Below are 72,089 nucleotides of genomic sequence, written 5' to 3'. Positions count from 1 at the left end.
TGAAATTAATTGTTTAATTTAAATTATTTGTTGTTTGATCCCTATTGTTTTGAAAAGTTCAATATTTATCCCGAAGTTTTGAAATTTGAATTTGGTGATTAATAGTTTAATTTAGAATAATTTAAATTTCAACCCCTAGAATTTTACAAGTTTAAAATTCAACTCTATACTATTATATTATTAAAAGCTTAATAAATATATAAGTAAAATTAAAATGCTAGTCTTACCATTAGTAGGCCCCATTCACGAAGTCGGTCTATAAGATGGGTATAAGGTTGCTGCCTATAAAATGGCGCTTAATGGGTGTACACTCACACCCACCGCTTGCTTGACTGGTGGAGGGCCGTTAGCCGAACGGGTAGGATAGGGCAACTCTCTCTCCTCATTAATAAGTATAATGAATCTATAAAGTAACTAAACTATTTTATGAAATTCCCAATCTTAGTTACTTTAGGAAAAGTGAATTGATGCAATCCCATGAAATTGCACTTTGCACCCTTGCTAAGAAATTAGTGGAGCGTGTGTGGTTTACCGGCACACTAATTGGTTCAAAGCAAAGGTGGCAAAGGGTGATTCATTGTTTATCATAGTCCGATTGAGTGTGTGTAGTTTACCGGCACATCGAATGGGTGATCGTAACAATGAAGGCACCGTGTAGATTTGCATGGTTATTCACACCCGCTTTGTGATCCTCAGTATCTCGGTCACAAACTAGAGGGGCATATCGAGATTTAAACATGCTATTGAAAGGTTTAATGAATCTCAAAGAAAATCTAGGAATTCTCAATAAAAACTTAAGGTTATGTTTTCAAGGTGAAGAATTAGTGAATCGTCATTCACTTACCTCCAAATTATTAACATGTTGGATTATGGCATCCCTTTTCTAATATGTAAATAATGTTGTTGGGTCCTAGCCCTAATTTTTCATTTTAGGTGTTTAATTAGGGATCCAATTCTAATCAAACTTTGTCCTTTCTAATTATAGATGTCGAACGCAAACAACGTTGCTGCTAACTCATTCACGTTAATGAGTCTTTGCCAAAAGGTGACCTTCGATGGTACGAACTTTAGCGAATGGATAAGATACATTCGCACCATTTGTGACATCCCCATTTTTCACGGCCAGAAAAGACCGATTTGTTTATGCTTTGTTTTATAAATCAGAGTAATCGTTTAAAGAAAACGGTTGCGGAATTTGTTCCCAAAACAAAATATGATAATAACTTATCAAAACATTTCTCAAAGAGAATTTATTTTCATTTAATAATAAAACCTCGGGATGTCATGTTCCGATACAGACATATAAGCATAAACAGAACTTACACTTAATTACACAATTGATTTATATCTCCTTTAAATCTCTCTGTGAAATATGTCTTCGTACTACTACCTGTGATACAAAGAAAACTGAGTGGGTCAGGCTTGGGAGCCTGGTGAGCGTATAGGGTTTTCATCCCACAATGTTATATCATATATTTATAAATATAGAACATTCAAACCTGCACAATTTCACCATATAAAGACAACTCTTAACCCACCCCATTGATCCTCACAATGACACGATCTAAACTCTCGCATCTAATATTTTTCCTCTTTACCTGATCCCTACTCATGGATCTAAAACTACCCGATCTATACCCACGGATCTAAAACTACCTGATCCATACTCACGGATCTAAAACTACCTCCTGATCTGATCCATACTCCCGGATCAATAATTGTACCCAATCCATACTCCCGGAATAGGGACAATTAACTATACCTTAATCCTGATCTGATCCATACTCCCGGATCTATAACTGTGCCCAATCCATACTCCCGGACTAGGGACAATTATCTTAATCTTAATCCATATCTGATCCATACTCCCGGATCTATAACTGTGCCCAATCCATACTCCCGGACTAGGGACAATTAACTTAGTCTTAATCCATACTCCCGGACTAATAGCAAGTTTATCTCTTTACCTGATCCATACTCACGGATCTAAAACTAACCTCTAAATCTGATCCCTACTCACGGATCTAAACTGACCTCTTGATTTGATCCCTACTCACGGATCTAAACTAACCTCTTGATCTAATCCATACTCGCTGAATAACTAGATCAACAACAACAACATCGGGGCCTCTCATCTGTTTATCACACATCAACTGTCTCCCCATGTTCTACCCAACATATTAGTAGATAAAAATATATATTTTTATCCATAGTTTGAAACCTGTATAACATTCTCATTCAATACCTATTCCACATAACAGATGAGGCACACCCACATAACACGTATTTCATAGAGAATAAATCAGATCTATGAGATAGAAGAAAGTGAATATACATTCACACACATAACAACAAAACTATACACATAACACGTATTTCGTATAACATACTTCATAATTATGCGTTAGAAGAAAGTAACCACACACTCACTTGATTAGAAGATGATCGGACAGCACTACGACTCGCAGAAGTAGTAATCCTCAGCAGATCTAGAAGATCTCTTCAAAAATCGAACTTCTCGCGGGCAGAGCTTCGACTCGGGAACCGCACTTCTCGGGATCTTCGGGGTCTCGGGACTTGCCTCGGGGCTAGAGTATAATACCGGGGCTTCGGGATATTTCTGGCACGCAAACCGATGCAAAATGGGAGAAAGAAGAGGAGAAATTGGCAAAACTATCGGCTGCCTTCGGATTCCTTTTATAGAGGCTGGAGCCTCGGAGTACGCGGGGCGTACAGGCGTACGCAGCGCGTACGCGTCCGAAATCGTCATTGCATGCGTCATCCGAAGTGTCGACACTATGCTGAGTACGCGGTAGCGTAACCTCGTACGCGGGGCGTACTCCGGATCACACCGGTGACTCGGCTTCGGATAATGCTTCCGATTTTGAATTAAAAATAAATATAAAATGATTAATAAACTTCGGAAATTCATAACTTCTTCATACGAACTCCGTTTTCGACGTTCTTTATATCCACGCGAAGGTGAGACCATGCTCTACGACTTTCGTTTAGACTCCGTCGGCTAATTTTGACTTTATTTTTATTAATTATTTTTAATAGGCCGCGACATAAACTTTCGTTATAAATTCATAACTTCTTCGTTTGACGTCCGTTCTCGCCTAACTTTTTATCGCTTCGATACCAACAATGAGATCTTCGATTCTCATTTAGATTGCTTCGGCTAAATACCGCTCTAACGTAAATTCACTTTTTACGTTGCATTGCGTCGTGCCGGCTCTGTCGCGAAACTTCGACGGGCCATAACTTCTTCGTTATAACTCGGATTTTGGCGTTCTTTATATGCACGGAAACCTTGTGACATATACTACAACTTGGTTAAGATTAATCCTTCTAGATAATCTTCCATCAAAAAGTCATTTTTGACGCTTATTGTTTCTAAATTGACTAGCCCTGATCTACGGGCGTTACAATTATCTCCCCCTTAGGATGATTACGTCCCGGAATCATCAACGAAATAGGACTTGCATAATGATTCCACACGTTATTTATTCATCCTAGGTTATAACCGTAACTTCTATGTTTCCTCGAAAGAGTATTTAACTCTACGACTTTCTTGACCGCAAAAGATGCCAAATCTTGCATCTGCTTATCGTACTATGTTATACTTTCAATCATAACCTTCAAGTTACCAAATAAGTCCTCATTTTGGACTCCTTCTTTTTCTCAGGATAAATACTTTCCTTTATCTATTGCAACAAACCGATGGGTCGTGCTCTATCGACCTCTCATCGCACGATGCGACGCTTAGACTCGGTCTTTAATAAAGTTAAATTCTAGAATGGAATATACCTTCCTTCGTATTCTAATGTGATATAATCACATTTCAGCATGTAGCATTTCTACCTACAAACTTCATTTAACAACGAGAGCGACACTATCAATCGCATTAACTTCAACCTTCTGTCTTAAGTCAGATGTTACATCTAACTTGGTCCTCTAGACCACATAACATACTCCTCGCCGTCGAACTCAAATTAAACATGACCACTAGGGTCGGAACAAGAACCATCTTACTAGTCATCACCGAAACAATGGTAATGACATACCAGAATAAAATGGAATCAATCACTAGTTTCTTGGTAACCTTGCGACTTTCCCTGATCCAAGTGCGAGTCCTGTGCTTCCGGTAGTATATGCATCTACTACCTTTCACACCTACTCATACTTGTCCCAAGTATTGTCCCGCAGTCGACCAAGTCACCATACAAGAAAATCACATAATCAATCAACACATCGGATAGCAAAACTAGGGTTTATATTATTTCCTTGAAACGGTTACACAAAAGTTCAAGTTCACCCTATACTATGCCTCTAATAGGCTACACCACATGTTACTTTTCATATCGCTACTTTATATCTTGATCTTTGGATATAAAATCCTCATTCCTGATTCCTTGCATTGCCATCTGCTTCATCAAGGATCATGTGGAATGCTTTTGGTTTTGGTGGTGCATTTGGCCTTATAGCCTCTTCTCTTCTTGGGCAGTTTTGCTTGAAGTGCCCTTCTTCGCCACACTTAAAGCAGACTTCTCTTTTGGTTGGGCATTTACTGGCGTAATGACCAGTCTTCCCGCATTTAAAGCAGGTCATTTCTTTAGAGCATTCACCAATGTGCTTCCTTTTGCACTTGTCACACCATTGTGCTCCTCCCTCGAGCTTCTTCGAATCATACTTCGAAAATTTTCTCTTCTCATCGGACCTTGAAGATCCTTCCATCTTTCTTTTCTCACCCACCTCGTTTCTCTCCAGACCCCTTTCCTTTAACTGGGTCTCCACATTTTTAGCTGCTCGGACTGCTGTCTTCAAAGTAGTTGCCATCTTGACCGTTGGGCCAAAGTCGGCAGGCAGTCCATTTGCGAACCTCTCAATTTTTGAGAGTTCAGATGGCACTAAGTATGGAAATAACTTCATCTTTTCGGTAAATGTAGTAGCATAATCATCAATGCTCAATTTACCTTTCTTCATGTTCTGGAATTCATTGTTCAGATCAATCAGATCTATCTCTGAGCAGTACTGCATCTTTAACTGCTCCAGGAATGATTCCCAAGACATCTTCAGGGCTTCCTCTCGAGGCATCATATCTGCCAGTAACTTCCACCAGCTCAAGACTCCGGTCTTTAGTTGTCTAACTGCAAAGACAGTCTTCTGTTTGTTGCTACAGTCGCAACTCTCAAACACCATCTCCATTTCGGAGATCCAGTCCATAATCTCAACAGGCTTTGGGCTCCCAGAAAGACTTGGCGGTTTGGCGCCCAAGAAATTTTTATACATACGCCCATCCCTGTTTCTTTCCCTCTCTGGGTCATTCCTTTCTACTACTGGGGGTTCTGCTCGTCCAACCGTCCCACTGTAGTTACCTCCCTCTGAATGCCCTCCATTCACTTCAGGCTCTTCCACTTGAAGTGACACTTCCTCACGATTCTGTTGGAGTAATCGCCTTGTCTCCTCCATTTGGCGATCCAACATCATCTGTATCATCGCTTGCACCCCAGCCATTGTCATCGGCTCTGGTGCTGCTGCTACAACAGGTGCTTGCTCAACCACAGGTGGTTGATTCCTGTTTTCATCAGCATTTCCAACCCCACTTCTTGTTCTCACCATTTTTGATCTACACACCCAATAAGGTGAAATTAGATCCTTACTCACGATAGATATTCAAATCATCCTTATCACTCCGAAACGTTTACATGCTAGTTCTAATATCGTAGACGTACGCTTAGAATCCTAAGCACATAAGGTTTCCAGATCTGGTCGGCAATAGACCATAGATCCGAACAAATAATAGCATCAATATAGCTATCACACAAAACATTTAGCACATAAAAGCATTTTAGGCATCATTCCTAAAATGAACTAGTGCTTGTGTCAATTTAGGTGTACTACCTAACATATTTTAGACACACTCCTCACAATCATTACTTAGCATTCTAAGTTTAAGTCTAGAAATTTCCTACAAATTCCTAGTTCGCTTAAACTAATGCTCTGATACCAACTGTGACATCCCCATTTTTCACGGCCAGAAAAGACCGATTTGTTTATGCTTTGTTTTATAAATCAGAGTAATCGTTTAAAGAAAACGGTTGCGGAATTTGTTCCCAAAACAAAATATGATAATAACTTATCAAAACATTTCTCAAAGAGAATTTATTTTCATTTAATAATAAAACCTCGGGATGTCATGTTCCGATACAGACATATAAGCATAAACAGAACTTACACTTAATTACACAATTGATTTATATCTCCTTTAAATCTCTCTGTGAAATATGTCTTCGTACTACTACCTGTGATACAAAGAAAACTGAGTGGGTCAGGCTTGGGAGCCTGGTGAGCGTATAGGGTTTTCATCCCACAATGTTATATCATATATTTATAAATATAGAACATTCAAACCTGCACAATTTCACCATATAAAGACAACTCTTAACCCACCCCATTGATCCTCACAATGACACGATCTAAACTCTCGCATCTAATATTTTTCCTCTTTACCTGATCCCTACTCATGGATCTAAAACTACCCGATCTATACCCACGGATCTAAAACTACCTGATCCATACTCACGGATCTAAAACTACCTCCTGATCTGATCCATACTCCCGGATCAATAATTGTACCTAATCCATACTCCCGGAATAGGGACAATTAACTATACCTTAATCCTGATCTGATCCATACTCCCGGATCTATAACTGTGCCCAATCCATACTCCCGGACTAGGGACAATTATCTTAATCTTAATCCATATCTGATCCATACTCCCGGATCTATAACTGTGCCCAATCCATACTCCCGGACTAGGGACAATTAACTTAGTCTTAATCCATACTCCCGGACTAATAGCAAGTTTATCTCTTTACCTGATCCATACTCACGGATCTAAAACTAACCTCTAAATCTGATCCCTACTCACGGATCTAAACTGACCTCTTGATTTGATCCCTACTCACGGATCTAAACTAACCTCTTGATCTAATCCATACTCGCTGAATAACTAGATCAACAACAACAACATCGGGGCCTCTCATCTGTTTATCACACATCAACTGTCTCCCCATGTTCTACCCAACATATTAGTAGATAAAAATATATATTTTTATCCATAGTTTGAAACCTGTATAACATTCTCATTCAATACCTATTCCACATAACAGATGAGGCACACCCACATAACACGTATTTCATAGAGAATAAATCAGATCTATGAGATAGAAGAAAGTGAATATACATTCACACACATAACAACAAAACTATACACATAACACGTATTTCGTATAACATACTTCATAATTATGCGTTAGAAGAAAGTAACCACACACTCACTTGATTAGAAGATGATCGGACAGCACTACGACTCGCAGAAGTAGTAATCCTCAGCAGATCTGGAAGATCTCTTCAAAAATCGAACTTCTCGCGGGCAGAGCTTTGACTCGGGAACCGCACTTCTCGGGATCTTCGGGGTCTCGGGACTTGCCTCGGGGCTAGAGTATAATACCGGGGCTTCGGGATATTTCTGGCACGCAAACCGATGCAAAATGGGAGAAAGAAGAGGAGAAATTGGCAAAACTATCGGCTGCCTTCGGATTCCTTTTATAGAGGCTGGAGCCTCGGAGTACGCGGGGCGTACAGGCGTACGCAGCGCGTACGCGTCCGAAATCGTCATTGCATGCGTCATCCGAAGTGTCGACACTATGCTGAGTACGCGGTAGCGTAACCTCGTACGCGGGGCGTACTCCGGATCACACCGGTGACTCGGCTTCGGATAATGCTTCCGATTTTGAATTAAAAATAAATATAAAATGATTAATAAACTTCGGAAATTCATAACTTCTTCATACGAACTCCGTTTTCGACGTTCTTTATATCCACGCGAAGGTGAGACCATGCTCTACGACTTTCGTTTAGACTCCGTCGGCTAATTTTGACTTTATTTTTATTAATTATTTTTAATAGGCCGCGACATAAACTTTCGTTATAAATTCATAACTTCTTCGTTTGACGTCCGTTCTCGCCTAACTTTTTATCGCTTCGATACCAACAATGAGATCTTCGATTCTCATTTAGATTGCTTCGGCTAAATACCGCTCTAACGTAAATTCACTTTTTACGTTGCATTGCGTCGTGCCGGCTCTGTCGCGAAACTTCGACGGGCCATAACTTCTTCGTTATAACTCGGATTTTGGCGTTCTTTATATGCACGGAAACCTTGTGACATATACTACAACTTGGTTAAGATTAATCCTTCTAGATAATCTTCCATCAAAAAGTCATTTTTGACGCTTATTGTTTCTAAATTGACTAGCCCTGATCTACGGGCGTTACACCATTGCACGCTACGAGGACAAAGAGTATGTGCTCGACGAAAAGCTCGAGAAGGTCAACCCGGAAATCGCTACTCCCGAAGAGATGGTTGTCTTTGAGACACACGAACGTGATGCAACGAAAGTCCATTGCATCATGATAGCCACTATGAACCAAGAATTCCAAAAGTCCTATGAGGACATGTATCCCTATGATATGCATCAATACTTGATGGAGAGGTACCACCAAAGCGCGAGGCAAGAGCGCTACGAGATCATCACCAACATGATTACCGCCAAGATGGGAAGTGGAGAATCATTAACCGTGCACTTGCAAAAGATGCAAAGATATGTTGATCGTCTTCGCAAGTTAAATGTTAACTTTGGGGAGGATTTGGCCATCGACATTGTTCTTCACTCCTTGCCTTCGTGCTACAACCAATTTAGGATGACCTACCACATGAACAAGGAAGAGGTCACCCTAAGCAAACTCCAAGGACTCCTAAGGACTGCTGAGAGCAACCTAAAGGACAAGTCTGTTGCACCAACTCCCACACCAACCATTGCTCCTGTTTTGGCTATAGGGCAGGGAAGGGGCAAGAAGAGGAAGGCTCTGTCAAAGAGCCACCGCAAGGGAAAGTCCCAAGATGGTTCCTCTTCTAGTGGGACCAAGGTTGATCCTGCTAAGCCCAACCCTAACCCGAAGGAGGCAGAGTGCCATCATTGCCACAAAATAGGGCATTGGAAGAGAAGTTGCCTAGAATATCTGCAAGCCATCAAGGATGGAAAGATCAAGCCATCTTTTGCAGGTATATACATAATTAAATCTAATAATTCATATCATACTATTTCTTGGGTCCTTGATACAGGATGTGGTTACCACATTTGTTCTGATTTGCAGAGACTAAGAAGAGATAGAGATGTGGAGCAAGGAATAATAAATCTAATCATGGGAAACAGAAGATCATCGCATGTCACCAAGATTGGAGTGTATTCTTTAGTGCTTAGTAATGGATTAGGTTTAGATTTAAATAATTGTTGCTACCCGCCAGATATGGCAAGAAACATCATTTCATTTCATGGTTTGTTTAGACAAGGATTTAGATACTCGTTTAATAATATGAATGGTTCTATTTATGCTTATCTAAATGGTGTTTTATACTTTGAAGCAATGCCTTGTAATGGAATTTATGAAACTATTATGGTTGTAGATAACCTAGGAAATGATGTGTTGTGTATGGATTCTTCCAATAATATGGATAAAGCATCTTTGTGGCATTGTCATCTTGGACATGTCAACAAGAAACGCATAGCCCAAATCCAGAAGGATGGAGTTTTGGAGTCATTCGACCTTAGGGAAGATGACACGTGCGAATCTTGTTTACTTGGAAAGATTACCAAGTCACCCTTCACTGGAACTTGTGAGAGGGGTGAGGGTTTATTGGATCTCATAATTACCGATGTATGCGGGCCCTTTAGATCCACCACAAAGGATGGAAACCGCTTCTACGTGACTTTCACCGATGATTATAGTAGATATGGGTATATTTACTTGATCAATTACAAGTATGAAACATTTGAAAAGTTCAAAGAGTTCAAGAATGAAGTGGAGAATCAATTGGGCAGGAAGATCAAGATGCTTCGATCCGATCGAGGAGGAGAGTACCTAAGTCTTGAATTCCATGACTATCTCAAGGAATGCGGAATAGTTTGGCAATTGACGCCACCTAGGACACCGCAGTTAAATGGTGTGGCAGAAAGGTGCAATCGAACCTTGTTAGACATGGTTCGTTCTATGATGAGTCGTGCTTCACTACCTATCTCATTTTGGGGGTATGCCTTAGAGACTGCCACCCATATCCTTAACCGAATCCCTACAACGAAGGTTGCCAAAACACCTCACGAGATGTGGACAGGGAAAGCTCCCTCGTTGGCACATATCAAGGTTTGGGGTTGTGAAGTTTACGTAAGACGAGAAACTCATGACAAGCTCGAACCTCGTAGTGAGCGATGTATTTTCATCGGCTACCCACAGAAATCTTTTGGATATCTCTTCTATAGACCGAGTGATAATGTTGTCTTCATAGCAAGGAGACAGTGGGAGGCAGATCGATCTTGAAGAGATTCAAGAGTCGAGTGATAAAGGAACCTCTACCGCTGGTGCTCAACCCGAGGAGGAAACTCCGGTTGAACAAATTGTGAGTCCTTACCTCTTAGACGTTCCGAAAGAGTTAGAGTTCAACCCAAGTTGTATGGTTTTCATAATAGTACCGAAGGGGACACGTATATTAGTGATAGTACACTAATAAATCTAGATGAACCTAATTGCTATAAGGAAGCCATGGCAGGCCTGGAGTCTGCAAAATGGAAAGAGGCGATGGACAGTGAGATTCAGTCCATGTATGACAACCAAGTTTGGAATTTGGTTGACAATGTGCCCGGACGTAAGATGGTTGGGTGCAAATGGATCTTCAAGAAGAAGACCGACGTGGATGGGAATGTGCACGCATATAAGGCACGACTGGTGGCGAAGGGCTTTACTCAAACTCCCGAAGTTGACTATGATGAGACCTTCTCACCAGTTGCTAAGATAAAATCTATTAGGTTAATGCTATCCATTGCAGCATTTCATGATTATGAGATATGGAAAATGGATGTCAAGACCGCTTTCCTTAATGGGAAGTTGGCTGAGGATGTTTACATGGCTCAACCAGAGGGTTTTGTCGATCTGAAGCATCCAAATAGAGTGTGCAAGCTTGAGAATTCCATTTATGGACTTAAGCAAGCATCTCGCAGATGGAATCTTTGCTTTGATGAGAAAGTCAAAGAGTTTGGATTTGTACGAAGCGAAGATGAATCATGTGTATATGTCAAAGCCAGTGGGGGCATAGTTAGCTTTCTCTTTTTGTATGTCGATGACATACTACTCATAGGAAATGACATCCCGACTCTGTAGGAGGTAAAGTCCTGGCTTGGGAAGTGCTTCGCTATGAAGGACCTCGGAGAGGCTTCCTATATTTTGGGAATAAGGATAGTGAGAGAAAGAAGTAAGAGACTAATTGGACTTAGTCAGAATACTTACTTAGATAAGGTACTAAAACTTTTTAGTATGGAGAACTCGAAGAAGGGAGAACTACCGATACAAAGTAATACAAAGTTGAGTAAGACTCAAAGTCCGAGTACCGAAGCCGATATAGCTGAGATGAGCCTAGTACCTTACGATTCCTCAGTTGGATCAATCATGTATGCTATGACTTGTACTCGTCCTAATGTGGCCTTTGCTTTGAGCATGCTCAGTAGATATTAAGGGAATCTTGGAAGAGTGCATTGGATTGCAGTCAAGAACATCCTTAAGTACCTTCGGAGGACCAAGGAATGGTTTCTAGTCCTCGGAGGGAGTGACGACTTAAAGGTGCGAGGGTATAGTGACGACATTTTCCAGATCGACAGGGACAACTACCTTTCGCAGTCGGGATGGGTATTTACCCTTAATGGAGGAGCGGTAACTTGGAAAAGTTCCAAACAGGAAACTGTAGCTAATTCAACGTGCGAATCATAGTACATTGCAGCGAGCGAAGCGTCAAAGGAGGCAATATGGTTGAAGAACTTCATTGGCGATCTTGGAGTCGTGCCTACTATAAAGGAGCCCATGGAAATTTTCTGTGATAATGAAGGAGCGGTTGCCTTGACCAAGGAACCGAGGGATCATGGTAGATCTCGGCATATCGACAGAAAATATCACTTTATTAGACATCAAGTAGAAGAAGGACACCTCGTGGTTAAGAGGATATCATCAGAAGATAACCCAGCAGATCCACTTACGAAGGGACTGAGCAGGGTTAAGCACTTGCAGCATGCTAGGAGTATTGGGCTGAAGGATGATATTGGTTTAGATTAGATAGTTTTAGAAACATGTAATAGGTAAATGTAATTGACATTTGATGATTAAATAAAAGATTATTGTTTATAAGTAAAGTTACTATCTTATGTTAATTGTTTAGCTATTGTTTCACTTTGCATGTTTTGACTTCCAGAATAATTGAGTATATTAAGAATAATCGAATTATTCAAACTGTCCACAATCGTTCATATGTTGGAAGTAGGTATGAATGAAGATTGTCATGAATTGGTGTGTAGATTGTCTAAATGGTATTAGACATAGCAAAGGTTTGCTGCAATGTTCATGAGTTCTTATGAACAAGTTTTGAGCATTGGAATAAACCCGCGCTTGCTGGAATCACTTTGGGGTGATCGCAAGACGATAATATCATATGGTCTTAAAACCTAAATATATGGTTTATTATTTACTAATTGGTTGTACATTGATAATGCGAGACCGCATCAGTAAATTGATGTCATAAAACGCGTTGTTGTGTATAGTTGATTAGTCGATAAGTAAATGCATATAAGTCGAAGTTTATCTGTTACTTTTATTCTAAGAGGGTAAAAGCGATATCACGGCCGCTCGATGATTTCTTTTGACTTATGTGTCGGGCCCGGTCAGGACTGAATGGATATGTTCAATTAAGTTCTATGTCAAATAAATCTAAGATCAAGAAAATAGTTGCTGGACAATAATTATGACAATGTTTCATGAAATCGTCTGCACGATATCAAAACAGAGGACTGTACGATCCCTTATCTAAAGGACATGTTACTGATAAGATCAAAGTTGACAACGTCTTTGAGAGCTACGATTGCTAATCGGATTGTGTTTGCATTTATATTTACTGGACTTATCCAAGTGGGAGACTATTGGATTAGTGTCTAAGGCTGTAACTATATTTGGTAAGTACTTGACCCGATTGTGCATGGTCCTTTTGGGTTGTCTTCACCATAGCAACTTGACAAGGTGATTTATATAGAGAGAAGAGATATTATTATTAATGTATTATTAGAATAATATGTTAAAGGAATAATAATATTATTTGATTAATATAAATCATAAATTAATTAGGAATTAATTTGGTGACTTAAAGAGATTAATTGAAGAAAGGGGTATAAACTGTCAAATGTGTGATAGTTGTATTTTGAGCTAAGAATCCTTATGGATATGGGGTGGACGATTTTAGGGATGTGGATCACCTAGAAATCGTCCAAGGCCTTATCTAGAAGGGATATTGGATTTCTTTGAGGCTAAGTTATCCAATTAGGGTTTTAGGGTGAAACCCTAGGAGCTCACAATATAAATAGACCCTTGGGGTTGTGGAAATCGGCCAAACTTGTTATTGGAGTAACCCTAGAGCCGATTTCCCTCTTCCTTACCTCTCTCAAATCATCTTCTTGCTAGTTGGTGTTTGTAAGTCATTAGAGGAGTGACAATTGTGACTCTAAGCTCCAAGAAGAAGAAGGTTTTCAAGCAAGTAACTCAAGGTATTATTCTAGATTTGTTTTCATATGTTTTGATTGTTAGTTTACATTAGATCTAGCCATGAAAGTCTTGGATATATTGCATGTTCAATTAGAGAAACCTAGATCCAAGCTATAGGGTTGTATGTGCACATAGGAAATATCTTATGTCTAAAACCCATCTGGACATTCATACGGATAAGAGTAAATATGTATATGCTTATGCATAGTTATATGAATAAATATATGCATATGCATATGAATAAGTATATGAATATGTATATGCATAAGAATAATTATATGACATATGCATATCATATATGTATACAAATATTCATATGCTTATTCATATGCATAAGCATATAAATAAGTATATGAATATGCATATGCATAAGAATAAGTATATGACATATTCATATACATATGCATATGCATATACATTGTTACTAATTCGTTTGAATGAGATCAAGCTCTAGTAAAAAATAATTGATTTTATATTTCATATTCTATTTAAAAAAAGGGAGACAGTCACGCCAAACATATATAGATTTTGTCGTGAAAAAGAATCACAGCTTTGTTTACATTACAAAAGAATTAAACAAAAAGCAAAAAATATAAACATGAAGGGGCAAGGATATAGTGGGAAAAAGATTAATAATCAACCTCTGTTTTATCAAATTACCAAGATAAAGATTAATAATCAACACTCAAAGTAGCCAAATCCCAAGTAATTTTCATATGAAAATTAAACCAATATTTTGATAGTTGAGAACAATGAGTAAGAAGAATAATTGAAACCAATTATTCTTCTTTCGTCTAATGTGCGACCTTTTGGACCAAGAGGCTAATAACAGTTGTAAGATTTTAGATACAAATGTATATAAATTTTTCTTAAATAAAACATACATTTTCTATGTAATTAATCATCATATTGTATGTTATTTTGTTTCCTTGTTGGCCAGATGTAACACTATATAAGAAAAACAGGAAGAACTAATAACTAAACTCATATTTTTATTTAATATATTTATGCTAACATAATAAGTATAAGTATACCATCCATGAACCATCCACAATCGGAGGAGATGTAAGCTTTAGTGATAATAGGATCGAGGTTTGCTAAGATTTTGACCACTTCTAGTAGTATTCATTCTTTCATCTTTCCCAAAAGAGCTACAAAAGTTAAGAATTCTGAAATTTGTGATTGCAATAAAAGAAAATGCAAATATGGTAAAGGAAAAAAAAACATAGAAATTTAGGCAAAAATATTGAGGAGAGAAAAGAAAATCGTGACATAAATAAACAAAATAGTACTAGGTGAGATTTTGATTGTAACATATTATTATACTAGTTATGGTCTTTTATTATTTTTATTAATGTTATCATTTTAATGTTTCAAAACAATACATGTGTTGTTATTTGTATTTAAATATGCCAGTTTGTTAGTACAATTATGTTTCTCTTTATATTTTTTTTGCATCACCAACTTTTTCTCGTCATTTTAATAAACTCATGTTTGGTTTGACTCTTTCCTTTTCTTTTGTGCAACTGTAGTGTTTGGTATGACAAAATTTGATCTGTGGTAATTAGGGCCCTACCAATATTTTGACATATTCCAAAATCCAAATGGATAAAATGAATGATTTTGATTCCAAAATCATAAGAAATTGGACTAATTTTATTGGTATTTAGTATTCAAGATGTAGAAGCTGGAACAAAACATAGTCATTGGTTATAATACATATTTTTTATGTAGTAAAGACAGTGGTAGTCTAGCATTTCACTCAAAAACTACATTAAGAGTCAATACAATTACCATATGGCTTTTAACATTCTTTAAGACATTTTGTCGAACAGTTGGGGTGAGCTATTACCAGCTAAGGTTTCCAAAGCCATTAAGAGAATTTAAGACTTACTACAATAAGCAAAGAGTCAATGTGTTTTCAAGATAATATGTGTTCGATTGTAACTTAGTAAATCTCATTGTTAAATGCAACCACTAGAAATTACCCAAACTCGGTAATTTGCAACAAAACGAAAATGTATTGAAACCTAATTGATTCAGTAAATAAAGGAACAATGAAGTAAAAAATAGATTTCTAGAGATGCATACCAGTAAGATCTACACCATTGAATCATCCAACAATCAATGAGGATATATGTTTATCGTTATAGATGAATGTACGTGTTTTGATAGTTAGAACACGTACAGGATGAATGGGAAAGTGGAATAGGAAATTGAAATTGAAATCAAAATTAAGAAGAAAAAGTATTCACAATTCATCCAATTTTTGAGGAGGCTAGAAGTGAAACATCGTTCCATAAGGCTGGACTACTGATTGAAATGTACAAAAAAATAACTTATGCATCTATTTGATGCATAGTTCGTTGGTTCGTTCGCTTTTAGAGAGTTCGTTGTTGAACTTGAAAAAAATACAGAAAAAAAAATCAAGTTTTTACCATTTTAAATAAACTTACTTATCATGGAATGGGAAGATTGATATTCATTTGTTGCTTCTCTTTCTTAAATGTATAAACACAAAAACAATAAATATAACTGAAACTAGAAAAACACATTAAAGATGATGTGAAACAAATGGTCATGCATTTTTCTTTCTTTTCAAACCACAGAGACTTCGATACCAATCTCTACCACAAATATAACAACGCTCTTTAAGATAATTATCTAAATCATATTTTTGTAGTTATATATTTTCAACTGTTCTTACAAATTAAGTGAACTCAAAAGGTGTACTTGATTCCATCTGCAAATCAGAAACAAAAGTTAGACACAAAGGACAGAAAAGTTATCACAAAAAATACATTAAAACTTCAAATAAGCCTTGCCAAATGACCTCACATTGTACGTTGTTGTATAATTAACACCAAAATCATAACAAGGCCATACAATGAACTATTTGGTATTATGGAAACAAATCAAATCAAAGTCAATGATATCAGCTATACACTCCATTAAAATACCATATGAAACAACTAAAACAACAATATGTATTCAAGTTTACAAAATTAAAATTCTTGTTTTTACTAGAACATTGTTGGAGTGATGATTCTATCATTATTTTTTGTTAAATAGAACATTAAAGTGTATATTATTCTAAAAAACAATTAAAAAAATCTACATCAATAAATTTAAATAGGTGGATGAATTAAAAATCATCCGTTGAAGAATCGGTCAAACTTAAGGGTGAGAAAAACCTAACCGCAAATCGAAAAAACCACGTAAACCGAAACCGAAATGAAAACCGATGGTGCGGTTTTAGTTTTGCAAGAGCCAAAAATGTTCGGTGCGATGCGATGCAGTTTCTAGTCTTGCAAAAACCACAAAAAATCGAACCACACCGAATATATATATATATATATATATATATATATATATATATATATGGTTAGGTTATTTTGTTTTCACTATCTATTGTATGCATTTATGATTAATTGTGGACCAATCATTTTAGTTATTTTAATAAAGTAATTAATACATATTACATGTTGAAGATATAATGGATATTAATTACATCTTCAGCATTTAATATGCATTAATTACTTTTTTAAAATAATTAAAATGATTGGTCCATAATCAATCATACATGCACACAATATATAATGAAAACATTTGAACCTAACTCTCTCTCTCTCTCTCTCTCTTTCTCTCTCTGTGTGTGTGTGTGTATATATATATATATATATATATATATATATAGAGAGAGAGAGAGAGAGAGAGAGATAGGTTCAAATGTTTTTGACAACTACTGTGTGTCTGTGTGCACCAATAAGAATTCAGGAAATAATTAATTATTAAATAAATCATTTAAGGGTATTATAGTAATCTTGGCAGATTTAAATATGGTAGATAATTAATATGTTCTTTATTATTCCTTTAAATATGGGATGCAATCAAAATCTGTTGAAAAAACCCTAGCTAATCACGTCTACATCGATTTATCCTCCCTCTCGTTTTCCCAGCATTGATCCCTGCTATTCAGTGGGGTTTCGGAGATTTTGGGCTACCGTAGAAGGGGAGATGTGCTAGAGGTTCGATCAGAGGGCAGGAGGGGTTCCGATGGGGCAAAGAAATCAACGATGAAGTCGAATCTTCATAGGCCTTGATCGATGGAAACAGAAGAGAAAGAAAGCGAGGGGAGCAGGTATCGATCTTCGATGAGTGACTAGACCGAAGAACAAAGGGAGAAGCAACGGGGTGGGGCTGTTGCTCCGATCGAAGCAGGTCAGGAAGTGGAGAGGATGTGGTGGTGGTCGCTGATTCTTCTTCTCCGGTGAAATCTAGGTATTTTTTTTATTCATGTCTTCCGATTATGGTTTTGGTTAATTATTTATATGTCAATTAGTTTATTTGTCAAGACAGGAAAAATAAAAAAAAAAACATTGCAAGATAGGATAAGTAAAATAACATGCTGTTAGAATATATTGATTTGAAGATTACATTCTGGTAGAGTAAATTACATTTTTTTTTTTAATGTTTACTACATTCTATCAAAATTTATACTTTGAAGATTACATTCTATTAGAATAAGTTACAATTTTTCAATGTTTGCTATATTCTATCAGAATTACAACCCACATTGCCAATTTAAAATATTGTATGCATTCTGCCAAAATTTAAAATGGCATATATATATATATATATATATATATATATATATATATATATATATATATATATATATATATATATATATATATATTCTGTCAGAATAATGGTAGTGCAGTAATGGTAATTGCACTTTAGAGTTAATGATTCTTTTAGAATTTGTGTTTGCCTTGTAATAGATTTGCTATGATATTTTTCCACAGAATGAACAGGTTCAGTAAAGTCATTCTTAAAGAATACGATATTTTTTTTAGCCATTCTTAGTTTTTGTTGCATTTTTTATAGGAATTGATTGAAGAATGGTTTGAAGACATGATAGGAAATGCTTGAAGAATGAATCAAAGATTGATCACACTCACATTTTAAGAATCTTGTTATGTTTTAAAGAATTACACTTGTTATTCTTTCAGAATTTTGTTATTATTCAAGAATGTTCTTTGTATCACAATCATACAACGTAATTATTTGATATATTATTAGTGCAAGAAGACATGTATTCTTTATAAAATGTTAGTGTTGATAATATGTTCTATAATTCTTTAAGCATGTTAATATATATAAATATTGAATATAATCATATTCTACAAGAATAAAATCAAAAATATATTTACTAGTTTATGGTTGATTTTTATGTCATTCTAACAGAATGAAATCAGATATTATTAAAAATTATATTTGAATTAAATTTAAAAAATTCAGATTTTTAAAAAATAAGGGTATTAATTATCCCTTAAAATCTGGAAATTTCCTTTTTTAGTGTAGATTAATTGACCAAAATACCCTTATGTTGAAATTTATGTAATTATATGATACATGTTACCCTATTTTAATATCATAGACCATCATATCAAGATCATTGATTCTATTTCATCTGTTGGTCCAGATTTGTGCTTACGGGCACACAATAGGTGTCAAGAACATTTGAACCTAGCCATATATATATATATATATATATATATATATATATATATATATATTAAGTGTTGATATTTGTAAGAACGAAGAACTCATGACAATTAAAATTTCTATAAATATAAATATCTAGGTTATCAGATAATGACTGTATATTTTTAAGCATATATATAGTGATATTTACAAGAAAAAATAATATTTATTATATTTTTTTACATTTTAATATTAAAAGTACTAGTGATAATAGTATTATTTTAATGAATACATTGATTGATATTATCGTATGTAACCGTGAAACAAATATTATATTTAATTCGTATTATATTCAAACATTAGAAGAATGTTGGATGAGTGGTTATGTTATTTGATTTCAAACCAAGTGGTGGTTATATCGGTTCATCTCCAAGATATCAATTTAGCTTTAATTTTGTCAGCCTTATAAGAGTATCCATCGTCGCATTTGAGATAAAACCTTCACCATTCTCACATTTCATATAAGTGAGTCAAGTGTATGACATTTAACTCACATCTTTGAGGAGTCGCACATTGTTGGGGATGAAAAATTTGGTGCTCTTCATCTCTACATAAAGTTTCTCAAAAAATGATTAACGTTTCTCATCCAAGTTAAAGTAACTCGTTGAGTTACCTGAGTTTTAGTAAAAAGGCAAAATTAAAACCAAATAAAAAAAACTAGCAAAAAACCGTAAAGAAAAAACCGAAAAAAATAACGCAAAAACCGAACTGCATAAAAACCTAACAGTGTGGTTTCTAAACTTCAAAAAATCGAAGTTGTGGTTTTCGGTTCGATTTTGGTCATAAACTGTACCGAACCGCACCATGCTCGCCCCTAGTCAAACCGTCTAAAATAAAAGCTCAAAAGAGGCTGGGCTTTTGACCGGAGGGCAGCCCATTAAAAGTCTTTCTGGCTTAACATAATGCTTTTTATATGTTAGCTACAAGTGAGGAAGGGGCCAAGCCTTCATTGGGCTTGGTTTAAAGACCCGAAATGTACTAAAAGATATTCTTGTTATGAGAAGCTTAAAAATTTGGTTCGTAGATTTCAACATTTTCTTCTTTTGAAACAGGCACATCTCTATGTTTCTTTTATTATTGAAATTTAAATAACGAACATTTAAATTAATTAAGACGATAAGAAAAAAGAAAAAAAACTTCAGAGCTTACAAACCATATAATCTTCTTTTCCATAACGAACATTTAAATTAATTAAGACGATGAGAAAAAAGAAAAAAAACTTCAGAGCTTACAAACCATATAATCTTCTTTTCCATTATAAAACTCCTTATAATATTTATGATGTGTTAAACAAACGAATTAAAAATATAATTTTGAGCTAGTTTATCAATAAAATATCTTAAATATTTTTTAAAAATCTATATTATATAAATTAACTTATAAACAATTTTAAGGATTTAATGATATCATCAAACAGTAAAGTATAATAAGTTAAAAAATAAGCTAGCTTAGTTATACGCAGTGTTGTAGAAATCGGTTTCGGCGGCTGATTAATCGGCGATTAATCGTTTGGCGGCCTTGAACCAAGTACGATTAGAGTGTTTGGTGAAAATTAGTCAAATTCGGATTTGGCGGTCCTCGGCGGTCTTAGGAATTATTTAAATTTTCAAATATTACTCCAAAAAATTTTAATTTATAAATTTTCAAGTTTTCAAAATTTCAAATTTAAAATATTATACCAAAATTTTCAAATACTTATTTTTTAGGATATATTAATTATTTAAATAAATTTATTAGTAATTTGGTGTCCCCGATTAATTGCCGTCTAATCTAATTAATCGCTTAACACCAATTGACCTCCGAGCTACCGTCAAACGATTTTTACAACCTTGGTTATATGCGATATAGACATCATTAATGATTTTGAAAGCTAAAGAACAACTTGTTTAACTTTTAAGGTCAAGTTCATAGCTTTTTTGTTTATAAAGAATAAAACTAAATGAAGAAGGGAGTTGATCGGGGACTTATGGGTTGATAACCCATTGTATTTCGCCTTGTAATCTCCGTTTTATTGATAAAGTATGTAAATCTATGTTTTTAAAATCTTTCTTTTCTAATTTAGCTTATAATTTGTTTTAAGGATTTAATTATATCATCAAACACTACATTGTAATAAGTTAAAAAAAGAAGCTAGCTTAATTATATATGAAAGACATTGTTTATGATTTCGAAAGCTAAACAACAACTTGTTTAACTTTCGAAGCCAAGTTCTTAGCTTTTTTTTTTATGGATTAAGAATAAAGACACATAAGGAAGGGAGTTGATATGAGATTTATGGGCTGATAATCCATTGTACTTCACCTTGTAATCTCCTTTTTATCTAACTAGCAGAAACCTGTGCAATGTAGTGGATGAAAAATTGTTTAATTTAAATGAACATTTTTTTTTGAAAATTAGGGTTTAAAATTAAAAATATGTTTATATTTTGAATTAAAAATAAATTTGATGTAAATACTAATGATGTGGTCTTAGGTGGAGCTTCAAATACCATAAGAGTGGCACACAAAACATTTATGATCATTGATTTAATTGTATATAATTTACATACAAAAGAGTTGTGAATACTAATCTAATTCATACATATTAAATTATAAAGTAGTAATTCAATTTATACACAAAGTCCCTAAATATTTTAGAGAATGTATATTTGACTAAGTATGTTAGAAAATGTGTATTTGAAGTAAAGTTGCGTGAGTTCAACTTTTACTAACTATTTTTATTTTTACTTTTTATAAATTTTTAACCCATTTTATGTTAATCATACTATTTCAGGTAGAATTAGTTTATGTTCCGTTAGTAGTTTGTTAGAAGGGTAGTTTAGTAATTTCTACTTAATTAATCAGTTGCTCTGGTTTGTGTCTATACATAAGTATATATTTAGTTCTTTTTTTTATTAGTAATGAATACAGAGAAAATCATGAACGTCTCTCTCTCTTACATTCTTCATTTGGTTCTTGATTCTTTCTTGATCTTTGAATCTAACATGGTATCAATATTATGATCTGTTCTTCCGCAATCAATCTTCAACTTGTGTCTGATTCTTACAATTAGAATCATTTTTTCAGTTGTTATTTCAATCCAATTTGGGGATTTTTGCGTTCGGTTTCAATTCAATTTGGGGATTTTTTTAGTTCGATTTCATAATGTCTCAATCTAATCCTACCATAACTCAATCTACTATCATCGATGTATCTCATCCCTTCTATCTTGGTTCTTCCGATAATCCAAGCAATTCTCTCGTTTCTAATGTGTTTACTGACATCGGTTTTTCTACTTGGAAACGTTCCATGGTGATAGCTTTATCTGCAAAGAACAAATTAACTTTTGTTGATGGATATACTTCCTAACCTTCTGTTGATTCACCTCTATTTGCAAACTGGTCCAGAGTCTAACTCTATGGTTATCAGCTGGATACTCAACTCTTTTCATCGTAATATTGCTGAGAGTCTTATTTTTCTTCCAACAGCTGCAGACATTTGGAATGAGCTTAATAATCGCTATGAGTAGGCCGATGGAGCTCTAATATACCAAACTCAACAAAAATTGTATTCTTTATCTCAAGGAACTGATGACTTTTCTACTTATTTCACAAGATTGAGTAAAATCTAGGATGAACTTCGCATTGTTCAAAGCATGCCTGATTGTTCATGTGTTGCTGCTACAGGTATTGCTAAATATCTTGATAATCAAAGACTAAGTCAGTTGCTCATGGGTTTAAATGACACCTACAAAATCCTTCGTGTACAAATACTTATGATGAAACCTTTGCCAAGTTTGTCTACTATCTATTCGATGATTATTCAAGAGGAAAGACAAAGAGAAATTAACTTACCTGCTTTTGTTCATCCTGATACAATTGCAATGCATGCTGCTACCGATTCTTCTTCTAACAACTTGAGAAAATCACTTGTTTGCACACATTGCAAGAAGACAGGTCACTCAAAATCTCAATGATATCGCTTGATAGGATTTTCATCCACTTTTAAGTTCATAAAATCTAAGAAGGAGGAACCAAAGTTTGCTGTTGAAATGGCTACTACTGAAGCATCCCATGTTATATCTCAAGAACAATATGCTCAACTCATGCAACCCCTCAGTCACCACAATCCTTCATCCTCTTCATCTAGTAAGTCCAATTCTTCTATTCTTGAGGGTGCTATGCACAATGATGGTAACTCTTTTTCCTACTCTCATTTTGTGGCTAATGTTTACAAATCCTCTTTATTTCTTCAACCACATCTTTCATTCATTATAGACACAGGTGCAACTGACCATAGGTGTTCTAACTCTCAATCATTCAACCACATCTTTCATTCATTATAGACACAGGTGCAACTAACCATATGTGTTCTAACTCTCAATTGTTCTTGTCTTTGAATCAATTCTCACAGCCCCATTCAATTGGGCTTCCTAATGGGCAAACTTTGTTCATCACACATTATGGTGATGTTCAAATTTATGCATCCATTGTTCTCAAAAACGTTTTATATGTTCCATCTTTTAGATACAATCTTGTTTCTATATCTAAACTCACAACTCAGTTACAAACATTTGTTCTATTCACTGATGAGACATGTCTCATGCAGGACCCATCATTGAAGAATAAACTAGCTTTTGGGGCTATTGGACAAAGAATCAATAATTTGTTCTTGTTTGAGTAATATCATCTCAAACAGAACTTATCTTACAATTTTTCTGTTTTTAGTTCATTTCCTTCATCTCATGTATTTCATTCTGATTCAAATGTCATGTTATGGCACAATCGCTTTGGTCATGTTTCTTTAGACAAACTAAAATGTTCATTGCAACTTCCCATGAAGTATACTTATGATGCTATTCAAACTTTTTTGATTTGTGCTCAAGCTAAGCAAACACATTTATCTTTTCCACATACCATTTCCACTTCCAAAGCTCCATTTGATCTCATTCATGTTGATGTATGGAGGCCTCATAAACATGCTACACATGATGGTCATAAGTATTTTATTACAATTCTAGATGATTTTACAAGAAAACATGGCTTTATCTACTCAATCATAAGAGTTATGCTTTCTCTTTGATTAAAGCTTTTGTTACTCTTGTTCAAACACAATTTCATGTCAAAGTCAAATGTGTAAGATCTGATAATGCTCAAGAACTTGGTTCTAGCAATGATGGAGTGGCTTATTTTCAACAACAAGGCATTATTCACCAAAAATCCACCCCTTATACACCTCAACAAAATGGTCTTGTTGAACGTAAGCACATACACATTTTAGTGGTGGCTAGAGCCTTATACTTTCAATCCAGCATTGGTGTTAAACATTGGGGAGAATGTGTAAAACATGTTGTGCATATTATCAACAGAGCTCCTTCTAAAGTTCTACAAGATCGAACTCCTTTTGAAGTTTTGTATCAGACTAAACCTGATTTGCATTCTCTCAAAGCCTTTCGTTGTTTATGCTTTGTCTCTTCTTTTGTTGTTGCACGAGACAAATTTATGGTTAGAGCTAACCCATGCATTTTCATTGGATACCCTTTCGGTCAAAAGGCTTACAAAGTATTGAATCTTATTACTAACAAGATTCATGTTTCAAGAGATGTTAAATTTTTTGAACATCTTTTTCCTTTACATGCTCTTCATCCAGCTCCCTCATCTTCTTCTTTGCCTTCACATATTCCCAAAGTTCCATCAGATAATGAGTCTTTTCATGAACCTCAATCTGCATCTCCAAATGACAATTCTAATACAATTGATATTCCATCTATTTCACAAGTTCAATCAAGAAGATCTATACGTCCACATGTTCCCCCAATGCACTTACAAGATTATGTATGCAATGTTGCATTCACATATGATCCCAATTCATATTGTTGTCATACTATTACTAATTTTTGCATTAAAGTTGTTCCCATTCCAGCCACTTGTCATTTAGCCTTTCACATGTCTAATGTTTACAATGTGGCAAGCTTTAAGACTGAGCCTACACTTTATCACCAAAAAAAAGGAGTCCCTAAATGGGAAGAAGCTATGCAACATGAACTCAATGCCTTAAATGCTAATGGAACATGGGATATAGTAAAGCTTCCTAAAGGAAAAAAGGCAATTGCTTGTTGTTGGGTCTACAAAATCAAACATCGATTTGATGGTTCTATTGAGCGTTATAAGGCACACCTAGTAGCTAATGGGTTTACCCAAAAAGAGGGCATAGATTTTCACGAAACATTTTCTCTTGTGGTCAAATTTACCACTGTCAGAAGTATTTTTGCTATTGATGTTAAACGCAAGTGGGATACTCGTCAATTTGATGTAAATAACACCTTCCTACATGGCGATTTACATGAGGAGGTGTATATGCGATTGCCACCTGGACATGAAGTTACTTCTCCTTCCTTAGTATGTCACCTCAAAAAGTCCCTATATGGCTTAAGACAAGCTTCAAGGCAATGTATGCAAAACTTTCTACTGTATTAAGATCTAAAGGTTACTCTCATTCTCCAAATGATTACTCTTTGTTTCTCAAAAAAATTGCATCTTCCATCACAATTGTGGCAATTTACGTGGATGATATTTTAGTTACCAATGATGACCTTAATGAAATTCAAAGTCTAAAATCCTTCTTGCATGATCAGTTCAAAATAAAAGATTTAGGACTGTTGCATTTTTTTTGGGCATTGAATTTGATAAAGTTCAAGGTGCAATGGTGGTTTATCAAAGCAAGTTTATCAAAGAACTACTTCATGATTACAGTGTGGATGATTCTCCATCTGTCTCAACTCCTCTTTCTTCCCAATTAAAACTTCTTCCTATCATGGATGATCTTTTTCCAGAACCTACTATATACAGACAACTAATTGGGAAACTAAATTTCTTGCTACACACCAGGCCTGATCTTGCTTTTTCTGTGCAATACTTAAGTTAGTTCAATCAAACGCCTTCTAAAGCGCATTACACAACTGCTATACATGTCCTTAAATACATTAAATGGACACTATCTCAGGCATTATACTTCAATAATAAGGATGATTTCAAGCTAGAAGCTTTTTGTGATTCAGATTGGGCAGTCTGCCCTATCACTCGAAGATCAGTCAGTGGTTATTACATTATGTTTGGAGGAACCCCTATTTCTTGGAAATCTAAAACAAAAAGTAACAATTTCTTTGTCTTTAGTTGAGGCTGAATATCGTTCAATGAGAAGGGTGAAAACTAAACTTTCATGGTTAAGTCGATTGTTTGCTGAATTAGATGTCCAAGAAATCAATCTGTGTAACGTCCCAAAATTTAAGGCTAAAAATTTCTTTTAATAAAACATTACTTTAAGCAAATTCATCATTTCAAAACATAAACAGAGTATTAGTTTCCAAAATACATGTTCGTTATTAGAGTAGACATTCCCAGACTGTCTAATCTATGGTGTGTGTCATGCGATCACCCCGAGCTCTTCCCTCCGCTACCGGAAGTACCTGAAACCAAAACTGAAAACCGTAAGCACGAAGCTTAGTGAGTTCCCCACCCTACCACATACCATGCATAACCACATATTGCACATAATGGGCCACGCCCCGCTATCCTGGGCCTCGCCCGCTACAACAGCCCCGCCGCTCCAAGCCCCGCCTGGCTACGAGCCCCGCTCGGTTACAGATCTGTTTCACTTAGGCCTCGCCTGTCATAGGGCCTCGCCCACTAACATATAATAGCACATAAACATATCACATCACATCACATGAGATAAATGTTGGATTAGTGTCTAAGTCCATAACTATTTTGGTATGTACTTGACCCGATTATGAGCATGGTCCTTTTGGGTTGCCTTCACCATAGCAATATGTAGGATGAATTAAGAAGAGAGAGGTTTAAATATGATTTATTAATATATTGTGAGAATAATATATTAAAGAGGAAATCATATTGTTTAATTAATATCAGTCAAGAATTAATTAAGAATTAATTTTGTGGCTAAAAGAGATTAATTAAATTTAGGGGACTGGACTGCAGTTATTGGATAATTGAGTTATTGGGCTAAGGAATGCTAAAGGAACAAGGGGTGAACGAAATTATGATGGGAGCCCATCATATTTTCGTCCATGGCCTTATCTAGAAGGTTCCATGGGCTGCTTAGAGTTTAAGCTGTCCATTAGGGTTTTGACTGAAACCCTAGCAGCCCACACAAGTATATAAAGGACCCCTTAGGCCCCAAAAACGTGGAAAACTGATTCTCTAGGGTTTCTAGTCGTTTTTGGGCAGCCTCCTTTCTTCTCCTCTTCATCCAAGTTGCATAAGGTGTTTGTGACTCCATTAGAGGTGCAGCACTTGAGGCACTAAGCTTTTTAAAGCCAATCCAAGCAAGGAATTGATTGTTATTGCTATATAACAATCAAAGGTAATTCTCTAAACCCTAATTCAGTTTATAATATGTTAGATCTAAGTTTATTAGTCTTGGATTCAAAGCATGTACAATAGAGAAACCTAGATCCAAGCATTAGGGTTTGTATGAGCACATAAGATTGTTTCTTATGCATAAAACCCATCAGTGGTATCAGAGCCTTGATTGGTTTCAGTTGTATGTGATGCTATGTTGAATTATTTACTGAAAAACGGTTTTTTGGCTTCTGCCCGACCTGACTCTGCGAGTCAGTGGATGAACTCGGCGAGTCTGTCTGACTCGGCGAGTCCAGGGGTCAGACAGAGGGATTTTCGGGTTTTGGCTGCTGTTTTTACTTGGACTTGATGCTTAATTTGTTTTATGAAGTTAAAATCCGAATTTTATCTTAATTAAGTGTTTATCCATGCCAAAACAATAGATAATTTCAAATATTTTGAATATTGGCTGTTTATATGATAAATATGGATTATTTTAAATTATTTGGTAATTATCTAGTGACTAAAATAAGATTAGGTCAAATATAGATAATTATGAAATTAATTGGTTAATTTGAATTATTTGTTATTTGATCCCTTATGTTTTGAAAAGTTTCAAAACTTGTCCTCAAGTTTTGGAGTTTAAAAGTTGATTAAAAGTTTAAATTTTGAAATGTTGAGTTCTAAAACCCTAGTAATTTGAAAAAGTTTGAATCACACCCTTATGGTTTTATTAATTAATTAACATGTATAATTAAAAGTGATTTAATAAATCCATAAAGTTTTGGTTTACATTTAATTAAATTAAAAGTATAATTCACTAAATTAAACCACCTAGTATTTTAAAAGTTTAAAATACACCCTATACTATATATAACATTAAAAGTCTAATATTATATATGTATGAGTAATCAGTCAGTCTTACCGTTAGTAGGCCTCATTCACGAAGCTGGTCTATAAGGGGTGTTTAAGGAAATTGCCTATAAAATGGCGATTGAATGGGTATCCACTCTTACCCACCGCACTCTTGACTAGTGGAGGGTTGTTAGCCGAACGGGTAAGATAGGACAGAAACCTTCCATTATAAGTATAATGAAGTACAAAGTAACTAAATGCTTTTTCAAATTCCCAAATCATAGTTACTTTAGGAAAAATATGAAATTGTATGCTAATCCATAGAATTACACTTCGTACCCCTGTCAAACGTTAGTGGAGCGTGTGTGGTTAACCGGCACACTAATTTGGGGATGACATTGGTAGCGAAAGGTGACTCGATGTTTGTCATAGATCAATGGAGCGTGTGTGGCTAACCGACACATTGATTAGGTGATAGTAGCATTGGGTGCACCACGTGATTCGTATGGTTATTCACACCTTATTTGTGATCCTCGGCATCCCGGTCACAAATAGTAGGGCATAATCGAGATTAAACATGCCATTGAAAAGTTCAATAGATCTAGGAGTTTCAATTCATTTAAAACTTAATCTTCCCTTTCATTTTTCATGGTGGAAATTGGTAAATCGTCGTTTACCTACCTTCAAATATTCTGCAACTAGATTACGACATCCATTTTCTAGGTTGTAGAATATTGTGTTGGATCCTAGCTTGATGTTTCATTTGGGTGTTACATCAAGAATTCTTATCAACATAACTTGAATTTTCTCCCGTTTTGTAGATGACTGAATCTTACAATGGTCTTCCCAAATCCTTTGGAACAAGCTTTCCAAATGAAGATGACGTTCCGAGATACGATCAAGGAAATAAGAGTCATGATTCACTTCCTCCACCTCCTCCAATCGTTCTCCCTGACCCACAAGTTCAAAGGCTTGAAAAGTTCAAGCTCACTCAAGCCCTTTTGGCAAGTAAACACGAAGATGGGAAACCTATGTGTGCACACGTCTTAGAGATGAAGTCACACATTGATAGGTTAAGCATGTTGGGTGTCGAGATTTCAAGCGAGTTGGTTGCTGACTGGGTTCTTCAGTTACTTCCTGAATCATATAGTGAGTTCGTTAGAGAGTACTATATGATGGATCACGACGTGACCCTCATTAATCTCACCTATTTGCTTATAGCTGCTGAATCAGCAATGATTTGGCGTGCTGGTCAAGCAAACTTGTCTGGTGAATCAAACTCCCAAACTTCAATAGACACTGGCGACATTGGAAGTGCAGAAAGAACTAAGTCTGTGATTGTCCGATGTGCTATGCCAAAGGAGTCCATTTGCTTTTATTGCCAAGAGAAGGGGCATTGGAGACGAAGCTGCCCTAACTACCTGATAGATCTAAGAGATGGGAGAGTCAAGACGTATGGCTCTGCTTCAGGTAAAATCCATTATCTAACTCTTTTGAGTTCCTATTCTAGATTCTTAATACATGATGTGATAAGATTACATTTTGATGTTTTGTAGGATCGAAGAAAAGAGAGGAAGCTTGAGGGAAGAAGTGAGCTGAATCTAATCATGAAGATATGGATTTCAATCGCATTACTTGAAGAATGGATTCTTGAGCTACTACTTGGAGTTAGAATAGATTGTTAAGAAATATATAATAACATAGTTTTTCAATTGAATTGCATTGTAAGGACAAATTTTTCTGCAATAAAATGAATTTTGATTTTATCTTATTTATTTATCCTTACGATGAAATATATGAAAAATTGATGTTTGTGTACTTCTATTATTAGCAAAATGGATTTGACTCTTAATTATGTTATTTGTGGAAATGTCAAAAGTTTACCAAATAGGGAGAGTTTCTCATCACCCAAGTTTCAATTGGACAGAAACTTGGAATCATGCAATGTGTATTGTATGATGAATGAAAAAAACTTTCACAGTTGGGAAACTTAGACTAATTCTTTGGCAAAGTGTCAATTGAAGGACTAGGAGATCAAGTACACTAGGTTGTGCGTTGATCAAGTCCACCACAAGAGTGAAAAAGATATTCGTCATGATTTACTAAAGTTTAGTAAATATGATTATACTTATAAGATTAAGTGTAATTCTAAGTTGATTGAAAGAGTTTCAATGAATAGTAGAACGAATAAAGAAGAATCAAGTAGGCAGAAAGATAAAAGTTTCTCCATTCTAAGAAGAAGGGAGACTACCTTTTATTGTGTTTTATGATGAAGTCTTAATGATTAAGAACTATATCTCAATTGATCCTCTAAGTGAGTCTTAGTGCATTTGCATGTCTAAGAAGAGGAATCGAGAATTGTAGAAATGGTTAAATCAAAGAGTCAATCATACTTCGTTCCAATATCAAGTCTTAGAGTCATACTCCAAGATTATGACATTGAGTGACAAGTCTTAAGTAGGTTTATAACACTCATCAAATGTGGAATTTGGAAAAGTTTTCTTATTCTTGCACATTTGAAATTGGAAAGTTGTGTTGTCTTGGATAAGACAAAGACCAACTAGGACCAATTATGTGAAGTGTTTTGTCTTGATAAGAACTACACTAACTCTTGAATATTTGCTTTGTCGAGAAATGTTTCTTGATAAGAGAATCTTATATGTCAAGGAGTCAGTGGGAGTCTTAATGGTCTTGAAAGGTTTCAAGAACAAATCAAGAATAAACCTTATAGATCATCACTAGCACACGACTTGAGGTTTACAATGTGCCATTCCAATTGAGTTAATTGCGTATGTGAGTTCTATGAGTTCTCATTTGAATGCATACTAGAGCCTTAGTCAATGGAAGGTACATTGATATGTAAGGACAAGTTACTAAACTACTTGGAAAACATGGTGGGCACTCGTGTTACCATAAGGCAAGGAATCAAGATTAAGAAAGTTCAGTCCATATGAGTTTGGATTTGTCGCAAACCTTGGTTTTAGCAAATTCACATGGATAGGAACTCATACACCATAAAATCTAAGTGTTATAAGATTCCCTCCTTCATGAAAATGACTGTGAGGAAATGCTTTCACTAAGAGAGATCTTAAGAAGATATCAATTATGAAAATTGTATTCTCAAATTCGATTATGGTTACGGCATCCCTTTCCATAGTTCGAATTGTGAGATTTGGCAATTAGTTTGAACATTTGGAACTTAGTAACATAAGTTCTAAATTGTTCAAACACACATATGAGCTATCTAAGGAAAAGGTGTATAAGTTTAAGAAGCTTAGATAAAGGCTTATCGAAGCGTCTGGTATTAGAAATATGAATTTCAGAAATTCAATAGGCATTGTTTTTCTGGAAGTTAATTTGTTTTCTGAATACATGTCAAAGATAGTGGGAGCATAAGTGTTATGCTTATATAATAATCATCATGATAGTGGGAGCATAAGTGTTATGCTTGTATGATTATTATGGCGAGTATTGCAAGTTAGCAATATTAATTATAGAAAAACAAAGATTCAATTTGCAAAGTTACATGGGTTGAAAAGTTGTTTTAATATAATTAAGGGAGAGAATATTATACTTCGTTTCAAAATCTAAAGCTTAGATTGAGAAATTTTAATATTTTCAGTCAAAGGATACATTGTGTGTTCTTAAAATTCGATTATGATTACGGCATCCCTCTTCATAGTTCGAATTGTGAGAACATGACACATAAAATATTATGGCAAAAGATTGGTAAACTATCATATCTTTATGTAAGACATTATGCATCGTGTCCCATACGCTTTGGGTATAGGATCAATTGCAAATGCTATAATATTTTACCATTCTAAAATTTTCCAAATGTCTAGCGCATTAAGAGGGAAAAAGGACTAGAATTGGTTTTGACTAAAATAATTAAACAACTATCAAAGGACGATCCAAAGTTCACTGAGGATTGGTCGCTTGTGAGTAGTTGGGAGTATGGTATTGGATGGACTATATCGACATTATTATGAATAGATAAGATTCTATTAAGAATGAGTTGTCATATGGCAAATGTGGAAATATTTCAATATTGGGAGTTGGATATTAAGAATCTATGTCTAGATTAAAAACTTTTATGCAAGAAGGATGTTCAAAGGAATGTACTTTGAATGTGAGACTTCACGTCTATAGAATTGTCTTTTAACAATTTCCGATAGAGTACTTTGTAATTTCATTGGTCAAGTCTTGGTGACTTTTGTGCTATGATTTTGCAAAAGGATTGTTGCATAAAATGTTAGAATCTAGCATATTCTATTAGTGGCAAGAACCTTGTGTTCTTACACTAACAGTTAGGATTAAGGAATTGTGAAATGAGCATCATTGGAAAAGTTTTCAGTTGATCTATTTCACAAAGCATGGACCATAGGAAACAAGGTGTGCATGCTTAGAGCATGGGACAATTGTTGTTGTAATTCAAGTAATGAGTTGATTATCCGAAACATTAAATGATAAATAATGAGTAATCAATATGGTGGATAAATAGAAGTGTTTTATTTACTCTGACAAGTTTGGGGCCATATAGGATTAAGCATTATTGTTATGTTTTAATTTGCATGTTTTGACTTCCAGAATAACTAGGTTATTCAAACATCCATAGTTGGTCATACGTTGGGAGTAGGTGTGAATAAAGACTGTCATGAATCGGTCTGTAGATTGTCTGAAGTGTTTAGACATGGCACAAGTTTGCTGCAGAGTTCATGAGTGCTTTGATAAGATTAGAGTATTGGATTAAACCCACGCTCACTTGGATCACTTCATAGATTTATCACGAGTGATTAGTGAGACAATAATATTGTATATTCTTGAAACCGAGACATATGAGTTGTTATTTGTTGGTCGGTAGCACATTGATAATAAGTAAAGGCACCAGTAACTTGGTGTTATAAAACTTATTGTTGTGTGTGATTCGATCAGTAAATGCAAGCGAGCATTTGAGTCGAAGTTTATCCATTCCTTTTACTCAAAGTGGGATAAAAGCGATATCTGTGGGCCTCTCGATGATTTAGTGATGACACCTAAGCGCTTGGCCAAGCCGGGACTAAGTTGATGTGTTCAATTGTAGTCTGTTATCAGTCGTCATAAATCGGAAGTCGGGAAACAGTATAGAGACAATTATTGAAATTCATGTCTTTTGTCTATACGATATCTTGAGAATGGAGGAATATATGATCCCTTATCTATAGGACACGCTATCTGATAAGATCAGAGTTGACAGAGGCTTTTGAAAGCTACGATTGCTGATCAGGTTCTGAAGTCATACGGAAAATAGTTATTAGACTTATCCAAGTGGGAGACTGTTGGATTAGTGTCTAAGTCCATAACTATTTTGGTATGTACTTGACCCGATTATGAGCATGGTCCTTTTGGGTTGCCTTCACCATAGCAATATGTAGGATGAATTAAGAAGAGAGAGGTTTAAATATGATTTATTAATATATTGTGAGAATAATATATTAAAGAGGAAATCATATTGTTTAATTAATATCAGTCAAGAATTAATTAAGAATTAATTTTGTGGTTAAAAGAGATTAATTAAATTTAGGGGACTGGACTGCAGTTATTGGATAATTGAGTTATTGGGCTAAGGAATGCTAAAGGAACAAGGGGTGAACGAAATTATGATGGGAGCCCATCATATTTTCGTCCATGGCCTTATCTAGAAGGTTCCATGGGCTGCTTAGAGTTTAAGCTGTCCATTAGGGTTTTGACTGAAACCCTAGCAGCCCACACAAGTATATAAAGGACCCCTTAGGCCCCAAAAACGTGGACAACTGATTCTCTAGGGTTTCTAGTCGTTTTTGGGAAGCCTCCTTTCTTCTCCTCTTCATCCAAGTTGCATAAGGTGTTTGTGACTCCATTAGAGGTGCAGCACTTGAGGCACTAAGCTTTTTAAAGCCAATCCAAGCAAGGAATTGATTGTTATTGCTATATAACAATCAAAGGTAATTCTCTAAACCCTAATTCAATTTATAATATGTTAGATCTAAGTTTATTAGTCTTGGATTCAAAGCATGTACAATAGAGAAACCTAGATCCAAGCAGTAGGGTTTGTATGAGCACATAGGATTGTTTCTTATGCATAAAACCCATCACTAAACACATACTAACGGATCTTGTCCTAAGGCCTCGCTTATCTCTGGGCCCCGCCCTTGACCTGCTACTGATGAGTCATGGAACCCCGTCCATACACCTGCTGATGGTGAGGTACGGGCCCAGCCCACCCTCACTCCTTCCCTAACTTGGGCCTCGCCCCTGATCTGCTGCTACTGAGATGTGGAACACCATCCACACTCTGCAACTGAGGAGATACAGGACCTCGCCCACACTCACCTCCCTACCAGGCACATACAGGTATCATACAGACAACAAGTATAAACTATCACATAAACCATTCCTTGGGCACCCGCCCTCTATCATTGGACCTCGACCCGAATATCATACTAGCATATAGTGCCTAGCGCTAACCCCCGGGTCTTCTTCTCATAACTACATGGGTCGGCATTGTGGTCGTAGACCCATTCACACAAAGGGAAACTCACCTGCACTGGCTGAACTGGCTGATGAATCCACTAGCTGCTGCACGGCAACTCTCTGAACTTCTGCTCCACTCGCTCCCCGAGCTACCAATATCAATGCAACACTGAGTCTAACCGACCCCCGAAAGACAACCAAGTCAACTCTGGTCAAAGTCAAAGTCCTGGTCAAAGTCAACCCTCTAGGTCAACCCTACTCGCCGAGTCATCCTATTGACTTGCCGAGTTCATATGTTCAGAGTCCTTTTATTCGCGACTCGGCTCGCCGAGTCAGTCCATGACTCGCCGAGCCTACCGATTTCCAAGTCCTGACCTGTCACTACTAGAAAACAGCCCTTTAATGACGTGCAAACAATGACACTCACTGATAGAGGACGCGCATTTGTGCGTATCCTAAAAAATAATGTCAGTTTTGCAAAATTTGAAGGATAGAGGACAAGCATTAGTGCGTGCCCTAAAATTAGTGACCAATAAGAAAAATTAGAAACACAGAGGGCACCTATCATAAAAACGGGCGTCGTGTAAACGTGTCGCTTTATATTTTTTTAAGGAAGGCGCGCGCGTTCTCTTGGGGAATGAATTCCCAAAAAATTAAACACCCTGCCTGATGCATCTCCTTCTTCTCCTTCTAAAATCCTCTACCAAAAAACCCTAATAATCCTTTAAGCATCTCGTCTTCCACTCTCTCTGCATTCTCTCTCTCTCTCTCTCTCTCTCTCTCTCTCTCCCTTCTATTTACAAGCCCTAAGCGGCCACCACTAGCATCGAACCTCATAAGCTTTAAGAGTTCAAAGTGCCTAAGCAAACACTTCCGCCATCTCAAGATGTCAGTTCAAGATCGGAACGCCACATCGCAGAACACGATGTCATCATCGTCTCCACAAACCGCCGTCAACTGCAGAGAAAACGAATGCGACTGGGTCTGGAACGAAATCAAATCCGAAGCTCGCCGTGATGCCGAATATGAACCATCCCTCTCTAGTTACCTCTACTCCACCATCATCTCCCACTCATCTCTCACACACTCTCTCTCTCTCTCTCTCTCTACATTTAGGAAACAAACTCTGCTCCTCCACCCTCCTCTACGATCTTTTCCTCAACACCTTCTCCTCCGACCCATCGCCGACCTACCAGCCGCCCATCAACGAGACTTTGCCTGCATCTCCTTCGCTACAATAGGTAAGAGATCATCATTAAGCTTCAAATGATTTCCTAACCGTCAAATCTGAGAATTAGTTTGTTAAAATCATGGAATTAGAGCCTGGTAGTGCAAAAGACTCAAATGGTTTTTTCTTTCCAGTGACATCCTCCAGAAATGCAAAGCGGTGGTACTCAACCTTTCACAATGTCACCGCCATGGTTGGTGTCGGTGTCCTCAGTCTTCCTTACGCCCTGTCTCAACTAGGATGGTATCACCTTTCCTTCAATCCAAGTCTTCTCTGTAAGATTCTTTTTTGGTTTAAACGATGCACACAACATGTTCGGTGAAAATCCTCACACAAAATCCACTTTTATAATATACAATCTGCTTGATTCGGGGGCTTTGGAATCACAGTACTAGTCCTATCCTGGGTGATTACACTCTACACACTATGGCAAATGGTGGAAATGACACGAAATTGTTCCAGGAAAAAGATTCAACAGATACCGTGAGCTAGGACAACATGCTTTTGGTGAAAAACTCGGGCTTTATGTTGTAGTCATTCTACGCAAGGACCTGATTATACTTCTCGGCATCGGTCAATAATGTTGTTGAACTCAATTTCTTAGTTGGGGAGCAACTGAAGACAACTGCCATTGGTGTAAAGATGTTTATAAGTTGTTTTTAGCCTTTTTTGACGAGGGCACTTTTGTCTTTTGATTCAGGAAAGGCAAACATCAAGAGAAGGACTTCTTACTGTCGGTAGGGAAACAAGAGGACCTGCACAAGCATGCCACAGCTCCGAATTCAAGCTTTTCTTTTCTCCTTTAATGAGCAATAAGAAACAATCAATAAATTAATCAACATACACACATAGCTTTAGGTTAAATTACTTGATTAATGAAGAGTATACCACAAGGCCATTATGCATGTGCCAGCTTAACAGTTTCTTTATGTCTAGCCAATTCTTTTATTCGATTTTAAATGTTAAAAAAATTTCTATTGATTAACGTTTTTTTTTCTTTCTGCAGGCAATGGTAGTACTTTGGTTGTTTTTCTGTTTCTCATTGTTATGTACTACTTAATTTTTTTTACCAGTTGCATTGGTAATACATGGATTTTGGTTCATTTTTTTAGGTATTTGAGGTGATGAGAAAACAAGAAAAGGCTCGTCTTGCTGAATTGGCTGCAGAGAAGGCTCATCAGGAAGCCATTCAGGCTCAACTTGCTATCGTGAGTATTATTTTAGGTCAACCTTCATATGCTTTTGTCTGTTTTTGTCTTTTTTATTTGGGAATTACATTACATAATAGTTAATAATCATGTTCATATGCACGAACAGTAGCGTAAACTTGCAGAAGATCAAATGAATTTAGTAGAAAAACAATCACAAGTTAAAGCCGAAATGTTAAGATATGAAGATGAATTAGCTAGGAAAAGAATGCAGGTTTGAGAATCTCTTTCACTTTCTCTCTTTCTCTCAAATACCCACACACACTACATTTTTTATAGTCCAGTTTTCCATCTTCAATTGTATAAAGTATCTACAAACAGATCATGAAGCTCAAAGACAACACAATGCTGAATTGGCTAGAATGCAAGATGAATCTTTAATAAGAAAAGAACAAGCAAGAACAGCAACTGAAGAACATATTCAAAAATTTTAAGGTTGATACAATTTTGTACCTTCTCTCTATCTACACACACACACACTCAATAACCCTTTTTGAAGAAACTTGTGTTGTTATACAGGAATGTTGTATCATCACTTAAAACAGAATTTTCAACATAAATGTGGACCCGGTCTTTTTCTTCAGACGGTGGTATGTTTTTCCTTATAAGTAAATTCAATACAATCCATATTAATCTTTTTTTTTATCATTTATAATGACTAAATTATATCCTTTTTTTGTGTTATGAAGGTGACTTGGTTGATGCTGTTGTCCCTTTTGTGGGAGAATCCATTAGTGATGGCACTTTAGCAACCTTTATAAAGAATATGTTGAAATTAAATAGCCAAATTATTTCTCTCTTTCTTTTTTATAATTATTTTTTTTGGAAAACTTTTCTTTTGTTGTTCATAGAACCTGGAGATCATGTGGAAGTTGATTATATGAGCCAATTGACCAAATCAAAACTGATAAGGTACTTTTTTTTATGGTGAGGGCATTTTCATCTTTTGCACATACAAGGATAATGAGTACTAAATTTGTTAATCAGGCAGGTGACAATTGATGTTGGGAGTCCTGAAGTTGGAGTTATCAAAGAGGTAAATTGTAATTTTAGTATGAATTCAAAAACCACAATTATAGAATTATCCTCTTTATTAAAATTACTTATATACCCTTTTAACCATAACTTAGTTTGTTGCAAAAAAGGGAGATACAGTGGAGCCAGGTACAAAGGTTGTAATGAGTAAGCGTCTGATGAAGTCGATATGTAAGTGCTGATATTATTTATATATTTAAATAATTCACATCACATTTTCAATGATTTAAAATTTATGTTATTTAATTTAGGACATATTTAACGAAACTTCGATCTGAATATAAAGAAGCTTTCCTTGAGAAGCATGGAGTGAAATTTGGGCTCATGTCTGGATTTGTGAAAGTAAGTTACAACTTACAAATCAATTCTCTTGCATTTTTATTTTTTCTTTTTTTTTATTTAATTGTGGTTGAAGTATATTTTTCAGGCTGCTGTTAGTGGGCTACAAAATCAACCAATCATTAATGATGTTATTGATGGAGATGATATCATATATAGAGATTATATTGATATCAGTATTGCTGTTGGGACTCCAACGGAGTAAAGAACTCACCTCCGTTGTCTCAAAATATTCTCACACCTATTCTACTTCTCAGGCCTTGTTCATTTGAAATGTTTGGAGTTGTCTGATACATAATTTGGAAACAATGGTCTTCGTCATCTCTCTGGTTAGTAGTATATTTGATCATGATCCAATCTTGTTTGACCCTTTGACTTGGATTTGACTTTTACATGATCTTGATTGTTGCAAGTTTGGTGAATTTGGAAAGTTTGAATCTTTCATTCACACTTATTACAGATGGAGGTTTGCGACACTTGGCAGTGAAACGAAAATTTGCATTAATTTCACAACCCCTTTAGGACTTTAAAGATCTTTATTATCCATCATTTGCTGAATGGGTTTCATGTATGGTATAAAACTTTTCATCCAATCATATTTATCTTATTAGATGGGCTTTGCTTCTACTATATGCCAATATGCTTTCCTGAGACTCTAGTTCTTTTGGGTTCAAATGCAGTCAAACCACAAGCTTCCGGGGCCAATTCAGTTGCTGAGACCTTTTCTGAATTCAAACACCTTCTTCTTGTGTATAAGTCCAATAGAAAATTCAGTACTTTCTTGTGTATAAGTTCTATTAGAAGACAAACATATTTTTGAACCCTTTGAGATTTATCCATTTGTCTACTATTGGAATGATTATTTGTATGACATTAACTTTTGTGCAATGTATTATATTTTTTGTATATGGTATTTTATTTTCTATTGTGAGACATGAAATGCAAATTTAATTTGAAAATTAGTAAATCTATAAATAATTTTTTTTAAAAAAAAAAATTAAAATTACAATACGCAAAAATGTGTGTCATCTTCGTTTATGACATGGCCTTTCTTGACAGCAACTTCAATGATACGCATTGCGTGTCATAAATGCACGTCGTAAATGCGCGTCGTCTATAGAGGACGCACAAAAGCGCGTCGTCTCTCGTTATGACAGGGCCTTCCTTGACGCGCATTTGCGCGTCGTCTGAGCGTTTTACGACGCGCAATGAGCGTCGTAAAAGGCTGTTTTTCTAGTAGTGTGTCCAACTCACCAAGTCTCCAATCGACTCATTGATTCGAGTCTAAACTCGAAAGGTTTGGGGTTTCGCGACCTGACTCGCCGAGTTGTTCATCCAACTCGCCGAGTTCCTGGCCAACTTCATCTGACTCAACGAGCTGCTCATCCTACTCGTCGAGGTCCTCCTCATCTTCATGCTGCTCGCCGAGTCCATTCAGATCTCTATACATGCACAGGACTTTTGAGTCATGCATGGACTCCAAACTGTAGATCTACCCTTCCCAAGCCTATTCATCACGTAAAGTTGCAAACTTTACGTGTAGAGAAGGAGATCTAGGCAAAATACACCATAAACTAGGGTTTAAGGCAAAGAGGCTCCATAACCAACTCAAGGGCTGCAACTTTATGCTTTCCAAGACCAAAATATACTTAGATCTGAAGTAGCAACTCCAGATCCGGCTTCTAACTCAAATGGATCACTACTCATGGCTAAAAGCCCCAAAACTCACAACCAAAATAGATCTAAAGGAAGGGAAACGACTTAATACCTTCAGATGTTCAGAAATATCTTCCCAATCTCAGATCTATAGCCCCCTCCTTGCACCTTCAAGATCCTTCTTCCTTCTCCAAGCTTTAATGCACTCCTCAAGACAATAATTAGCTCAAAAATGGATATGGCGGCTAGGGTTTGGTGTTCTGGGTTAGAGGGGCTGTAAAGGAACCCTAGGGAAGAGAATGAGGCGCTTAAATAGGTCCCAAGTCCCAAATTTAGGGTTTTCCTCGAACAGACCTGACTCGCCGAGTCTCCTTGGCCGACTCGCCGAGTCGATCACTTACTCCTCGACCCGGATCCCGCTTGGACTCGCCGAGTCCCCTCTTAAAGTTAGGGTTTTCTTTCCTTTCTTAGCCTTCAAAACTTTGGGTGTTACACTCTGATACCCCTCCATTGTGACAATATGGATGCTATTTACATAGCTTCACTACAAAAAAATATGTCATTTAGTGGCACACAAAAAGTGTTACTAAAAGCCTAAAATAATGTCACTAAATTTTTCTCAGAGAATGAGCGGCACACATAATAAGTGTCACTAGAAACGCTCCCACTAAAACCCTTTAGTGACACTTATTTTTTTGTCGTTGTAGTTTTTTAGGCTTTTCATGGCACATTTTTATTTGTCACGGTAGAATAATATTTTTTGTGGCACGTATTTTGTGTCGGTAAATACTAATTCAGTTCTAGAATTTATGTTGTTTTAGTGGCACTTTTTAATTGCCACAATACAATAAAAGTTTTTTGTGGCACATATTTTGTGTCATTAAATACTAATGTTATTTTTTAATTATACTATTAATAGTGACACTTTTTTTAGCTATGATATAAAATTAAAAAGCTAATTAAACTATAATCCATAAAAAATAATAAAAATTTCACTATTTTACATCAATGCCAAATATGTTAAATGTTGAACCAAATAGACACTACATATAAAAAATTAACTAAACAAAAGTAACAAAAAAAAACTTTACACTTCATTGCATTTGAACTTCTTCCCCAAACTTCATGTAATCTTGCAAACTTTGACATGCTTCCTAATTGTATCAATATTGTGTCTTTACTGAGTTTTCTCCCCTTTATAAAGAATTTGAAATGTTAAAATAAGGAAAACAAAATAAATATGTATAAAATATGAGGACAAAATAGTACATTCACAAATGTGAAATGGAAGGATTTATATATCCAAGTTGATCGAGACTTAAAAGGTGTCATAACCAAAGTATTCACCTGGAACAAATACAACCTTGTTTGATTAATAATACTTTCAGTTACTTCCTACAACCAAAGAATAGATACACATGAACTGTAAGTTACTAGTGGTGATGTATTTTTAGATTGAAAGATTAAATATAAGTGGGATGCTATGTAATGTTAGATTAATGATATGAGTTGTGTCATGTATGAGATTCCTAAGATTCTTAAAGTGCGAGAAACATTTTCAAAGCCATATAAGTAAAATATATCAACAACAAACAGATAACGATTGCTAAAAGGCTGAGGAAATGACTACCTTGTTTGCAGCTTCCACAATCGTCCACATGAGTCCTTCCTGGTATTTGCACCATTCCAACCTAGAAATTGTTGATGATATCTAAGAAAATAGGTATGAGTTTGATAACTAAACATAACTGACAAAAAGAAGATATGGAAAGATAAGTATCTTAAAATAAGGCACAGATGAAAAGACAATGTTGACTTACCTATGTCTTAGTTTGTTCAAGTTCTTGTTCAAGATGAAGCATTTTTAAACGACTAGCTTCAAATGAACACATGGCTAATAACAAAATGCAAGGTTCATAATAAGTTCTTTAAATGAAAGCATGCTAAAAATGATAATTTTATGCATATTAATTTTTGTATAAATAGATCAAAGTTTAAACCTCATAACATAAAACAAAAGGCAGTTTTGAGAATTCTAAATTGAAAACGAAAGTGATTTCTCTTTCATATCCCCTACCACTTTCCCTAAATGGCTTTTACAGGTTGGTTCACTATTTTGTGCAAGGCGTCTTTGAACCTGTAAATTAAACTTTAGTTATTAATTGTAACTAAAAATATAATATGGTGACTAAAAGTAGAATAACATGACGACTAATATCGGTCAACAACAATGCTAGTCATTAGTCAACAAAGATGATGCAACATATTGTACCATATCACCTGGTTTACTTGCTTCTTGATCGAAATGATTAGAAGGTTTATATGTCAACCATCCTCTGACTAAAAACACAACATTATACATTTTTTCTTTTCTTCAGAAATCAATAAAAAATCATGAGGATAACAAAAAAGAGGAACATTTTAAATGATTACATGGTTGTATAGCTTTGCATCCATCTCTATAATCACGGCAACATATGCATCCTAATATATGTTGCCTTTGAAATCTCCCCACATGCTAAACTGATGTATAAGATCATCTACATCCATCCTCTTTGAGTTGAGATACTATGTGGCTGAGAAATTCATGGTGTTTTGTTAGTCCACTGAATATGCAACAATAAGATTAAACTTCAACATAACATATTCACCATTAAAGCAAAAACTATGAGAATGAAAGTAAAAAAAAACAATCATACATGTTAGTTATTACTATGAACTTATGGAGAGTTTAGAGTTTCACCCTTCACACTTTTGGATAGATTTTATAAAGGCAAACCCCATTCATTCAGTTGCATTTCACTCTGCATACATTGTTTTATGAATATCTCCCAACAACAGTAACAAACAAGTTAAGTTTAATAATAAACTCACTCAATGTGATGCATAATATAGAAGAAATATGCATGGAAAATTGTTCCCTGAATGAATAATGGTGAAGTAGTCGGCCCATAACGACCTATGACTCTACCTTATTTATCCACTAGAAACTTGGTGAAGTTCCATTTGATGCTTGGCCCAACAAACTCCCATTTTCTTTGCTTTAGGAAACATGTACTAAGGTGATGATTTTGGTCCATTAACACAAATCTTTAACAAAGAAACATCTTATTAGAGTCATTTTCACCCTTTAAGTTTCAAACTTCGATTCATTTATGGTTCAAAAAACATATATATATATATATATATATATATATATATATATATATATATATATATATATATATATATATATGTAAGTATGAGTGAAAACTCACCTTCTGGAAGATGGGATATGTGGCATTAAACCTTGTGCATGACAATTCTTCCATTTTCTCGCTCGAATCCGGCTCTTGTTTCAGGAACTTATTGCAAGGATATGCTAAGATCTCCATACCTGATCATAGATATGTAGTAACACATACTTTTTATTTTGATTATACTCTAACTCACAAATTAATACATTTTTGTTAACGCAAAACCATTTCTGACACTGTCATTTGATTTTTGAGATTGGCTTCACAATGAGAAATGATAAAACAAGATTCGTTAAGATTCGTTAAGATTCGTTAAGCTAGATAGATAAATAGGTATCCATGATACACTTAATTTATTATCTAAAATTACGATCAATTATTATTATTACTATTTAGAGGGAAGATAAGTGGATGTAGAATATGATATTATATTAAGGAAATTGACTAATAAGATAAATATAAAATTAGGTATCTATTCTTTTAAGTTTCAACTAATCAAGTGATTTTCTGGTTATCTAATATCGATTATTCACTTCACTTTAAAGCCTCGCATCCAAACAACATTCTCTTCTGGTTGAGATAATCAATTTCGATGGTTGGAGTGAAGAAAAGAGTACCTCATTGAAGTCGAGTGGAGAACAGATGGAGATCGTTGTTCGGAGTCTAAATTTCAAGTGTATCGTGCCATAGTGGTGTAGTGTAGCAGCGGTGGTGTTGTGATGTCGGAGATGGAAGCAGTGACCGACGATGGCGATATCGAGGTGGTGTTAGGTATGGGAGCATATGAGAGTGACGAGATTGGGGTAAAAAAATTATCCTCTACTCTCTAACGCCTACGAAGTAAAAGGGGGTGGGTATAAGAAATGGGGGAATGTGAAATTTCATATATATATATATATATATATATATATATATATATATATATATATATATATATATATATATATATATATATATATATATTGAAAGGGGAATAATAAGTAGGAGTTCAGTTTTTTTAATGGCGTAATGACAAATCAGTAAAACCACGTAACAAAACGTTAGTGGCATATAAAAAGTATATGACACAATTTGTAGGGTTTTTAGTGGCATTTAAAACTTTTATGCCATTAATAAATTTTAATATTAGTGACATAAGTTGTTAAGTGTCTTTAAATCTATTAATTTTATAGTGACATATAAAATATACCACTAGAAACATACTATAGTGGCATAAAAAAGATATGTCATTAAAAATGTGTGCTACTAAATATCATTTTATTTGTAGCGCTTCCTATCATGTTTTTCACGAACGCATGAAACATATCGAAATCGATTGTCACTTTGTGAGAGAAAAGGTTCTAGAAGACTTAATTCGATTGTCTCACATTGTCACTAGGTGATCAGAAAGCAGATATTCTTACTAAACAGCTTCATGGTTCTCAACATTCAATAGCATAACAACATTGTCCAAGCTTGGTTTACATAAATGCTCACCAGCTTGACCGGGAGGGGGGGGGGGGGGGGGGGTTAATCATACCATTTCAGTTAGAATTGGTTGAGGTTCTGTTAGTAGTTTGTTAGAAGGGTAGTTTAGTAATTTCTGCTTAATTAATCAGTTGCTCTGGTTTGTGTCTGTACATAAGTATATGTTTAGTTCTTTTTTTATTAGTAATGAATTCAGAGAAAATCATGAACGTCTCTCTTATATTCTTCATTTGGTTCTTGATTCTTTCTTGATCTTTGAATCTAACATTTTAGACTATAAAACTTTTGAAATAAAATAAGATATTTACCCATGTTTATTTAAATGAAAGGTATATATTTTATGGGCTGATAACCCATTATACTTCACCTTGTAATCTCCTTTTTATCTAATAAAGTATTGTTGTTAAAAAAAGTGATATTGAAATTTTATTAAGCACCTAAAATCGTTTAACACTAAATTAAGTTATATTTAGAAGGTAAATATGAAATTAATAAGACGCACCAATAATGATGTCAATGAAGGAAATGTCAAACAACACTAAACAAAATTCACTTGTTAACAAAAAAAAATGATTCCTTGATATCTTTTCTATTTTAATTTCACTTTTACTACGTAATCGCAAATGTATAAGGAATGGTTTTTTATGTTTTGTTTTTATAATATTTTAAGACTAAAATATTCATCATACAAATAGTTAATTACTTTTGATATTGTATTAATAATTTGCCATAATGTTTATTTTATTACTAGTATGTGGTTTATTGGTAACTGATGACTTAACAAATTTAGTACTCAAGAATGGATTGCCCTTCATATAAATTTCACAAGCTTCAATAATTAGCGTGGAAAACGATATACTATAATTTTTTTCCATAGACAACAATTTATATTTTATAGATTGTATAATAGTTTAAAACATAAATTATTTGAAAAAAATATATTGTAGGCAAATATTCTTTTGGTTTATGGCATTCTTAACTTGGTGCTACCCATTTCCCCTTAATTTATTTTAAATTTATTTCCTTCTTTTGTTGATATCTTTTTGTTCTATAAAGTACTAGTTGTGAGACCCGTGTATTACACGGGTTTATTAAAAATAAAAATTTAATATCAATATTTAAACATTAAATATTTTATAAAATAATACTTTTACATATCATAATGTAATCTTTTCAAACATTTATAAAAAAAATCAAATCTTATTTAGAGCATTTATGAGACTTAATTATCAAATTAATAGAATGATTCTTTTTCCTTATTTGAAATTTTATTTTAAAAAATAGAAATTTTAAAAAAATGACAAGTGGAAAATAATAATTCTAAAACTCTCACAAAATTACATGTGGCAAAACTCTTGAGAATTTGACAAGTGGCAAAAAAAACCTTCATTTATTAAGTAGGATTTGACAACTAATCTCTCTCGCCCTCTCCTGCTTATGCTTTCTCCTGAAAAGCAGATAAATGGAAGAAATGGCATCCTTAAGGAGTTATCAAGAGGTTGGTCATTATTCATTCATTTTGCTCTTCGTTTCTTCAACGACTGTAAAACACATTTTTGCAGTGGAATTTTTTCGGTCCATTCAAAAAAAAAATAAGATCATTGGTTGGATTACGACTATAAGTTTAATGTTTAACTCAAATTCGAACTTTTTCTTCTGGAACTCTTCCCAAAATGCCAGTTGTTAACATTTCTTGATCTTCAAAGCTAATTAATAGATTAATTTTTTGTCTAATTAAATTAAGGCTTTTTTAAAGATTTTCTTCCAAAGTTCCTGGAAAGATGTGAGAACCATACGTAAAACGAGTTTTTGTCGTGGGTCAATGATCCCAAATTATCATCTTGCTAAGCATTGTTTTGAATTTCAGATTACACTATGGCTTTTCTGTTTCTTTTCTGGCTTTTACTCCATGTGATCATCTTGAGTTTTGTTTTGTTTGTGTGGAATAAACACTCATTTTAGTGCGTGCAAGTGACAAGCTTTCACCAATTAATTAGTATATGTAGCGTATATTCAATTATTTATTTTTTTTTTTTTTGTTAATGCTTGTGGTAAATTATTGATAATCAATATATAATTTTACAAGCATCATGTATTTTGATTAGTTTGCATATAGTATTTATACTTGAAAAAAAATTATGCAGAGATACTTATTTATATATATGATTCTTTATTCTTTTTATATATCAATTAAACTCCTGATATTTTGTAATCGTAGTAATTTCTATTTACTACTATTGATTATATAATAAAACATCAATTCTTTTTTGGAAAAGGTTTACCTTCCGTTGTAATTCACTGAAAATTAAATAATAAAATGTCATTTTTGATTAATTGCTTTAATCAATTAATTCTTTGGAACTTTTGCAAATTTTAGAGCATTGATGAGCTTAAGTTCAAGATTCATCACACATCACTTGAACTGGAAACAGTAAAAGCAAAAGCAAATGAAGAAATGAACATAAATACCGACTCCTTGAAACAATTGATACAGCTCCTAAAACTTGTTCTCCATGAAAGGGATGAAGCAAGAGATCAAATTCAGAAACTACTCATCAAGATCATGCCATCCACAAACAATACCATGATCTCCGATTATTTCATGATCGAGCAAGTTCATCAACATTATCAGAGCAGTTTAATGAAACCCGCAAAACCCAACTCAAGTATTGCTGAATCCAACAGTCTTTCTGATGCATACAATCACAGCTCATACAGCACAGTGATTTATAGTTTTATATGATTAACTTTTGGCATATAAAGAGTTTTATGTTTCCCTCGTATGAAAATTACAATCATCAGACACATGATATTAAATAACAAATACTCATTCGGCGTTGTCTGGTCCAACAAAAACAATAAAAACATCGAAACCAAAACAAGATTATAAGTTTTATAACAAATTAACGAGGAAGAGAACTAATAGAATCTTTGACCCTAAGAAGTATCACCACAACCTTGTTTGCGTCGGTTATCACTTTGTTTTCATCATCATCTTAATCCATCTTCAACAAAATACCAAGTGTAGTCATGTCGAAAAACGAAGTCTTTATAGTACCACCGAAAGATAATTTCTTGAACCCCATCTTTGAGTTCGACCTGCATTCATGGCATCAAGTCCTGTAGAACCTCCTTGCTTACAGCATACACCATGGAGTCCATTAGTGATTGCTATGGTTGGAACCATGGGAACCCTATTTCTAGTTTTTAGTTACTTTAACATACTACGACGCTGTTCATTTCACGTATATTCAGGAAATGCTCAAAGGAGGCGTCTACGTGACACAAATCTAGATGGTAATGATCCTTCCCTACAATTCCAAAGCCGTGGGCTAGACTCATTCGCTGTGCAAATGATTCCCGTAACACAGTTTAAGAAAAAAATAGAATCAGATAAAGTGAATCATTGCGATGAAAGTACTGAATGTTCAATTTGTTTGGGTGAATATGAAGATGATGAGTGGGTGAAAACCATACCGAATTGCTCTCATGTGTTCCATGTATCATGCATTGATACTTGGTTTCAAACTCATTCGAACTGCCCTCTTTGTAGATCAGACGTTTTTGATCTTGAAGTTTCCGTCTCTACGTGTGGAAGTAGAGGAAATCTCATTAGAGAAGAGGTTGATGAAGAAAGATCGGTTTTTTATCAAACTCTTCGCTCTCATATCCTTCAAAATTCTAACTTTGCTAGGCTAGATCAGAACTGACTTATTGATGAGATATGTGAAGAAAGCTTTTTGATTTGTTGATGCTAGATTACATATGCTTGTGTATCATTTTCATTAAAATTTTCAATAATTATATAGCTAACATCTTGTTACTATCATCATCTATATCAACGTAACATATCCACCATCCTTCATAACTACATATATACAACAGGGCAATTCCAACTAACAAATCTATCGAACAAAACTCGTGATCATTTTATTTTTTGATAGATTTTCGACAGAACAGCTCTGTGATAAATTACCAATGAATTGTTACTGACAATTTTTATGATATTTGCAACGGCTTTCCCAATGCAACCTATGGTTGATATATGCCTCATTGGAACTCTAATCCCTAACTATGAAGCTACTCTGCCTTTCAGAACCCAAAAAGAAAGTCGGACATCTGGGAAACCTAAGAAAAGGAATCTGATTTCTAAGCGTAACACGGATCACATACGAAAAAATTATAAATAGTTATCACAATATAAAAAAAATAAAATAAAGTAACATAGAAAAAATTAATATCATAAAACAAAATAAAACATGAGTTAACCAATAAAACTATAAATTAAAAAAAAAAAAAAAAAAAAAAAAAAAAAAAAAAAAAAACAAAGTATTCAATCATAAACTAATATAAAATAGTAAATAACTTCATTAGAAAAAACAAAAGTTTCGAATGCAATTCAAAATATATACAATTACACATTTCTACTTGGGCATGATTACTATCTCAAAATCTAAACGAAATGAAAATACTTCATGAGAACGATGTGTCGGGATGACAATACTCAACCGTATTTCCTTTAAATAAATAAATGAGATTGTTTCGATAATCTCACCATTCATTTGCACTGGCATTGTAGTTACTAACATCTACTTTACTCACCGATTCTGAATGAAAACCCAAATCTCCCACAAACGATTTTCACTTATAGAAAATATCTCCATTTTCCGTCAAACTTAGTAAGTCTCGATGCATATGAGTTAAAATCATTAATAATTGAAGGTGCATATATCACTAATATTATTCCGAGTATACATCGAATCGCAAAATGTCATAGTCAGACAATAAAAAATAAACTACACCTCCACTAATAATTGTCTCATCTGAAACATAATAAACAGAAGATGGTAATCGGATATTATAAAGCTCCCTCCATTCCCATGTAGTAGAGGCAAACAATTCTAGTTGGAAGTAATCATAATTCACCTGATCCTTAAGCAGATCACTACAAAGAAAATAACATATCAGTAATAAAATAAACTAAAATAATATACTTAAAATATAATACAGATAAAATCTTAAGATGACAGTGTGTATGATAATAGAATGATCTTGAAATGTAATGGCTTCGAACTCGTAACTACCATAGGAAACTTTACCGCAACATATTTAGAGATTGGAAATGGTAATGATTAATTTGCAATCTAAATTCATTGGTTTACAAACAAATAAAAACTTTTTTGGATATTCATCTCCATTATCACATTCAGCAACAATGAGTACGCACAAGGAAAATGCTAAAAATTTACATGAATTTGGTATACAACTAATGTCAAAATTCTTCTCACCACATGGCGGAACAACTGACGCTATATAGTCCCCCATGGTTTTTTTGCTGAACTATGCCACCAAAAACCACATTATTTTTACATTTGTACAGATAAAGAGCATGTGTGTTGTATTTTATTTTTTCAAAATATTATTTGCATAATGTATACTATCAAATGTATGTAATGATATTCTTAAAAAGCATTTCAATAATCATCTCAGAGTCCAATGATGATAACTGTAAAACAAACAAAATAATCAAAAATTATATAATTTTAAATTAAACAAATTTTATATAAAATAAAACATGTAACAAAATCATCAAAAACATTTGTATAACAATACTAATGAAATAAATAGAATTTAGTAACGAATGAGTGATCTTGTGCAACATTACTTTTATTGCTCGAAATGTACTCCATTATTGATTTGATGAAGCAACAAATGTGTATACCATAAACGTATAATGAATTGAAATGATCTGATAAATCGAATTGACAAGAAATAAGCAAAACAAGAGGTAATTTGTGTGAAATATACATAAATGTCGTAGAAAAAAATTAATAAAACAAATGGGAGAACTTCAATGTCTATAAGGTGTGAGACCCTTGTATTACACATGTTTATTAAAAAGAATTAATATCAAATTTTGAATAACAAGCAATTATTAAAGTAATAATGTTACATATAAGCAAATAATTTATTGCTTAAGTATGTATTTGAACCCAAATTACTAAAAATTAGTAATGACATGTTCTAAATAATTATTAAACGATCGACCGAATGCGATATTGAAGGAATGGGAAATAAAGAATATAATATGTTGAATTCAAAGGTTAATCACTTAATCATGATCATGAAAAAGAACAACTTCAATGCAGTGGTGAAAAATGAACCAATATATGCGTCATATTTTGAGGTCTTATTTTCTGTTTGTTTCAACTTTTAAACATAGAAGGTTAGAATAATAAGGAACAATTTGGTAAATTCATTTTATGTCAGAAACGGATTTGATATTTAGGGGCAATATGGGAAAAGTGATTGTTGAGTTAGTTGTCTTTCCATTAAAGACATTGAAAATAGGTAAAGGTTCCACCATATTTATCTCAAAATCATTAATTTGATTCTCCATACAAGAACTTAATCTCCTCTATTATGTTTTATTTGTAAATTTAATTACTAATTTCTTGATATCCAATAATGGAATCCCAAATTCCGTACTTGTAGCTCTAATTCCAACCACTTTAAACAGTCATATGCAAATAATTCTTAAACAGTCATATGCAAATAATTCAAGTAACGAGTATTTTGAGTCATATACCTCTAATATCTAAAGCAGAAGGTTTTAAGGGTATGCTTCTTTTCTGTCATAATAAGTTTAGTTTATAAGTTATTAATGATGATAATTATATTTATATCAAATATTTTTTATTTAAATATTTCATAAGTTCTTATTCTTTTAATTATTTCAGATGTGTATTAACATAATTGTTAATTTTTACTTATAATAATTCTCCAAATATAGATAAAATAATTAGCATAATCGTGAGAATAACAGCTTCAATGCAATCATATATATATATATATATATATATATATATATATATATATATATATATATATATATATATATATATATATATATATATATATATATATATATATATATATATATATAAGTGTTTTTGAATAAGGAAACCATTATTTTCCAAAAAAACCATGGATCCTAAGATATCATATAGGAGATTTTCGGATATTTAGCTAGAAAAAAGAAAAATATCAATTATATTTATTCAAAATTTCAAATTAATTGATAATTTTCTAATTTTGCAGAACGTTGCTATTATAGAAACTTAAAATGGTTTAGAATAATTGGTTAATGGGGGATCTGAATATATGCATACATGATTAAAAATGTATGATTTAAGTTGTAGAAGAAGAAGCTAACCTGGCTTATTTTACCTTTTATACGGTTTATCATATCTTCATTATGATCATTTGAGTAATACTCAATTTATTGGTTAAGAACCCTTGAATTCATCATTCAGTCCATAAGCCTTAGATGATAATACTGCTCCACCATATGTGCTGACAAACTTATGATGAATGTCTTTAAAAAAAGCAAAAGGAATCCTTCATGTAAAAAATAATTTATCATCTACTTTGTCCATATTCTACAAATCATCAAGTTACTTGTTCAAACAAAACGATATCAATTACATTGTTCAAAAATGTTACTGTGAGAAGTTTAGATTACCCATTATAATTTGATTAAACTCCTTTTCAATTACATATATAAGAAAACAAAGAAATGAATTTGATTTTCAAGTTTCAATCTCTGTATTTTATATGATAATAAATGCTAAAGTGAAAGAGCCATTCAGTTAACGCAAAACCTTGAATTTTTAAAATTTCAACACTCGAAATTTTCTAAGATCAAAGATCCATGGAATAAATTAAATTTAAACACACAATTAACAATTCCTGTATATGGGATTACATTCAGAAAAGGAATGACATAAAATTTTGTTTTAAAATTGGATGCTATTATTAGAATTATATATATTCAATTTCAAAAAGGTAATTGATTGGGAAATATTAAAGATTATTGGAATTAAATACAGTGAAAGGTGATGTCAGCAAAATATCTAAAGATGGAAAAAATAGGGATGAAATCCAATCAAGAGCCCTAATTGTTTAAGATGATGTCATAACGTTTCTGTATTAATATATATTATTAAAATCACATTTTAAAAAGAACTCAAAAATCATTAAAATCAAATTTTTTAGTATAAAATGAAAAAAAACTCAAAATCAATAAAAATCCAATCCAATTTTAAAATTTCAACCACAAACATAGTAAACATAAATCTAAAAACTGTCCAATAATTATTCCACAAACATAAGAACCAAAAATCTTAAAGTAAATTAGAGTCTTTGGTTCATGTAATTATTAAAAAAAGTTTGGTACCAAATAGTTCATTGTTTCAACTTTAATACCTAATTTCAAAGCATGTCATGTTTTTTGGTCCTTCAATTAATAGTTGTTAGGGTTATGTCAGTTAATATATAAGTTAATATATACATGCACATTGACTACAGGAGGCCGAATTTTTTTTTCCTTTTTGTGTTTCTCTTTTCACATGCCCTCCACACTCTTATATTCTTTCTAGTATTACCGCCACTTTCCATGAGATCTAGAAACATGATTTTCCAATAATAATAATAATAATAATAATAATAATAATAATAATAATAATAATAAATGAAGACTATCTTCATCATTTTCTTCCCTTTAGCTATGTTATTGTACTCAAAACCATAATATTCCCAAATTTTGTAATACAAGTACTGATAATGTGCAATGTTCACCCTAAAAACTGAAACTTTGATGGGAAGATTATAACATCCTAAAATTTAATTTAAAAATAAGATAAGGATGTTAATGATTAAAATATATCAAATAACATGTTAGAGTTGGGAAAATTCAAGTAATGGTAAGAACTAACAAAATTCTCAAACTACAGGTACCATAAGTGAAAATTTGAGGAAATAAGATGCAAACACACTTCCTTCATTATTGCTAGACGTATTTTGAAAGGAAGATAGATCTCTAATGGTGAATGCTTAATTTCTTGACATTTATGGGTTGATTCAAGAGGAGAATTAGGCAATCAAGCAAAGGAGAGAAGAAATCGAGGCTATCAAGGTAAAACTCTTCTCCATTACCCTTAAAATTCGAAGTTGTGAAGAGGGTGAAACCCTAATGTCGAGTTTAGTAAGATTTGATGATTAGGGTTTTGATTTCTAACCCTATTTGGGTGGTTTTGATGGTTCCAATCTCAAACCAATCATTACGTTGATGGTTTTGATGATGTGGGTAAAAAGGCCACTAAGAACTCTAGAATCTCAAATTGAAAGATATTGTATTTGAATGTGAAATTATGATTTTATGACCTAGATGAGGTTTGAAAACAAGAAACCCCAATGGGAAATGCTCAAACCCATCTATGATGGTAGAATCATGTACAAGCTAGAATTGAAATGGATTTGGGGATAATGTGATGAAACCAATGGAACCCTTTGTTGCTAATCAATTAATGAAAGGAAGTTCATAATCTTCAATGGATACTCTTGGAATTATTTGAATTCAAAACTTAAGATGTTGTTTGATTCCTAGATTTATATATGGAGTTATTGGCTATAAGGGAAAAAATGGGAAAGTTAGAATGGAATTGGACATTCCATAACTACATTAAGGAATTAACATGAGATTTGTTCAATGTTAAGTACTTGACAACACCCAATGATGTAATAGATGATTTGGGAATAAGTCTTAAGGGTTGAAGAGTGTTATTGAGCAACATAAACTCTTAACCCTTTCAAGTAGGTGGTTATAAGCATTTAGAGTGTAATAATGGAATATAGGATTTCATTATAATTAAACACTTTCAATGGGGGTGGTTATGGTTTCATGTACTTAACAATATTCTTTTGGGTGATCGATAAGTGGGGAACGAGTTTTGGGAACTTTGGAATGTGCAATTGGAAGGTAGACTAGTTGAACTTCCAATTGAACTTGAGGGTCATTACATCCTAATGGTTTCAATGAGCAGTTAACGGATTAAGCGGGGTGTGTTTGGATGATAAAATACCTCCTAATCATGTGTGAGAACCTAAATTAATGGTACAAAGTGATTTGGAAAAGGGTCTTTAAGAACTATGCAAAGTAGGGTGTTATTTTGAGAAAAATCAAGTTTTGTGTGCGTGTAGACATGAAAACACAGACCGTGGAAATTCATGCCTTAATTTCCACTGTCATGGAAGTCTTTGACTGTAAGATACTTGGATTCTTCATAACTTTTGTATACGGACTCAGATTTACGCACAGTTTTCGCCTACATTCATATTTTTACATGAGGAATGATTTGGAACAATAAAATTTAGTAATGGAATCTATGAGGGGTATTTTGGTCATTTTAATGACTTATGTCTATATTGTATAGGTTGTATCTAAGGAGTGATTTCTTGTGAAGTTGAACTAGAAAAGTATTGTATTCTATATTTGAGAACTAGGTGACTACGTGTGGACTTTTTCCCATTTTTGGGTACATAGCTAAATGTTAAACTATCTTATGGAAAAATGTTTTGAAAAGTAAAGTATGTATTTTGAATATGTTTCAATGATTATATGTTAATGTTGAAAGAAAATGAAAAAAATTAATGATGCAATGAAAACCATCTGGACCATGATACCTCATAAGATGCACTAGAGGAATCTACCATGGTGGTACCTCCCCATCGCGAAGTAGATGTCCTATTATGATACATTGGTGGATTAATTGGTTCTTTCCACCTTGGCCTTGGGAATGAAAAAGGAAATTAATTTTATGATATGAAATGATAATTTATGTTATGTAAGAAATGAATTTCTGTAACGTACCGAAAATTTCAACAAATTTAAACTTTTCAAAACAATCCTTTTACTAATAAAATGTTTACAAAAATAGTGTTCTCAAACATTATTTCAAAATCAGAGTTTCCCAAGATCCAATCTGTTGTAAAACCAAGGATGTGTACGGTCACGCCTTCGTCTTGCCACTCTAATCATCTAAAGAACCTAAAACCATAAACAAAACTATAAGCACAAGGCTTAGTGGGTTTCCCCCAAAATACCATTACGAAAAACAAACATAAACACAAATACTCATGCATGGCCCAATCAACCTCGGGTTGGAATACCAGGCATGTCCACGATGGGTCTAGTCATCCTCGGGATGGAATACCCTCGTATGATAAGCATATTTGCCCAATCAGCCTCGGTCTGGAATAACAATATGTCAGGTCCAATCAACCATCGGGTTGGAATTCCTAGGGTTTGTTGGACTACCACCTCAACCTTACAGTTCCTCCCGAGCCTGTGTGCCTACGGCTTATAGCCGGACCGCATCGGGTATCTTGTCCTATCGCACAAAGCCGAACAGCCTCAACCCTAAACAAACAAAATATGTCGACATATAAACAATCAAGATCAAGTAGGCACATAATACAAGCAAACATCAATCATACAGATCACTACAGTCTACTAATCCTCTCATAATATACAGTCCCACTACCAGCTAACCCCATAGAATGTGTAACCATGAATAACCAGAAGTGATATAGCCACCCGAATAAATGGTCCTACTCCAAAGCCACAACCAAACAAGGAACATGCAAGAGAGCCTAGACCAAGAGTTCTCAGGCAATCCTACATGACCACAGAAAGTCCCTAAGAGCACTCCGTAGATGATAACCAGCAAGCACAAATAACATATAATTCTACAGGTTATTACCACAAAGTGTAACACCGTAAATTTTCAAACAGAATTTTCATTTAAAATCACATAATTCTCATAACACATTTCACAAAAATATCATTTATTTAATTTAAACATTCACAACTCCATAATTGTTTGTTTAAAATCCAAGATCCTCAAAACATAACTCTTTCACTGGTGTGTACAATCAACCCGGTGCCTTCCCGCGATCGTTAGAAAAAACTGAAACACATAACACATAACACGGTAAGCACGAAGCTTAGTGAGTTCCCAATATACCACATGCACAAATAATAAGCCTCTCATGGCTATAACTCGGCATGGACCCTCCGGTCTCATGCGTCTCCGTGTGGACCCTCCAGTCTCACGACTCTGTATAAACCCTTCGGTTATGTGTCTCAGTGAGGACCCTCCGGTCTCACAGCTCGGGTTCGACCCTCTGGTCCTTTCTCAGTGGAAACCCTCCGGTCCTACACTCGGGTTAGACCCTCCGGTCCAATCTCAGTAAACACAAAATATAGCATATATATATCACATAGACAAAATGCATAATATCTCATAACTCAATAAGCACATAAGACCCCTCCGGTCACACATAGACACCACTCATGGTAAAGTATAGTGAGAAGACTCACCTCGAATGATGAGCAACCCCTATAAACGATGCTGCTCCGCACAGGCCTCTATCTCTGAGCCAAACCCACAATTAACGCAATTAGAAACTAAGTCAAAACTCTCACTCATTAGGCCTAAAGGTAGCCCACTAACCAGCCCAATAATAATCTAAAACCCATTAGGCCCACCAAGGCCCAATAATAAATGGGCTCTCCTGAGGCCCAACTCTCAAATCTAAATGGCAAGCCCAACTCAAGAGCCCAAAGCACATATATATTCCTCTGGTAGAAAACTCTAGTGCACCAAGCCCAAACTCCAGGCCCAACACTCAAGGCCCAAAATGAGACTTAGCCTAAAAGTCCACAGTGAGGTTACGCGGGGCATACCTTCCTTGGTACGCTCAACATACTCACGAATCCAGATTGGCCACCTGGGCCACTTGGTCAGTACACGAGGTGTATTGCAATTACGCTCAGCGTACGACCATGGTTGTTTTTCCTACTCCTTTGGTCTTAACCCGTTAAGACATTAACTCAAATCCCAGATCTGGACTCCCTAATGGCTCTTACTCCATAAAGTCAGTGACTTTAAGCCTTTTCATGGCTGATAAGGTCACCAACTCACAAAACTCTCATTCTTCTATCACAAAATGCTCATATCTCATGCATGGCTTGATTCCAACATGCAAGTCTTGATTTTTATGACATTACACCACTAAATACACTCAAAGGGGTTGATCAAAGTCTCTGGAGCTCAATATCTCATAAAGTCTCCAAATTTTGGGACAGAACCCTAAAATGCTCTACTAAGATGCACAAATCAAAAGAGTGACAAAGTTTGAAGCTTTATACTTCTATATGAAGCTCCCAACATAGATATGATCAGATCCAAGGGCCTGGACTCTCACTCCTTCTTCTCCAAAGCTTCATCTTCACTCCAAGAATACACAAAAACACTCAAAGGCTCACAAATGCACACACAAGATCCATGAACGAAGGTTTTGGGTTTAAGAGGGTTTTCAATTTGCGGATGGTGGCCAAGAATGAAGCCATCTCATTCTTTATATAGGAACACACCTTAAATTACGGTTTTGACTCTATGCCTAGTACGCCCAACGTACTAGGTGGCTCCGCTAAAAATCACACACATAAGTACGATAAGTGTACACACACATACGCCCAACGTACTCAGTTGCCGCCTTTCTCAAATAAGGGATTAATCCTGCCAAAACTTCAAACTTCCATTGCTTCCTCAATATAACTCCTTTTCCAATGAACCTCGTATCCATGGAAAGGTGACGATATGCCCTACGCTTCTAGCAACTCGTCGCAACCCCGAGACTTCCTCATGCCCGGGTTGCAGCCCACGAACCCCAATCACGGATGATCCGAAACAGGATGTTACAGTTCTCCCCCACTTGAATTAGATTTCGCCCTCGAAATCGCTCCTTACCAACAAATAGATCAAACCCAAACATGAGAAGCACCACCAAAAGGATCTCATATCATACAACGATCTCTTCGAAGAGCACCTGAACCCAACAGGAGCTCCCGACCATGAAGAAGGACAGAATCTTCTGCCGCTACGGTACTCGGTCTGACTCTCCAGACTTTGTAAACTCTAGTGGTCTATCTCCCTGCCATACCACCCTCGCAAAATATCATCATGTTAATCCCTCATCGAATAACAAACTCTAAGAACACTCTACCAACTCTAATTCTCTAATCGATCTCGGTTGAACTCAAGAGGAACAGAAAGGTCATGTCCCACCATGGACCCACCGCCTGAGTAGCTATCAGAACTCTTCTGAAGGAATGATCCTTAAAACTCTCTCCCATGACACAAGAAAATGATCATGTCAGCTCGGAACGATCCTCTAACACCCACAATCATAAGCCCCAACTCTTCTCGCAAGTCCCTTCCAACACTGAGCACCAGGTTAACTCCCGACCCAATAGTTAAACTTCCAAAAGCTACTCATGTCTAAAACACCAAACAGAAACACATCCCTCTCAGAAATGAGATCCACCCGAAATCCCAACCTGCTCTTCCTCTACACAGATAAAGCCAAACTCACCCATCAGAGTCTGGTCCGAAACAAAATTGGAACCACTCGTTCCAATTTAGCGCTCAACTCATGAACCATGCTCCATGATTATACTCATGCATTACACCTCGGTCCGTCCGATTCCCGACAGGCCCTCAATAACTCAAAACACCACGGGTTCCGACCACTGCCGAGACCACAGTCTCGCCCTTGGTTCAGCCACCAGGCCACCAGGCCCTCCAAGACTCCTCTAGTAAGGCTACCCAGGCCTAAAATCCGCTTTGTGTCACACCATGACTAGTAAGGCTACAGCACCCCATAGTCTTACGATACTCTCTCTCTCTCTCTCTCTTACTCATGTACGTTATGGCTCCCCGTAATTATACGATACTCTCTCTGATTCATGTATGTTACGGCTCCCCATAAATATATGACTCACTCTCTGACTTATGTATGTTATGGCTCCCTGTAAATATATGACTCGCTCTCTGACTCATGTATGTTACGGCTCCCCGTAATCATATGACTCTACCGCTATCCAGTGAATACTACGACCTCCTGTAGTATCACGACACTCTTTCGCTGATAATTAATACTACAGCTCCCTGCAGTACCACAACACTCTATCCCACTTACTCATGGATGCTATGGATCCCCGTAGTCTTACAACACACTCTCGTTCACTGGCTCACCATGGGCTCACTCCATGGTTTTTCCTGATAATCCCAAGTAATTACCTCCCACTCAGATTCACTTGCTCTCATATCCCCCATAATCTCATCGTCAAGTCATCACTACACTGAGCTCACCAACTCTTGCTCCACAGCTCAACATAGATAGGTGCTTACACCCACCCAGCTTATGCACTACCACTCCTGATGAAAGTTCTCGTAGGCAAGGCACTAGTCTCAGCATAAATACACCCTTAGACAGTCCCACTCCGGCGACAATTAACTAATGGGTTCACACTGGAACAAAATCACCTGGGTACCTCGGTACACCATCACAACATCTCACGATGTCTTGCCTCAACCACTGATTTTCCACTTATGCAACTCAAAACCTCGAAATATTCCCCTCTCATAAATTAAAACACGGAAGAATTGTCAACGAATGAAAACACATTGACGAAAATCCGAAGCTCTACCCTCTGCTGATCACCACCCACACGTACTACTCATACCTACTCTGAAATTGGTTGACAAATCAAATGCTGCCCCTCCTGGAGTATAGACCACAATCTATACCAATACCCGCAAATATCTGCTATTGCACCCTGAACTCAGCGACCCAACCGCCTCGAACTCAACATTTACAACCCGAAAAATTCCTAGCTACAATAAATTCTCTGACCAATGGCCACCTGCTGTGGATTCACTCATCCTTTCTTAAACACATACTCATACATCTTCCCGTGCAATCCACCTCGCCTTATCCACCAATAACCCAGGTCTCATGTGTCCGCACCGTAGATCTCCTTAACTAGTTCTCTAACCGCACTTGAACGGGTCGTTGATCCTCTTAATAGAATACTCAGTTCTCCCCCACTCAGGGTTCGAACCATCACCAATTGGCATACCAACAACCTACTCCATAGGCTGTTTCACCAAGTATATCACACTTGACTTTTAGAACGTACCACATAATCACCTCAATGATCTTCCTGATGGAACCAAGCAACTCCAAATATCCCGTAACTCAGACAAAAAATCTCAGAATCGTCCCAACGTGGCTGCCTCTAGTCATCTAGAAGCCTCATACCGATATACCGCTGGATACCCCAACTGTTCCGAATTAGCCCTGACTCTCGGTCCGGAACATAATGCACTATCACGCACTTCGTCTCTGACTCCTCGACCAGCCTACCATCACGGGAATCATCATAAAAGCAAGAGACCTTACTCTCACAGTCGATACACAACGTAGATAACGAGGGCCACCACCCTGATATACTCCTCTTAACCACCTGAAACTACTGCTAAAAGCATGCCTCCCTCAATAAGGCACCTCATTGTTCTCTTCCATCTTAGTCCCACAAATGGCTCTCTCATGGTATAAGAAATACCTTGTCGCAAACATTCTCAAATAACTATGCTACCCCCATGGGGTTTACCTCCAAACTCTGAAACCGGAAGTTCATCATCTCTTTTGCTTCTCCCAAGAAACGGGGACACCACAACTCTTGCCACAGAAGGTGACGCCTCATATATCAGTCGATTGCTCAACTCAGAATGCGATCCTCCAATAAGCATCATCTCTACTCATCCCTGAGTCCTGCGACTCCAACTGGTATCTCACCAAAAATCTCTCGGAAACTAACTCGATTTCCCTCTCAAGGTATGCTCCATTGAAACTCGTTCAACATGGCCCTCTAGCCTCACACTCTATCACATCTAATCTCAGTCTAATCAATCACAACAGGATAACTTGTAAAACCAGAAGCACTAACCGCCACGAATCACGATACTCGAACCATATGATCACCTCTCGATTTGCTATGAATCATGGTACTCGAACCATGTTATCTCCTCTGAATATGCTACTTAGAACCTTTAGAATTCTCCGTGTTTCGAGTACGAGTCCTTTGCTTTCAGTATTACGGGACCATACTACCTGCCACATCTGCCCATACTTTCCATACGGATTGTCCCAGATTTCCTAAGTAGCTGCTCAACCTTCTCGATCACCAATCCCGTTAAACCTAGTCGCTCCCCAGCGAATCCTCTCCTCTATCAGCGTACTCATCTGACTAAGGTCACTCCCTAGGCTCTTCCTAGGTTCTCACACTTCTCTGCCATCAGCTGCTGAAGAACTCCTTACGATGCCAGCCATCTCAAATCCCCAGTTTGAGTCCAGACATACCCGAAGGTGTATCCGGATCCCTCAAACCAAGGTTTTGATACCAACTTGTAACACCGTAAATTTTCAAACAAAAATTGCATTTAAAATCACATAATTCTCATAACACATTTCACAAAAATCTCATTTATTTAATTTACAAATTCATAACTCCATAAATGTTTGATTAAAATCCAGGATCCTCAAAACATAAGTCTTTCACTGGTGTGTACAATCAAGTTGGTGCCTTCCGGCGATCCTAAGAAAAACCTGAAACACATAACACATAACACGATAAGCACAAAGCTTAGTGAGTTCCCCAAAATACCACATGCACAAATAATAAGCCTCTCATGGCTATAACTCGGTATGGACCCTTCGGTCTCATGCGTCTCGGTATGGACCCTCCAATCTCACGACTCGGTATAAACCCTTCGGTCATGTGTCTCAGTGAGACCCTCCGGTCTCACAACTCGGGTTGGACCCACCGGTCGTGTCTCAGTGGAAACCCTCCGGTCCCACACTCCGGTTGGACCCTCCGGTCCAACCTCAGTAAACACAAAATATAGCATATATATCACACAAAAAAAAATACATAATATCACATAATTCAATAACCGCATAAGACCCTCCGGTCACACATAGATACCACTCATGGTAAAGTACAGTGAGAAGACTCACCTCGGATGATGAACAACCCCTATAAACGTTGCTGCTGCGCACCGGCCTCTATCTCTGAGCAAAACCCACAATTAAACCAATTTGGAACTAAGTCCATAATCTCACTCATTAGGCCTCAAGGTAGCCCACTAACCAGCCCAATAATAATCTAAAACCCAATGGGCCCACCAAGGCCCAATAATAAATGGGCTCTCTCGAGGCCCAACTCTCAAATCTAAATGGCAAGCCCAACTCAAGGGCCCAAAGCATACACACACACACACACACACACACACACACACATATATATATATATATATATATATATATATATATATATATATTCCTCTAGTCAAGAACTCTAGTACAGCAAGCCTAAACTCCAGGCCCAACACTCAAGGCCCAAAATTAGACTTAGCCCAAAAGTCCACAGTGAGGTTACGCGGGGCATACCTCCCTTGGTACGCTCAACATACTCTCGAATCCAGATTGGCCACCGGGGACACTTGGTCATTACACGGGGTGTACTGGAATTACGCTCAGCATACAACCATGATTGTTTTTCATACTCCTTTGGTATTAACCCGTTAAGACATTAAATCAAATCCCATATCTAGATTCCCTAATGGCTCTTACTCCATATAGTCAGTGACTTTAAGCCTTTTCATGGCTGATAAGGTTACCAACTCACAAAACTCTCATTCTTCTATCACAAAATGCTCATATCTCATGCATGGCTTGATTCCAACATGCAAGTCTTGATTTTTATGACATTACACCACTAAATACACTCAAAGGGGTTGATCAAAGTCTCTGGAGCTCAATATCTCATAAAGTCTCCAAATTTTGGGACAAAACCCTAAAATGCTCTACTAAGATACACAAATCAAAAGAGTGACAAAGTTTGAAGCTTTATACTTCTATATGAAGCTCCCAACATAGACATGCTCAGATCCAAGGGCCTGGACTCTCACTCCTTCTCCAAAGCTTCTTCTTCACTTCAAGAACACACAAAAACACTCAAAGGCTCACAAATGCACACACAAGATCCATGAACGAAGGTTTAGGGTTGAAGAGGGGTTTCAATCTGAGGATGGTGGCCATATATGAAGCCATCTCATTCTTTATATAGGAACACACCCAAAACTAGGGTTTTCATTATATTCCTAGTACGCCCAACGTACCCTCTGATACGCCCAACATACTAGGTGGCTCCGCTTAAAAATCATGCACATGAGTACACTAAGCATACATACACGTACGCCCAACGTACTCAACTACCACCTTTCTCAAATAAGGGATTAATCCTGCCAAAACTTCAAACTTCCATTGCTTCCACGATATAAATCCGTTTCCAATGAACCTCATATCCACGGAAAGATGACGAGTTGCCCTACGCTTCTAGCAACTCGTCGCAACCCCGAGACTTCCTCATGCCCGGGTTGCAGCCCACGAACCCTAATCACGGACGATCCAAAACAGGATACTACACAAAGAAACATACTCAATACCAGGAGACCAATCTAACTAATCACTACAACATAGCCACATACTTGATACCAGAAAACAGATCTAACAGATCCCTACAACATAGCAGAATACTCAATACCAGAACACGTATCTAACTGATCACTACATCATAACAGCATACTCAATACCAGAACACAAATGTAATAGATCACTAAAGCATAGCAGTATACTCAATATCAACAATCCAAGGAACGCATGACCGTATATACTCAGAGGTAAGATAGTCATTCGGACAGATGATCCTACTCTAGAACCACAACCAAACAAGGAACATGTAAGAGAGCCTAGATCAAGAGTCCTCAGTCTATCCAACATGACTATATATAATCCCTAAGGCATCTATCTACTAGCAGATAACCAAAACTAGTGGGCCGGCATTGGTGCCTTCGACCCACGGATACAGTGAGGTGAAACTCACCTCGATATGCATGTAGATAACCACTGAAGCAACGAAGAACTCTATTAGCTTCAACTCACTTCCAACCACCTAGCTTCAACTCACTTCCAATCACTTACAGGAAGGTACTTGATTCGATACCCGATCACAGGTTATATTCACTTGCAACAATGACCACCTCACATAAAATGATAATGACGATTAAGATTTCACATAAAATGACGATTAGGGTTAAGTAAGAATACTTAACCCATTAAGGACTTAATCACTTAAGGGTATGACGGATTAAGGTTTGACTTAGTCGTTCTCGTGTGAAATAATAATCCAGTCAATAGCCCAAATACACGCCCGATTATTGCCTAAAATAGAGCTCCTCGATTCTAGGGTTTTTATATAAAATGATATCTAGGGTTAGTTTTCCTCACTTAACCCATTAAGGAATTAATCCATTAAGTCCAATATTGCATCAAGTTAATTGTGGAGAATTATTAAGCATTATTTTAGGTTTAATTAATAGTTTTAACGCGGGTCCCGACCAACTCCAAAATTAGGGTTTTCTTGATATCAGGGTTTTCTAAACCTTAATAAGGGTTTCTAAATCCTAAAGTTAAATAATTAACTAATTAAATAAATATATAATTAATAAATTGGGCACCACCAACTGCCACTCGGGCGGTGGTGGTCGGCGACGGTCCATGGTGGTAGGAGGCAGCAGCCACCCACTCACAGCAGTGGTTTGAGTAATAATTCCAACAATCCAACACACATACAATTTCTTACAACACACACTAGGACCAAAAAAATAAGAAAAACCCAATACAACCACCAAAAACGGTGGCCGACAGCGGTAGGAGGTGGCAGCCATCACCTCCTCATAGTGGCAGTGGTGGATTCTCTTTGGGTTCCCTGTCAAGCAAACACACACCAACACATGTACACATACTCAAAACAGGAGTTTACTGCTGCAACGAGAACCCAATCTCAGCCACCATCGCGGCGGCATATAGCAGTCGAACGGGATGGTGACAATGGAACAACCATCGGAGCGGCAACGACGACGCAGCAGTAGAAGAGAGATGGAGAAGGAGAGGGTTTCGTAGCCTATAACCAAGATCACCAGCAACAATAGTCACCAGCCTCGCCCAAAACAGCGGCGTCAGCTCACGGCTTTCGTCTTCGTCAGCAATGGAAACAGCAATGGCGACGCAACCAAGCCCGGTACCGGCAGCTACGAAACAACAGCAAAAAGGAATGGAGAAAGGAGAGGTGCTCGGCCTCTAATCGAAACATCAACAACGACGGTCCTAAGCTTCGCTCATCATGGTCTCCGACGGACGCGATGTCGTCTCACGGGTCGTCAGTCTTCGATATCACCGGCAGCAAGGTTCTTCGAGTCTTGGCTGGTCGGAAAAACTAGAAGGAGGGGTGGTGGCGGCTGGATGGCAAGATGCGGCGGCAGAAGAATAAGATTAGGGTTAGGGTATTTTTCAGGTGTAAGCGAGATGAGGGGAAGGCATGGGTGACGGGTTTAAGCCCGCCGTCTCCAAATCCAAACTTAAGTTAAATTGTACAAGATTGGTCCCTGCCACCACAAACCCTTTTTAATTTAAATCCAATAATTACTAAACAACACTTGCTCACGAATTTCTTTACATTTTAAGTCCTAATTTTACGATATAGACCCCAAAACTGGAAATTATATCATTTAACTCCTTATGGATAATACTAATAAATTATTACGGGTTTAGGGCTAAAATAAAATAAAATATAAAATACAACTTGGGGTCTTAGGGCTTATTATTTATTTATTTACTTATTTATTTATTTTAAACGGAATGTTACATTTCTCCCCCACTTAAATTAGATTTGGCCCTCGAAATCAGCTCCCGCTTCTACTTTATGATGCACTCCCCCACAACGACCAAGATGGACGAAAATCCGCAGAAGCAATCGGTCTCTAAGCCTCTCGGCCAAACACCGACACTCTAATCCCACTCCAAAAGGGTATCACCGCAAAAAAGTTAACCGACCTCCTATTGAACCGAACCACACTCTTACTCTGCTCCGACAACATAGTTGAGCTATCCACTATCAGCACTGAGGCTTACCCCCTCGATCATACGATAATAGAGAAGCAGCCCTCAACCTGAACTCCTAACAGCTTAAGGCCTAAGCACAAACACACCCTAAATATGCTATCACGCCTAAGATAAATACGAATCGAAGGGAATGTCCAACAGCTGACGGTGAGCTTGTCACGAAACCCAAAGGTTTAGTAGTTGCACGGAAGTCTGAAACTCATAGAAATCTGACTGGAACCGAATCTTGGCGAGGTTCCACTCTCCCCCACTTAAGATATGCTAGAAACTGAGGACTTCATATTCCTTAGATACTCCGACTAACTGGAACTCTATTACTTGATCTCAACCACTAATATCCACACACATAGGAGAATCTGATTTCACATGACATTCATACATTCCAACTCGCATACAGTCGAGGCCAAAGATAATTAATCCATACATAACAAGAGAACTACATATAAATATCAATACTACCAAAGCAGCTAACTAGAAGAACTGCCAACTCAAAACTTAATCCTCGGGACCCCGACGGTCTCCTGACGACCATATCGGGTAACTACCAAGCTAAGGGCGTAGGATCCAACACCTCACTGAGAGAAGGACAATGAGCTTTAATGTGATATTCCTTACCACAATGAAAACAAACCCACGCACTCCGCCCACAGTCTCTTCCAAAATGACCCTCTTTGCCAAACTAACGATATGCAATAGATCTGCGCCCCCTCCAACTGATGTTGAACTCTGGCCGGCGGACTTGAACCGCTTTGTTGCAGGTTGGGACTGGTTCAAAGCTTGACATTGCTCACTCACATGGGTCTCTATCTCAATCTCTTGTCTCCTCGCGACATTCTGAAGCTCAGCGAGAGAACCACAGCTCTGGATGGACACAAACTGTCGAATATCCGTCTTGATCATGCTCAAATACCGAGTCATCTGAGCTTGCTCTAAAGCAGCGAACTCACGACTGAAAAAAAGCCCTCTCATTGAACATCTTTGTGATCTCCGTCACCAACTCGGTCGTTTGTCTCAGATCCGGGTACTCCTAGGCCAGTCTCTCCATATTTACCAGTGGAACATACCTTGTACAGAACATCTCCGAGAACTGTTCCCAAGTCATTGCGTCCCTCTGCTCAGGAGTATAAGAACAAGTCGTTAGTGTCCACTAATCCCTTGCCCCCAACTTGAGAAGATTTAGGACATACTTGACCTTTTGGTCATCTAGACAAAAACACGTAAAGAAACAACCCTCCACGTCAGACAACCATCTCATCTCCATGATCGGGTCCGAGACCCCATCAAACTCTGGGGGCTTCATACGATCAAAATTCCGATACTGGAAGTCTTTCTCTCCTCGAGCCCCAATGATAGCAACAGTTGCGGTTGCTGCAGCAACAACAACCTCAGAAAGTGTAGCATATCAGTCATCAAAGTACTCCATCATAGCGGCCTTGACAGATTCAACCAGTTCCAATATCTGCCACGGGACAAAGGAAGCAACCTCCTCATGAATGATCTCCCTGACTTGGTCCTCGGACAATGCTAGCTCATCCTAACCATATGCTCCTAATCCTAATCCGGATCCATCCTGAAATCATCTCGTACTCGCCATAATGAAAACAATCCAGGGAGATATCAGACAAAACGCATATAACAGCAGCGGAACCAATTCCTAACAAAACTCTAGGGTTTGTGAGTTCCCTGATACGCGTATGGGTCTTGTGCTTTCAGTAGTACGGGCCCATACTACTTTCCACACCTACCCATAGTTGTCTCAGAGGATCATCACGACAACCCTAACAATACACTACACTCAAACATACTCATGCACTCTATCCTTACTCCCTAGAGGAAAGCTACCCATATGACGACTGACCGGTTGACCCCACATAACTCATCCTACCATCAACTACCACATGACCCTCAATTGGTGCCAAATAACTATTGCATGAACACTATCACATACTACACAACTTAAACAATCTTAAGCTAAAGGATTCAATCCTACAACGGTTGGACTTAAACAAAAGCTGTGCAGCAGGACCATTTAACCCATGCAGTATGTGACTTAGCGCATTCACAAAATAGTTAGTTCACACAAGAAAGAGTCATAAAACAATCAATAAGGTATTCTATAAAAGATAAGGCATTAAATATCAGGCAATTCTATCATACGATTCTTGAGGATCCCTATCTTATCACTAGCATGTTGTTCTAACATAAGATAATATAATCTCAAATAACTGTGTGGTAATTTGGGGTCTACTTATTGGCTTCGGCTGATCATACACATCTCATCCTCCTTGATTATTTTGAAAAACAATTAAAATTTGTTTTAAAAATCTTTTTCCTTAGTTTGAGACTGGATTCACACGAGTGTTCCTCCAATTCACTTAAACCAAGGCTCTGATACCAACTTGTAACATCCTAAAAATTTCAACAAATTTAAACTTTTCAAAACAATCCTTTTACTAATAAAATGTTTACAAAAATAGTGTTCTAAAACATTATTTGAAAATAAGAGTTTCCCAAGATCCAATCTGTTGTAAAACCAAGGATGTGTACGGTCACGCCTTCGCCTTGCCACTCTGATCATCTGAAGAACCTAAAACCATAAACAAAACTATAAGCACAAGGCTTAGTGAATTTCCCCCAAAATACCATTACGAAAAACAAGCATAAATACAAATACTCATGCATAGCCCAATCAACCTCGGGATGGAATACCAGGCATGTCCACGATGAGTCCAGTCATCCTCGGGATGGAATACCCTCGTATGATAAGCATATTGGCCCAATCAGCCTCGGGCTAGAATAACAATATGTCGGGTCCAATCAACCATCAGGTTGGAATACCCAGGGTTTGTTGAACTACCGCCTCAACCCTACCGCTCCTCCCAAGCCTCTGTGCTTACGGCTTACAGTCGGACCGCATCAGGTATCTTGGCCTACCGCACAAAGCAGGACCGCCTCAACCCAACCAAACACAATATGTCGACATATAAATAATCAAGATCAAGTAGGAACATAATACATGCAAACAACAATCATACAGCTCACTAAAGCCTACTAATCATCTCACAACATACAGTCCCACTACCAACTAACCCCCATAGAATGTGTAACCATGAGTAACCAGAGGTGAGATAGCCACCTGAACAAATGGTCCTACTCTAGAGCCACAACCAAACAAGGAACATGCAAGAGAGCCTAGACCAAGAGTTCTCAGGCTATCCTACATGACCATTGACAATCCCTAAGGGCACTCCATGAATGATAACCAACAAGCATAAATAATATATATTTCTACAGGTTATTACCACAAAGCAACATACTCAATACCAGGAGACAGATCTAACTGATCACTACAACATAGCAGCATACTCGATACTAGAACACCGATCTAACAGATCACTACAACATAGCAGCATACTCAATACCAGAACACAGATCTAACATATCACTACAACATAGCAGCATACTCAATATCAACAATCCAAAGAATGCATGACCGTATATACTCAGAGGTGAGATAGTCACCCAGATAGGTGATCCTACTCTAGAATCACGGCCAAACAAGGAACATGTAAGAGAGCCTAGATCAAGAGTCCTCAGTCTATCCTACATGACTAAATACAGTCCCTAAGGAATCCCTCTACTAGCAGATAATCAAAACTAGTGGGACGGCTTGGTGCCTTCTACCCACAGGGTACAGTAAGGCGAAACTCACCTCGATATGTGTGTAGATAACCACTGAAGTAATGAAGAACTCTATTAGCTTTAACTCACTTCCAATCACCTACCTTCAACTCACTTCCAATCACTTACAAGAAGGTACTTGAGTCAATACCCGATCACATGTTATCGTCACTTGCAACAATGACTACCTCACATAAATGATGATTAGGGTTTCAAATAAAATGACGATTAAGGTTTCACATAAAATGACGATTAGGGTTAAGTAAGAACACTTAACCCATTAAGGACTTACTCACTTAAGGGTATGATTGATTAAGGTTTGACTTAGTCGTTCTCGGGTGAAATAATAATCCAGTGAATAGCCCAAATACACGCCGGATTATTGCCCAAAATAGAGCTTCTCGATTCTAGGGTTTTTACATAAAATTATATCTAGGGTTAGTGGTGGTGGTGGGTTCTCTTTGGGTTCCCATTCAAGAAACCACACACCAACACGTGTACACATACTCAAAACACGAGTTCACTACCACAATGAGCACCCTATCTCAACCACCCTCATGACGTCGTATGGCAGTCGAACGGGATGGTGCACTAGAACAACCGACAGAGCGGCAACGGCGACGAAGCAGCAGAGGAGAGATGGAGAAGGAGAGGATTTCACAGCCTATAACCAATATCACCAGCAACAATAGTCACCAGCCTCGCACACAGCAGCGACATCAGCTTATAGCTTTCATCTTCTTTAGAAATGGAAACAACAGTGGCAGCGCAACCAAGCACGATACCGGCAACGACAAAATAGAAGCAAAAAGGAATGAAGAAAGGAAAGGTGCGCGACCTCTAATCGGAACATCAGCAACGACTGTAACATCCCAAAAATCATGTCCAAAAATTTCATTTTAAAACTATAATAAAAACCATAGTTATCAAACCATTCATTCAAACCTATTTAATTAGAGTATCATGTCTAAACATATCATATCAGAACAAATTATCCAAGGCTAAAACATCATGGTGTGTGCGATGCAGTCATCCCGAGCTCTTCCCTCCGCTACAAGAAGTACCTGAAACCAAACTGAAAACCGTAAGCATGAAGCTTAGTGAGTTCCCCATACTACCACATACTACACATATAACCACATAATGGGCCCCCGCCCGCTGCATCAGGACTTTCCCGGCATCAGACTCGTTCCGGCATCAGGCCCCGCTCGGTATATAGATTTGTTTCTATTTGGACCCGCTTATCTCTGGGCCTCGCCCGCCATACATAAACAATCATATAAACATGTTAACACATAAGCATACATACCCTACTTTATTCATGTCCTAAGGCTTCTCCTAACTTGGACCTCGCCCCTGACCTGCTACTGCTGAGTCATGAGACCCCGTCCACACTCCTGCTGATAGTGAGATACGGGCCCCCGCCCCCGCCCATGCTCACTTCTCCCCTATCTCGGGCCCCGCCCCTGCTTTGCTACTAATGAGATATGGAACCCCGTCCATACTCAGTTAGTGATGAGATGCGGTACCTCACCCA

At 36.3% G+C, this 72,089-nt stretch overlaps 1 protein-coding gene and 2 long non-coding RNA genes across 12 annotated transcripts; 2 read left to right on the top strand and 1 right to left on the bottom strand.

Annotated features, from left to right (window-relative positions):
• The first annotated feature begins 37,171 nt into the window (after positions 1 to 37,171).
• Positions 37,172 to 39,597, top strand: LOC122195954 (uncharacterized). Its single transcript, XR_006187087.2, has 11 exons — positions 37,172 to 37,364; positions 37,474 to 37,578; positions 37,686 to 37,799; positions 37,884 to 37,954; positions 38,054 to 38,276; positions 38,352 to 38,400; positions 38,495 to 38,570; positions 38,651 to 38,741; positions 38,827 to 39,067; positions 39,199 to 39,311; positions 39,419 to 39,597. It is a non-coding gene; the product is annotated as an uncharacterized LOC122195954 (long non-coding RNA).
• A 1,739-nt stretch (positions 39,598 to 41,336) lies between these two features.
• Positions 41,337 to 44,485, bottom strand: LOC111881162 (uncharacterized). 10 transcript variants are annotated; one of them, XR_002846695.3, is made up of 5 exons: positions 44,248 to 44,485; positions 43,652 to 43,770; positions 42,025 to 42,970; positions 41,742 to 41,789; positions 41,337 to 41,588 (listed from the first exon to the last, which is right to left on the bottom strand). It is a non-coding gene; the product is annotated as an uncharacterized LOC111881162 (long non-coding RNA). The 10 variants fall into 10 exon arrangements; XR_002846693.3 differs by lacking the exon at positions 41,742 to 41,789 and adding an exon at positions 41,664 to 41,741; XR_002846689.3 differs by having other exon boundaries at positions 41,664 to 42,970.
• A 3,719-nt stretch (positions 44,486 to 48,204) lies between these two features.
• LOC111881144 (RING-H2 finger protein ATL1) lies at positions 48,205 to 48,807 on the top strand. The gene has a single exon (XM_023877538.1). It carries the CDS (start codon positions 48,205 to 48,207, stop codon positions 48,805 to 48,807), a length of 603 nt encoding a protein of 200 aa, XP_023733306.1.
• Positions 48,808 to 72,089: the final 23,282 nt, after the last annotated feature.

This window comes from Lactuca sativa, chromosome 9 (assembly GCF_002870075.4).
Source record: "Lactuca sativa cultivar Salinas chromosome 9, Lsat_Salinas_v11, whole genome shotgun sequence".
Lineage (NCBI taxonomy): Eukaryota > Viridiplantae > Streptophyta > Magnoliopsida > Asterales > Asteraceae > Lactuca > Lactuca sativa.
Note: the sequence above shows the minus strand (reverse complement) of the source record. Positions and strands in the feature narration are given on the sequence as shown.

What these genes read in the sequence shown, in the direction of transcription:
- LOC111881144 (XM_023877538.1), top strand. Translation starts at nt 48,205, where the DNA reads ATGGCATCAAGTCCTGTAGAACCTCCTTGCTTACAGCATACACCATGG.